Source organism: Monodelphis domestica, chromosome 1, assembly GCF_027887165.1.
Source record: "Monodelphis domestica isolate mMonDom1 chromosome 1, mMonDom1.pri, whole genome shotgun sequence".
NCBI classification, from domain to species: domain Eukaryota; kingdom Metazoa; phylum Chordata; class Mammalia; order Didelphimorphia; family Didelphidae; genus Monodelphis; species Monodelphis domestica.
The window spans coordinates 667,370,280-667,431,227 of record NC_077227.1 but is presented as its reverse complement, the minus strand read 5'-3'; the positions used below and the strand labels follow the sequence as shown (position 1 = coordinate 667,431,227).

At 49.4% G+C, this 60,948-nt stretch overlaps 15 protein-coding genes across 15 annotated transcripts; all 15 read right to left on the bottom strand.

Moving 5' to 3' along the window:
* Positions 1-995: 995 nt before the first annotated feature.
* On the bottom strand, positions 996-2,483 carry LOC130457338 (YTH domain-containing protein 1-like; the record flags this gene model as incomplete). The annotated part of the gene is made up of 2 exons (XM_056818051.1): positions 996-2,170; positions 2,225-2,483. Coding segments are annotated over 2 exons (1,434 nt in total), but the record flags the coding sequence as incomplete, so codon positions are not given.
* A 2,457-nt stretch (positions 2,484-4,940) lies between these two features.
* Positions 4,941-6,428, bottom strand: LOC130457337 (YTH domain-containing protein 1-like; the record flags this gene model as incomplete). Its single annotated transcript, XM_056818046.1, has 2 exons — positions 4,941-6,115; positions 6,170-6,428. Coding segments are annotated over 2 exons (1,434 nt in total), but the record flags the coding sequence as incomplete, so codon positions are not given.
* Positions 6,429-8,882: 2,454 nt separating this feature from the next.
* LOC130457336 (YTH domain-containing protein 1-like) lies at positions 8,883-10,370 on the bottom strand (the record flags this gene model as incomplete). Its single annotated transcript, XM_056818039.1, has 2 exons — positions 8,883-10,057; positions 10,112-10,370. Coding segments are annotated over 2 exons (1,434 nt in total), but the record flags the coding sequence as incomplete, so codon positions are not given.
* A 2,459-nt stretch (positions 10,371-12,829) lies between these two features.
* On the bottom strand, positions 12,830-14,806 carry LOC130457335 (YTH domain-containing protein 1-like). The gene is made up of 2 exons (XM_056818025.1): positions 14,548-14,806; positions 12,830-14,058 (listed from the first exon to the last, which is right to left on the bottom strand). The coding sequence occupies exons 1-2, from the start codon at positions 14,804-14,806 to the stop codon at positions 12,830-12,832; spliced, it is 1,488 nt and encodes a 495-aa protein (XP_056674003.1).
* A 1,974-nt stretch (positions 14,807-16,780) lies between these two features.
* Positions 16,781-18,268, bottom strand: LOC130457334 (YTH domain-containing protein 1-like; the record flags this gene model as incomplete). The annotated part of the gene is made up of 2 exons (XM_056818019.1): positions 16,781-17,955; positions 18,010-18,268. Coding segments are annotated over 2 exons (1,434 nt in total), but the record flags the coding sequence as incomplete, so codon positions are not given.
* Positions 18,269-20,726: 2,458 nt separating this feature from the next.
* Positions 20,727-22,214, bottom strand: LOC130457333 (YTH domain-containing protein 1-like; the record flags this gene model as incomplete). Its single annotated transcript, XM_056818007.1, has 2 exons — positions 20,727-21,901; positions 21,956-22,214. Coding segments are annotated over 2 exons (1,434 nt in total), but the record flags the coding sequence as incomplete, so codon positions are not given.
* A 2,462-nt stretch (positions 22,215-24,676) lies between these two features.
* Positions 24,677-26,164, bottom strand: LOC100009887 (YTH domain-containing protein 1-like; the record flags this gene model as incomplete). The annotated part of the gene is made up of 2 exons (XM_007477403.3): positions 24,677-25,851; positions 25,906-26,164. Coding segments are annotated over 2 exons (1,434 nt in total), but the record flags the coding sequence as incomplete, so codon positions are not given.
* A 2,453-nt stretch (positions 26,165-28,617) lies between these two features.
* Positions 28,618-30,105, bottom strand: LOC130457332 (YTH domain-containing protein 1-like; the record flags this gene model as incomplete). The annotated part of the gene is made up of 2 exons (XM_056817993.1): positions 28,618-29,792; positions 29,847-30,105. Coding segments are annotated over 2 exons (1,434 nt in total), but the record flags the coding sequence as incomplete, so codon positions are not given.
* Positions 30,106-32,558: 2,453 nt separating this feature from the next.
* Positions 32,559-34,046, bottom strand: LOC130457329 (YTH domain-containing protein 1-like; the record flags this gene model as incomplete). The annotated part of the gene is made up of 2 exons (XM_056817991.1): positions 32,559-33,733; positions 33,788-34,046. Coding segments are annotated over 2 exons (1,434 nt in total), but the record flags the coding sequence as incomplete, so codon positions are not given.
* A 2,458-nt stretch (positions 34,047-36,504) lies between these two features.
* Positions 36,505-37,992, bottom strand: LOC130457328 (YTH domain-containing protein 1-like; the record flags this gene model as incomplete). The annotated part of the gene is made up of 2 exons (XM_056817983.1): positions 36,505-37,679; positions 37,734-37,992. Coding segments are annotated over 2 exons (1,434 nt in total), but the record flags the coding sequence as incomplete, so codon positions are not given.
* Positions 37,993-40,453: 2,461 nt separating this feature from the next.
* LOC130457327 (YTH domain-containing protein 1-like) lies at positions 40,454-41,941 on the bottom strand (the record flags this gene model as incomplete). Its single annotated transcript, XM_056817970.1, has 2 exons — positions 40,454-41,628; positions 41,683-41,941. Coding segments are annotated over 2 exons (1,434 nt in total), but the record flags the coding sequence as incomplete, so codon positions are not given.
* A 2,460-nt stretch (positions 41,942-44,401) lies between these two features.
* LOC130457326 (YTH domain-containing protein 1-like) lies at positions 44,402-45,889 on the bottom strand (the record flags this gene model as incomplete). The annotated part of the gene is made up of 2 exons (XM_056817960.1): positions 44,402-45,576; positions 45,631-45,889. Coding segments are annotated over 2 exons (1,434 nt in total), but the record flags the coding sequence as incomplete, so codon positions are not given.
* Positions 45,890-48,346: 2,457 nt separating this feature from the next.
* LOC130457325 (YTH domain-containing protein 1-like) lies at positions 48,347-49,834 on the bottom strand (the record flags this gene model as incomplete). The annotated part of the gene is made up of 2 exons (XM_056817955.1): positions 48,347-49,521; positions 49,576-49,834. Coding segments are annotated over 2 exons (1,434 nt in total), but the record flags the coding sequence as incomplete, so codon positions are not given.
* A 2,457-nt stretch (positions 49,835-52,291) lies between these two features.
* LOC130457323 (YTH domain-containing protein 1-like) lies at positions 52,292-53,779 on the bottom strand (the record flags this gene model as incomplete). Its single annotated transcript, XM_056817950.1, has 2 exons — positions 52,292-53,466; positions 53,521-53,779. Coding segments are annotated over 2 exons (1,434 nt in total), but the record flags the coding sequence as incomplete, so codon positions are not given.
* Positions 53,780-56,232: 2,453 nt separating this feature from the next.
* LOC130457322 (YTH domain-containing protein 1-like) lies at positions 56,233-57,720 on the bottom strand (the record flags this gene model as incomplete). The annotated part of the gene is made up of 2 exons (XM_056817946.1): positions 56,233-57,407; positions 57,462-57,720. Coding segments are annotated over 2 exons (1,434 nt in total), but the record flags the coding sequence as incomplete, so codon positions are not given.
* Between the last annotated feature and the right edge of the window lie 3,228 nt (positions 57,721-60,948).

Here is a 60,948-nt window from a genome sequence, read left to right as displayed (position 1 = left end):
GAACTTGGATGGTTTCCTTAAAGATAGGGGGGTCTGAGGACTGAGGGGTGGTTGGAGAGGTTTTGCTCTGAGAGGTTGTGCTCTGAGAAGCTTGCTCTGAAGGAAGCTGGAGGTGGAGGCCCCTGAGACTGTGTCTCCATTTTGGTCACGTGAGTGATAGGGACTGATCTCTTTTCTTTGCCTCAGCTATCTAAGGGCTTGGGCCTTTTGGCCCAGCCAAAACAGAGGGGGTATTTAAGCCCTATTCCTTTCTCTCCCCTTTCTCTCTCCCTCTCTCTCTCTCTAATACCTTTCTTCCTCCTGTCTGTAATTAAACTCCATAAAAGGTTGACTGCTGACTTGAGTTTTCATTTAGGAATTACATAGCTGAATTCCTTGGCGACCTTAAATTAATATGTATCAGTCTCTTAAAGAGATTTCCTTGTCACACCTTTGGTTAATAGGCCCCATGGATGGACACGCCGAGCATGATGGACGGGATTGTTCCTTCCTAGGGTTGCTTTTGTTTCCGTCGCCCTGAGCTCATAACTGCCTCTTACACACATCCTGGTCGGTTGTTTACTGGGTCCGAGGGCGTGTCCAGGGCTTGTATCGGGAGAAAATCAGAGGATACGGGGGCTTCCTAGTAGATTGATGTCCGTTGTCGAAGGACCTTGGGGAGGAGCCAGCTCAGGATCAGTTGGAAGAATCCCTTGGAGAGAATAGGGGTACAGTAGGATCCGCCAGCCGTTCCTACATAATTCATCTGTGGGTGGTGAGCTGAGAAGGAGAATGGAGGCTAGAGGAATCTGGATGTGAGACAGATGAGGCGGTCAGAGGAAGAGAGGCAGGAATCAAGACTCAGAGACCACAACTTAAAACACCTGCGGTGTGGCAAGCTCCGTATTTATTTACCTCTCTAGAAAGGGAAAGCAAGTGGAGAAATTAGAAGTATGAGAAACAAGAGCACAGGCGTGGAGCTGCGAACTCCGGGACATCCTCCGTGGGCCAGGTGGTCAGGAGATGAATGGAAGATGTTCGGGGCAGCTGCATCGCGTCAGTCTCCTCTCCCGTCTTCTCCTCTCTCTTCTCTCCTCGTCTCTCCTCCTCTCTCGCCATTCACGCGCCTCCCTGTCTCTCCGGCCATATGGGGAACTATCACATTCTCCGGGTCGATCCCATTCACGGGGTCTCCGTCTCTGAGAGCCAAAGATAGCTCGTGTTTCACGCAGGAAGTCCTCTACGCGCCTATCAGAATCACATGCTGGTTGACCTCTGTGTCTTGCTTCCTGTGGCACAGGTCGACGTCCTGACCGAGAGTCCTGGAAAGGGAGAGCACGCTGCTGGTGGCCAGCGCGGTAGGAAGGCTGTCCCCTTCCTCGACCAGGGGACATGTCCCGCATTGGCCTTGGTGGCCTGCTGTTGTGAAATGCTCTCAGGTCATCCTCGTAGGAGCCCTTCATGAAAACACCTCTGGCAACTCCTGAAAATCTTCTGTCCGCTGCTGGATGGCGTGCGTCCTCCCTACGCGCTGGTCTCTCACGAAACCCAGGGGCGTAGTCCATCCTCGGTCTCTTCCTGCTGTTATGAACCTCGTCATCTTCTGACCGACGACGCCTTCTCGCATCCCGGTCCGCTTCTCGGCGGGGTGGAAGTCCTCTGGAACGCAAGGGTGAAAGCACTCTTACCTGGTGGTGCCTGTCACCCATGACCTGATACAGGTCAACGCCTTCATCGGGGGGAAAGAGGAGACATAGCTCCGTTGCACATTCGAGGTCAACTTCCTGACCGTCACGTCCAATTTTAACTGGCTTATGTCCATTCAAAGCGTTGGTAAGGTGAACACATTTGGTGAAGGGCAATTCGTGCCTGCAAATCCAGGCAATTCTGAAGACCCCTCCAAGGGTCTTAAGATTCATGCCTTCAGGCAAAACCCAATGTATAGGAGGTCCTCCGTGGTGGGATTCTGAACAGAGTCTCGCAAAGCCTTGAAAAGCTCCACTCTCTGTCACGGAAAATATCAAAATGACATTTCTTGCAGATCGGAATGCAGCATTCAGTTTCTTTTCATTTGCTGGCAGGGTCGACCATATACCCCTGGCTTTGGCAAGGGAGATGTTTTCACGGTTGCTGCTCTTTATGAGGAAGAATCTCGCATCCCGCAGAATATATCGAAGCCTCCTCGTGGGGTCTTCCGGAACAGCAGCAACGGAAGATGATGATCTCTTGTGCTTGCTTCGCGGACCTGCAGATGATTCCGATGCACAACTTGGACTTCTGCGAAAAACAATTGAAGCTATGCCTCGGGCTCTCTTCCTTCCTTGCTTTTTCTCCTCTGATCCATCAGTGCTAGAACCAGCGGCGGCTGACCCTTCTGGGAAAGATAGAGTCTCAGAAAAAGAGCCACCGGCTTCGCTTCGAAGATCCCGGGCGCTTCTCTCTTCGGGCTCTTCCTGCTCCCCTCCATCTTCTTCATCTTTTCTCGCAGCATCCCTCTCTTCCTCTTCTCCCACTCCTTCCGCCTCGTTCCTTCTGCCCTTTCCACTCTCTTCTTCGGAACAGTTCCTGCTGCCGATCTCACGGTCATATTCCACACAGCCTGATTCTTCTTTGGAAGGCAGCTGGGACCTGCTGTGCCACCTATCAACATCCTGCCCAAGGCTCTGGGAGCCGTCCGCTGTGGAAGACTCAGACCTGCTTTGCACGCGCCTTTTCCCGACTGCAGTCTGTTCACGTGGACTTCCACATGGCTCTGTGCTCATAGGTGAGCCAGGTGGCTCTGGAGTCAATTCTCGGGACCACTCAGGGGATTCTTGACTCTCGCGTTGGGTAGTTTCCATTCGATCACATCTTCTTTTGGAGGCCCGTTCCTCATTTTCATCTTGTTCCATTTCAGGGTGACACAAAGAGTCATCCTGATCGTATGCCTCTCCTAAGATATAGTCCAAAACATTAAAATCTCCATCTTTCTCATCCCGATTGCTGGCGGCCATCACCCCAGCTGAGGAGATCAATGAATGAAAAAATAAATAAATAAATAAATAAATAAATAAATAAATGAATGAATGAATGAATTAATAAATAAATGAATGAATAAATAGATATAAAAATAAATAAAAGAATGATTGGATCAAAAAAAAAAGAAAAAGAAAAAAACCCTGTGGTTTTTTTGTTTCCTCCTTTTTTTTTTCAATTATTTCTTTCTTTCTTGTTTTGCCTCTTGGTTGAGCTTCCAAAGGTAATGCCCGGTTTGTTCTGGGTAGAGGAGAGGTCACCTCCCTGGATCCGCAGATGAGGACTCCAGTGATCCCAAATGAGGGAGATGCCTGACAGCCGACTATATAGAGGAGCTGGCAGGGAGGCCAGGAGTTCTCACCCTTGTGTCCGGAGTTCACACCTTGGGAATATGTGTGAACTTTTTTCTCCATTTGGGGGCAAGAGGAGAAGGTGTGAACTCATGAGCTTGACTGTATCAGAGGCAGAAAATCCACATCCCTCTCTCAGCCCCCTGTTCTCTCTCTCAATTATACACATCCAGGTTCCCTTTGTAAACCTTAAAATTTCTTAGACTTGTGAATGTTGGAAATTTCACCATTGGAAGGTTTCATGCCTGTAAGGAATTTCCTACTGATAGTGGGAACTCTACTGGAATGTGAATCCCATTGGCAAGGGAGGTTCCCCCTCCTCCCTTCTTAAGATTACTTTAGGACAGAAACCTTTTGCTGAACAATGGAAAGGGCTGCAGCAGAGATCAAAATTTAATTATTCCAATCTCCACCCTACTCAGGGTAACAGGATTTAGGAAGGGCTGTAGCAAAGGATCAAGATTTAATTATTTGAGAATATGACCTTCAACAGACATGTGCAAAGCCACAGACCTCTGGGCGGTCCTGGGTTAAGCTAGAGCCACCATTGGCACAGGGAAGACATGGACAGTGATTGGTAGATGTGAGAACTGAGGGGAGGGAACTTGGATGGTTTCCTTAAAGATAGGGGGGTCTGAGGACTGAGGGGTGGTTGGAGAGGTTTTGCTCTGAGAGGTTGTGCTCTGAGAAGCTTGCTCTGAAGGAAGCTGGAGGTGGAGGCCCCTGAGACTGTGTCTCCATTTTGGTCACGTGAGTGATAGGGACTGATCTCTTTTCTTTGCCTCAGCTATCTAAGGGCTTGGGCCTTTTGGCCCAGCCTAAACAGAGGGGGTATTTAAGCCCTATTCCTTTCTCTCCCCTTTCTCTCTCCCTCTCTCTCTCTCTAATACCTTTCTTCCTCCTGTCTGTAATTAAACTCCATAAAAGGTTGACTGCTGACTTGAGTTTTCATTTAGGAATTACATAGCTGAATTCCTTGGCGACCTTAAATTAATATGTATCAGTCTCTTAAAGAGATTTCCTTGTCACACCTTTGGTTAATAGGCCCCATGGATGGACACGCCGAGCATGATGGACGGGATTGTTCCTTCCTAGGGTTGCTTTTGTTTCCGTCGCCCTGAGCTCATAACTGCCTCTTACACACATCCTGGTCGGTTGTTTACTGGGTCCGAGGGCGTGTCCAGGGCTTGTATCGGGAGAAAATCAGAGGATACGGGGGCTTCCTAGTAGATTGATGTCCGTTGTCGAAGGACCTTGGGGAGGAGCCACCTCAGGATCAGTTGGAAGAATCCCTTGGAGAGAATAGGGGTACAGTAGGATCCGCCAGCCGTTCCTACATAATTCATCTGTGGGTGGTGAGCTGAGAAGGAGAATGGAGGCTAGAGGAATCTGGATGTGAGACAGATGAGGCGGTCAGAGGAAGAGAGGCAGGAATCAAGACTCAGAGACCACAACTTAAAACACCTGCGGTGTGGCAAGCTCCGTATTTATTTACCTCTCTAGAAAGGGAAAGCAAGTGGAGAAATTAGAAGTATGAGAAACAAGAGCACAGGCGTGGAGCTGCGAACTCCGGGACATCCTCCGTGGGCCAGGTGGTCAGGAGATGAATGGAAGATGTTCGGGGCAGCTGCATCGCGTCAGTCTCCTCTCCCGTCTTCTCCTCTCTCTTCTCTCCTCGTCTCTCCTCCTCTCTCGCCATTCACGCGCCTCCCTGTCTCTCCGGCCATATGGGGAACTATCACATTCTCCGGGTCGATCCCATTCACGGGGTCTCCGTCTCTGAGAGCCAAAGATAGCTCGTGTTTCACGCAGGAAGTCCTCTACGCGCCTATCAGAATCACATGCTGGTTGACCTCTGTGTCTTGCTTCCTGTGGCACAGGTCGACGTCCTGACCGAGAGTCCTGGAAAGGGAGAGCACGCTGCTGGTGGCCAGCGCGGTAGGAAGGCTGTCCCCTTCCTCGACCAGGGGACATGTCCCGCATTGGCCTTGGTGGCCTGCTGTTGTGAAATGCTCTCAGGTCATCCTCGTAGGAGCCCTTCATGAAAACACCTCTGGCAACTCCTGAAAATCTTCTGTCCGCTGCTGGATGGCGTGCGTCCTCCCTACGCGCTGGTCTCTCACGAAACCCAGGGGCGTAGTCCATCCTCGGTCTCTTCCTGCTGTTATGAACCTCGTCATCTTCTGACCGACGACGCCTTCTCGCATCCCGGTCCGCTTCTCGGCGGGGTGGAAGTCCTCTGGAACGCAAGGGTGAAAGCACTCTTACCTGGTGGTGCCTGTCACCCATGACCTGATACAGGTCAACGCCTTCATCGGGGGGAAAGAGGAGACATAGCTCCGTTGCACATTCGAGGTCAACTTCCTGACCGTCACGTCCAATTTTAACTGGCTTATGTCCATTCAAAGCGTTGGTAAGGTGAACACATTTGGTGAAGGGCAATTCGTGCCTGCAAATCCAGGCAATTCTGAAGACCCCTCCAAGGGTCTTAAGATTCATGCCTTCAGGCAAAACCCAATGTATAGGAGGTCCTCCGTGGTGGGATTCTGAACAGAGTCTCGCAAAGCCTTGAAAAGCTCCACTCTCTGTCACGGAAAATATCAAAATGACATTTCTTGCAGATCGGAATGCAGCATTCAGTTTCTTTTCATTTGCTGGCAGGGTCGACCATATACCCCTGGCTTTGGCAAGGGAGATGTTTTCACGGTTGCTGCTCTTTATGAGGAAGAATCTCGCATCCCGCAGAATATATCGAAGCCTCCTCGTGGGGTCTTCCGGAACAGCAGCAACGGAAGATGATGATCTCTTGTGCTTGCTTCGCGGACCTGCAGATGATTCCGATGCACAACTTGGACTTCTGCGAAAAACAATTGAAGCTATGCCTCGGGCTCTCTTCCTTCCTTGCTTTTTCTCCTCTGATCCATCAGTGCTAGAACCAGCGGCGGCTGACCCTTCTGGGAAAGATAGAGTCTCAGAAAAAGAGCCACCGGCTTCGCTTCGAAGATCCCGGGCGCTTCTCTCTTCGGGCTCTTCCTGCTCCCCTCCATCTTCTTCATCTTTTCTCGCAGCATCCCTCTCTTCCTCTTCTCCCACTCCTTCCGCCTCGTTCCTTCTGCCCTTTCCACTCTCTTCTTCGGAACAGTTCCTGCTGCCGATCTCACGGTCATATTCCACACAGCCTGATTCTTCTTTGGAAGGCAGCTGGGACCTGCTGTGCCACCTATCAACATCCTGCCCAAGGCTCTGGGAGCCGTCCGCTGTGGAAGACTCAGACCTGCTTTGCACGCGCCTTTTCCCGACTGCAGTCTGTTCACGTGGACTTCCACATGGCTCTGTGCTCATAGGTGAGCCAGGTGGCTCTGGAGTCAATTCTCGGGACCACTCAGGGGATTCTTGACTCTCGCGTTGGGTAGTTTCCATTCGATCACATCTTCTTTTGGAGGCCCGTTCCTCATTTTCATCTTGTTCCATTTCAGGGTGACACAAAGAGTCATCCTGATCGTATGCCTCTCCTAAGATATAGTCCAAAACATTAAAATCTCCATCTTTCTCATCCCGATTGCTGGCGGCCATCACCCCAGCTGAGGAGATCAATGAATGAAAAAATAAATAAATAAATAAATAAATAAATGAATGAATGAATGAATGAATTAATAAATAAATGAATGAATAAATAGATATAAAAATAAATAAAAGAATGATTGGATCAAAAAAAAAAAGAAAAAGAAAAAAACCCTGTGGTTTTTTTGTTTCCTCCTTTTTTTTTTCAATTATTTCTTTCTTTCTTGTTTTGCCTCTTGGTTGAGCTTCCAAAGGTAATGCCCGGTTTGTTCTGGGTAGAGGAGAGGTCACCTCCCTGGATCCGCAGATGAGGACTCCAGTGATCCCAAATGAGGGAGATGCCTGACAGCCGACTATATAGAGGAGCTGGCAGGGAGGCCAGGAGTTCTCACCCTTGTGTCCGGAGTTCACACCTTGGGAATATGTGTGAACTTTTTTCTCCATTTGGGGGCAAGAGGAGAAGGTGTGAACTCATGAGCTTGACTGTATCAGAGGCAGAAAATCCACATCCCTCTCTCAGCCCCCTGTTCTCTCTCTCAATTATACACATCCAGGTTCCCTTTGTAAACCTTAAAATTTCTTAGACTTGTGAATGTTGGAAATTTCACCATTGGAAGGTTTCATGCCTGTAAGGAATTTCCTACTGATAGTGGGAACTCTACTGGAATGTGAATCCCATTGGCAAGGGAGGTTCCCCCTCCTCCCTTCTTAAGATTACTTTAGGACAGAAACCTTTTGCTGAACAATGGAAAGGGCTGCAGCAGAGATCAAAATTTAATTATTCCAATCTCCACCCTACTCAGGGTAACAGGATTTAGGAAGGGCTGTAGCAAAGGATCAAGATTTAATTATTTGAGAATATGACCTTCAACAGACATGTGCAAAGCCACAGACCTCTGGGCGGTCCTGGGTTAAGCTAGAGCCACCATTGGCACAGGGAAGACATGGACAGTGATTGGTAGATGTGAGAACTGAGGGGAGGGAACTTGGATGGTTTCCTTAAAGATAGGGGGGTCTGAGGACTGAGGGGTGGTTGGAGAGGTTTTGCTCTGAGAGGTTGTGCTCTGAGAAGCTTGCTCTGAAGGAAGCTGGAGGTGGAGGCCCCTGAGACTGTGTCTCCATTTTGGTCACGTGAGTGATAGGGACTGATCTCTTTTCTTTGCCTCAGCTATCTAAGGGCTTGGGCCTTTTGGCCCAGCCTAAACAGAGGGGGTATTTAAGCCCTATTCCTTTCTCTCCCCTTTCTCTCTCCCTCTCTCTCTCTCTAATACCTTTCTTCCTCCTGTCTGTAATTAAACTCCATAAAAGGTTGACTGCTGACTTGAGTTTTCATTTAGGAATTACATAGCTGAATTCCTTGGCGACCTTAAATTAATATGTATCAGTCTCTTAAAGAGATTTCCTTGTCACACCTTTGGTTAATAGGCCCCATGGATGGACACGCCGAGCATGATGGACGGGATTGTTCCTTCCTAGGGTTGCTTTTGTTTCCGTCGCCCTGAGCTCATAACTGCCTCTTACACACATCCTGGTCGGTTGTTTACTGGGTCCGAGGGCGTGTCCAGGGCTTGTATCGGGAGAAAATCAGAGGATACGGGGGCTTCCTAGTAGATTGATGTCCGTTGTCGAAGGACCTTGGGGAGGAGCCAGCTCAGGATCAGTTGGAAGAATCCCTTGGAGAGAATAGGGGTACAGTAGGATCCGCCAGCCGTTCCTACATAATTCATCTGTGGGTGGTGAGCTGAGAAGGAGAATGGAGGCTAGAGGAATCTGGATGTGAGACAGATGAGGCGGTCAGAGGAAGAGAGGCAGGAATCAAGACTCAGAGACCACAACTTAAAACACCTGCGGTGTGGCAAGCTCCGTATTTATTTACCTCTCTAGAAAGGGAAAGCAAGTGGAGAAATTAGAAGTATGAGAAACAAGAGCACAGGCGTGGAGCTGCGAACTCCGGGACATCCTCCGTGGGCCAGGTGGTCAGGAGATGAATGGAAGATGTTCGGGGCAGCTGCATCGCGTCAGTCTCCTCTCCCGTCTTCTCCTCTCTCTTCTCTCCTCGTCTCTCCTCCTCTCTCGCCATTCACGCGCCTCCCTGTCTCTCCGGCCATATGGGGAACTATCACATTCTCCGGGTCGATCCCATTCACGGGGTCTCCGTCTCTGAGAGCCAAAGATAGCTCGTGTTTCACGCAGGAAGTCCTCTACGCGCCTATCAGAATCACATGCTGGTTGACCTCTGTGTCTTGCTTCCTGTGGCACAGGTCGACGTCCTGACCGAGAGTCCTGGAAAGGGAGAGCACGCTGCTGGTGGCCAGCGCGGTAGGAAGGCTGTCCCCTTCCTCGACCAGGGGACATGTCCCGCATTGGCCTTGGTGGCCTGCTGTTGTGAAATGCTCTCAGGTCATCCTCGTAGGAGCCCTTCATGAAAACACCTCTGGCAACTCCTGAAAATCTTCTGTCCGCTGCTGGATGGCGTGCGTCCTCCCTACGCGCTGGTCTCTCACGAAACCCAGGGGCGTAGTCCATCCTCGGTCTCTTCCTGCTGTTATGAACCTCGTCATCTTCTGACCGACGACGCCTTCTCGCATCCCGGTCCGCTTCTCGGCGGGGTGGAAGTCCTCTGGAACGCAAGGGTGAAAGCACTCTTACCTGGTGGTGCCTGTCACCCATGACCTGATACAGGTCAACGCCTTCATCGGGGGGAAAGAGGAGACATAGCTCCGTTGCACATTCGAGGTCAACTTCCTGACCGTCACGTCCAATTTTAACTGGCTTATGTCCATTCAAAGCGTTGGTAAGGTGAACACATTTGGTGAAGGGCAATTCGTGCCTGCAAATCCAGGCAATTCTGAAGACCCCTCCAAGGGTCTTAAGATTCATGCCTTCAGGCAAAACCCAATGTATAGGAGGTCCTCCGTGGTGGGATTCTGAACAGAGTCTCGCAAAGCCTTGAAAAGCTCCACTCTCTGTCACGGAAAATATCAAAATGACATTTCTTGCAGATCGGAATGCAGCATTCAGTTTCTTTTCATTTGCTGGCAGGGTCGACCATATACCCCTGGCTTTGGCAAGGGAGATGTTTTCACGGTTGCTGCTCTTTATGAGGAAGAATCTCGCATCCCGCAGAATATATCGAAGCCTCCTCGTGGGGTCTTCCGGAACAGCAGCAACGGAAGATGATGATCTCTTGTGCTTGCTTCGCGGACCTGCAGATGATTCCGATGCACAACTTGGACTTCTGCGAAAAACAATTGAAGCTATGCCTCGGGCTCTCTTCCTTCCTTGCTTTTTCTCCTCTGATCCATCAGTGCTAGAACCAGCGGCGGCTGACCCTTCTGGGAAAGATAGAGTCTCAGAAAAAGAGCCACCGGCTTCGCTTCGAAGATCCCGGGCGCTTCTCTCTTCGGGCTCTTCCTGCTCCCCTCCATCTTCTTCATCTTTTCTCGCAGCATCCCTCTCTTCCTCTTCTCCCACTCCTTCCGCCTCGTTCCTTCTGCCCTTTCCACTCTCTTCTTCGGAACAGTTCCTGCTGCCGATCTCACGGTCATATTCCACACAGCCTGATTCTTCTTTGGAAGGCAGCTGGGACCTGCTGTGCCACCTATCAACATCCTGCCCAAGGCTCTGGGAGCCGTCCGCTGTGGAAGACTCAGACCTGCTTTGCACGCGCCTTTTCCCGACTGCAGTCTGTTCACGTGGACTTCCACATGGCTCTGTGCTCATAGGTGAGCCAGGTGGCTCTGGAGTCAATTCTCGGGACCACTCAGGGGATTCTTGACTCTCGCGTTGGGTAGTTTCCATTCGATCACATCTTCTTTTGGAGGCCCGTTCCTCATTTTCATCTTGTTCCATTTCAGGGTGACACAAAGAGTCATCCTGATCGTATGCCTCTCCTAAGATATAGTCCAAAACATTAAAATCTCCATCTTTCTCATCCCGATTGCTGGCGGCCATCACCCCAGCTGAGGAGATCAATGAATGAAAAAATAAATAAATAAATAAATAAATAAATAAATGAATGAATGAATGAATGAATTAATAAATAAATGAATGAATAAATAGATATAAAAATAAATAAAAGAATGATTGGATCAAAAAAAAAAAAGAAAAAGAAAAAAACCCTGTGGTTTTTTTGTTTCCTCCTTTTTTTTTTCAATTATTTCTTTCTTTCTTGTTTTGCCTCTTGGTTGAGCTTCCAAAGGTAATGCCCGGTTTGTTCTGGGTAGAGGAGAGGTCACCTCCCTGGATCCGCAGATGAGGACTCCAGTGATCCCAAATGAGGGAGATGCCTGACAGCCGACTATATAGAGGAGCTGGCAGGGAGGCCAGGAGTTCTCACCCTTGTGTCCGGAGTTCACACCTTGGGAATATGTGTGAACTTTTTTCTCCATTTGGGGGCAAGAGGAGAAGGTGTGAACTCATGAGCTTGACTGTATCAGAGGCAGAAAATCCACATCCCTCTCTCAGCCCCCTGTTCTCTCTCTCAATTATACACATCCAGGTTCCCTTTGTAAACCTTAAAATTTCTTAGACTTGTGAATGTTGGAAATTTCACCATTGGAAGGTTTCATGCCTGTAAGGAATTTCCTACTGATAGTGGGAACTCTACTGGAATGTGAATCCCATTGGCAAGGGAGGTTCCCCCTCCTCCCTTCTTAAGATTACTTTAGGACAGAAACCTTTTGCTGAACAATGGAAAGGGCTGCAGCAGAGATCAAAATTTAATTATTCCAATCTCCACCCTACTCAGGGTAACAGGATTTAGGAAGGGCTGTAGCAAAGGATCAAGATTTAATTATTTGAGAATATGACCTTCAACAGACATGTGCAAAGCCACAGACCTCTGGGCGGTCCTGGGTTAAGCTAGAGCCACCATTGGCACAGGGAAGACATGGACAGTGATTGGTAGATGTGAGAACTGAGGGGAGGGAACTTGGATGGTTTCCTTAAAGATAGGGGGGTCTGAGGACTGAGGGGTGGTTGGAGAGGTTTTGCTCTGAGAGGTTGTGCTCTGAGAAGCTTGCTCTGAAGGAAGCTGGAGGTGGAGGCCCCTGAGACTGTGTCTCCATTTTGGTCACGTGAGTGATAGGGACTGATCTCTTTTCTTTGCCTCAGCTATCTAAGGGCTTGGGCCTTTTGGCCCAGCCTAAACAGAGGGGGTATTTAAGCCCTATTCCTTTCTCTCCCCTTTCTCTCTCCCTCTCTCTCTCTCTAATACCTTTCTTCCTCCTGTCTGTAATTAAACTCCATAAAAGGTTGACTGCTGACTTGAGTTTTCATTTAGGAATTACATAGCTGAATTCCTTGGCGACCTTAAATTAATATGTATCAGTCTCTTAAAGAGATTTCCTTGTCACACCTTTGGTTAATAGGCCCCATGGATGGACACGCCGAGCATGATGGACGGGATTGTTCCTTCCTAGGGTTGCTTTTGTTTCCGTCGCCCTGAGCTCATAACTGCCTCTTACACACATCCTGGTCGGTTGTTTACTGGGTCCGAGGGCGTGTCCAGGGCTTGTATCGGGAGAAAATCAGAGGATACGGGGGCTTCCTAGTAGATTGATGTCCGTTGTCGAAGGACCTTGGGGAGGAGCCAGCTCAGGATCAGTTGGAAGAATCCCTTGGAGAGAATAGGGGTACAGTAGGATCCGCCAGCCGTTCCTACATAATTCATCTGTGGGTGGTGAGCTGAGAAGGAGAATGGAGGCTAGAGGAATCTGGATGTGAGACAGATGAGGCGGTCAGAGGAAGAGAGGCAGGAATCAAGACTCAGAGACCACAACTTAAAACACCTGCGGTGTGGCAAGCTCCGTATTTATTTACCTCTCTAGAAAGGGAAAGCAAGTGGAGAAATTAGAAGTATGAGAAACAAGAGCACAGGCGTGGAGCTGCGAACTCCGGGACATCCTCCGTGGGCCAGGTGGTCAGGAGATGAATGGAAGATGTTCGGGGCAGCTGCATCGCGTCAGTCTCCTCTCCCGTCTTCTCCTCTCTCTTCTCTCCTCGTCTCTCCTCCTCTCTCGCCATTCACGCGCCTCCCTGTCTCTCCGGCCATATGGGGAACTATCACATTCTCCGGGTCGATCCCATTCACGGGGTCTCCGTCTCTGAGAGCCAAAGATAGCTCGTGTTTCACGCAGGAAGTCCTCTACGCGCCTATCAGAATCACATGCTGGTTGACCTCTGTGTCTTGCTTCCTGTGGCACAGGTCGACGTCCTGACCGAGAGTCCTGGAAAGGGAGAGCACGCTGCTGGTGGCCAGCGCGGTAGGAAGGCTGTCCCCTTCCTCGACCAGGGGACATGTCCCGCATTGGCCTTGGTGGCCTGCTGTTGTGAAATGCTCTCAGGTCATCCTCGTAGGAGCCCTTCATGAAAACACCTCTGGCAACTCCTGAAAATCTTCTGTCCGCTGCTGGATGGCGTGCGTCCTCCCTACGCGCTGGTCTCTCACGAAACCCAGGGGCGTAGTCCATCCTCGGTCTCTTCCTGCTGTTATGAACCTCGTCATCTTCTGACCGACGACGCCTTCTCGCATCCCGGTCCGCTTCTCGGCGGGGTGGAAGTCCTCTGGAACGCAAGGGTGAAAGCACTCTTACCTGGTGGTGCCTGTCACCCATGACCTGATACAGGTCAACGCCTTCATCGGGGGGAAAGAGGAGACATAGCTCCGTTGCACATTCGAGGTCAACTTCCTGACCGTCACGTCCAATTTTAACTGGCTTATGTCCATTCAAAGCGTTGGTAAGGTGAACACATTTGGTGAAGGGCAATTCGTGCCTGCAAATCCAGGCAATTCTGAAGACCCCTCCAAGGGTCTTAAGATTCATGCCTTCAGGCAAAACCCAATGTATAGGAGGTCCTCCGTGGTGGGATTCTGAACAGAGTCTCGCAAAGCCTTGAAAAGCTCCACTCTCTGTCACGGAAAATATCAAAATGACATTTCTTGCAGATCGGAATGCAGCATTCAGTTTCTTTTCATTTGCTGGCAGGGTCGACCATATACCCCTGGCTTTGGCAAGGGAGATGTTTTCACGGTTGCTGCTCTTTATGAGGAAGAATCTCGCATCCCGCAGAATATATCGAAGCCTCCTCGTGGGGTCTTCCGGAACAGCAGCAACGGAAGATGATGATCTCTTGTGCTTGCTTCGCGGACCTGCAGATGATTCCGATGCACAACTTGGACTTCTGCGAAAAACAATTGAAGCTATGCCTCGGGCTCTCTTCCTTCCTTGCTTTTTCTCCTCTGATCCATCAGTGCTAGAACCAGCGGCGGCTGACCCTTCTGGGAAAGATAGAGTCTCAGAAAAAGAGCCACCGGCTTCGCTTCGAAGATCCCGGGCGCTTCTCTCTTCGGGCTCTTCCTGCTCCCCTCCATCTTCTTCATCTTTTCTCGCAGCATCCCTCTCTTCCTCTTCTCCCACTCCTTCCGCCTCGTTCCTTCTGCCCTTTCCACTCTCTTCTTCGGAACAGTTCCTGCTGCCGATCTCACGGTCATATTCCACACAGCCTGATTCTTCTTTGGAAGGCAGCTGGGACCTGCTGTGCCACCTATCAACATCCTGCCCAAGGCTCTGGGAGCCGTCCGCTGTGGAAGACTCAGACCTGCTTTGCACGCACCTTTTCCCGACTGCAGTCTGTTCACGTGGACTTCCACATGGCTCTGTGCTCATAGGTGAGCCAGGTGGCTCTGGAGTCAATTCTCGGGACCACTCAGGGGATTCTTGACTCTCGCGTTGGGTAGTTTCCATTCGATCACATCTTCTTTTGGAGGCCCGTTCCTCATTTTCATCTTGTTCCATTTCAGGGTGACACAAAGAGTCATCCTGATCGTATGCCTCTCCTAAGATATAGTCCAAAACATTAAAATCTCCATCTTTCTCATCCCGATTGCTGGCGGCCATCACCCCAGCTGAGGAGATCAATGAATGAAAAAATAAATAAATAAATAAATAAATAAATAAATAAATAAATGAATGAATGAATTAATTAATTAATAAATAAATGAATGAATAAATAGATATAAAAATAAATAAAAGAATGATTGGATCAAAAAAAAGAAAAAGAAAAAAACCCTGTGGTTTTTTTGTTTCCTCCTTTTTTTTTTCAATTATTTCTTTCTTTCTTGTTTTGCCTCTTGGTTGAGCTTCCAAAGGTAATGCCCGGTTTGTTCTGGGTAGAGGAGAGGTCACCTCCCTGGATCCGCAGATGAGGACTCCAGTGATCCCAAATGAGGGAGATGCCTGACAGCCGACTATATAGAGGAGCTGGCAGGGAGGCCAGGAGTTCTCACCCTTGTGTCCGGAGTTCACACCTTGGGAATATGTGTGAACTTTTTTCTCCATTTGGGGGCAAGAGGAGAAGGTGTGAACTCATGAGCTTGACTGTATCAGAGGCAGAAAATCCACATCCCTCTCTCAGCCCCCTGTTCTCTCTCTCAATTATACACATCCAGGTTCCCTTTGTAAACCTTAAAATTTCTTAGACTTGTGAATGTTGGAAATTTCACCATTGGAAGGTTTCATGCCTGTAAGGAATTTCCTACTGATAGTGGGAACTCTACTGGAATGTGAATCCCATTGGCAAGGGAGGTTCCCCCTCCTCCCTTCTTAAGATTACTTTAGGACAGAAACCTTTTGCTGAACAATGGAAAGGGCTGCAGCAGAGATCAAAATTTAATTATTCCAATCTCCACCCTACTCAGGGTAACAGGATTTAGGAAGGGCTGTAGCAAAGGATCAAGATTTAATTATTTGAGAATATGACCTTCAACAGACATGTGCAAAGCCACAGACCTCTGGGCGGTCCTGGGTTAAGCTAGAGCCACCATTGGCACAGGGAAGACATGGACAGTGATTGGTAGATGTGAGAACTGAGGGGAGGGAACTTGGATGGTTTCCTTAAAGATAGGGGGGTCTGAGGACTGAGGGGTGGTTGGAGAGGTTTTGCTCTGAGAGGTTGTGCTCTGAGAAGCTTGCTCTGAAGGAAGCTGGAGGTGGAGGCCCCTGAGACTGTGTCTCCATTTTGGTCACGTGAGTGATAGGGACTGATCTCTTTTCTTTGCCTCAGCTATCTAAGGGCTTGGGCCTTTTGGCCCAGCCTAAACAGAGGGGGTATTTAAGCCCTATTCCTTTCTCTCCCCTTTCTCTCTCCCTCTCTCTCTCTCTAATACCTTTCTTCCTCCTGTCTGTAATTAAACTCCATAAAAGGTTGACTGCTGACTTGAGTTTTCATTTAGGAATTACATAGCTGAATTCCTTGGCGACCTTAAATTAATATGTATCAGTCTCTTAAAGAGATTTCCTTGTCACACCTTTGGTTAATAGGCCCCATGGATGGACACGCCGAGCATGATGGACGGGATTGTTCCTTCCTAGGGTTGCTTTTGTTTCCGTCGCCCTGAGCTCATAACTGCCTCTTACACACATCCTGGTCGGTTGTTTACTGGGTCCGAGGGCGTGTCCAGGGCTTGTATCGGGAGAAAATCAGAGGATACGGGGGCTTCCTAGTAGATTGATGTCCGTTGTCGAAGGACCTTGGGGAGGAGCCACCTCAGGATCAGTTGGAAGAATCCCTTGGAGAGAATAGGGGTACAGTAGGATCCGCCAGCCGTTCCTACATAATTCATCTGTGGGTGGTGAGCTGAGAAGGAGAATGGAGGCTAGAGGAATCTGGATGTGAGACAGATGAGGCGGTCAGAGGAAGAGAGGCAGGAATCAAGACTCAGAGACCACAACTTAAAACACCTGCGGTGTGGCAAGCTCCGTATTTATTTACCTCTCTAGAAAGGGAAAGCAAGTGGAGAAATTAGAAGTATGAGAAACAAGAGCACAGGCGTGGAGCTGCGAACTCCGGGACATCCTCCGTGGGCCAGGTGGTCAGGAGATGAATGGAAGATGTTCGGGGCAGCTGCATCGCGTCAGTCTCCTCTCCCGTCTTCTCCTCTCTCTTCTCTCCTCGTCTCTCCTCCTCTCTCGCCATTCACGCGCCTCCCTGTCTCTCCGGCCATATGGGGAACTATCACATTCTCCGGGTCGATCCCATTCACGGGGTCTCCGTCTCTGAGAGCCAAAGATAGCTCGTGTTTCACGCAGGAAGTCCTCTACGCGCCTATCAGAATCACATGCTGGTTGACCTCTGTGTCTTGCTTCCTGTGGCACAGGTCGACGTCCTGACCGAGAGTCCTGGAAAGGGAGAGCACGCTGCTGGTGGCCAGCGCGGTAGGAAGGCTGTCCCCTTCCTCGACCAGGGGACATGTCCCGCATTGGCCTTGGTGGCCTGCTGTTGTGAAATGCTCTCAGGTCATCCTCGTAGGAGCCCTTCATGAAAACACCTCTGGCAACTCCTGAAAATCTTCTGTCCGCTGCTGGATGGCGTGCGTCCTCCCTACGCGCTGGTCTCTCACGAAACCCAGGGGCGTAGTCCATCCTCGGTCTCTTCCTGCTGTTATGAACCTCGTCATCTTCTGACCGACGACGCCTTCTCGCATCCCGGTCCGCTTCTCGGCGGGGTGGAAGTCCTCTGGAACGCAAGGGTGAAAGCACTCTTACCTGGTGGTGCCTGTCACCCATGACCTGATACAGGTCAACGCCTTCATCGGGGGGAAAGAGGAGACATAGCTCCGTTGCACATTCGAGGTCAACTTCCTGACCGTCACGTCCAATTTTAACTGGCTTATGTCCATTCAAAGCGTTGGTAAGGTGAACACATTTGGTGAAGGGCAATTCGTGCCTGCAAATCCAGGCAATTCTGAAGACCCCTCCAAGGGTCTTAAGATTCATGCCTTCAGGCAAAACCCAATGTATAGGAGGTCCTCCGTGGTGGGATTCTGAACAGAGTCTCGCAAAGCCTTGAAAAGCTCCACTCTCTGTCACGGAAAATATCAAAATGACATTTCTTGCAGATCGGAATGCAGCATTCAGTTTCTTTTCATTTGCTGGCAGGGTCGACCATATACCCCTGGCTTTGGCAAGGGAGATGTTTTCACGGTTGCTGCTCTTTATGAGGAAGAATCTCGCATCCCGCAGAATATATCGAAGCCTCCTCGTGGGGTCTTCCGGAACAGCAGCAACGGAAGATGATGATCTCTTGTGCTTGCTTCGCGGACCTGCAGATGATTCCGATGCACAACTTGGACTTCTGCGAAAAACAATTGAAGCTATGCCTCGGGCTCTCTTCCTTCCTTGCTTTTTCTCCTCTGATCCATCAGTGCTAGAACCAGCGGCGGCTGACCCTTCTGGGAAAGATAGAGTCTCAGAAAAAGAGCCACCGGCTTCGCTTCGAAGATCCCGGGCGCTTCTCTCTTCGGGCTCTTCCTGCTCCCCTCCATCTTCTTCATCTTTTCTCGCAGCATCCCTCTCTTCCTCTTCTCCCACTCCTTCCGCCTCGTTCCTTCTGCCCTTTCCACTCTCTTCTTCGGAACAGTTCCTGCTGCCGATCTCACGGTCATATTCCACACAGCCTGATTCTTCTTTGGAAGGCAGCTGGGACCTGCTGTGCCACCTATCAACATCCTGCCCAAGGCTCTGGGAGCCGTCCGCTGTGGAAGACTCAGACCTGCTTTGCACGCGCCTTTTCCCGACTGCAGTCTGTTCACGTGGACTTCCACATGGCTCTGTGCTCATAGGTGAGCCAGGTGGCTCTGGAGTCAATTCTCGGGACCACTCAGGGGATTCTTGACTCTCGCGTTGGGTAGTTTCCATTCGATCACATCTTCTTTTGGAGGCCCGTTCCTCATTTTCATCTTGTTCCATTTCAGGGTGACACAAAGAGTCATCCTGATCGTATGCCTCTCCTAAGATATAGTCCAAAACATTAAAATCTCCATCTTTCTCATCCCGATTGCTGGCGGCCATCACCCCAGCTGAGGAGATCAATGAATGAAAAAATAAATAAATAAATAAATAAATAAATAAATAAATGAATGAATGAATGAATTAATAAATAAATGAATGAATAAATAGATATAAAAATAAATAAAAGAATGATTGGATCAAAAAAAAAAAGAAAAAGAAAAAAACCCTGTGGTTTTTTTGTTTCCTCCTTTTTTTTTTCAATTATTTCTTTCTTTCTTGTTTTGCCTCTTGGTTGAGCTTCCAAAGGTAATGCCCGGTTTGTTCTGGGTAGAGGAGAGGTCACCTCCCTGGATCCGCAGATGAGGACTCCAGTGATCCCAAATGAGGGAGATGCCTGACAGCCGACTATATAGAGGAGCTGGCAGGGAGGCCAGGAGTTCTCACCCTTGTGTCCGGAGTTCACACCTTGGGAATATGTGTGAACTTTTTTCTCCATTTGGGGGCAAGAGGAGAAGGTGTGAACTCATGAGCTTGACTGTATCAGAGGCAGAAAATCCACATCCCTCTCTCAGCCCCCTGTTCTCTCTCTCAATTATACACATCCAGGTTCCCTTTGTAAACCTTAAAATTTCTTAGACTTGTGAATGTTGGAAATTTCACCATTGGAAGGTTTCATGCCTGTAAGGAATTTCCTACTGATAGTGGGAACTCTACTGGAATGTGAATCCCATTGGCAAGGGAGGTTCCCCCTCCTCCCTTCTTAAGATTACTTTAGGACAGAAACCTTTTGCTGAACAATGGAAAGGGCTGCAGCAGAGATCAAAATTTAATTATTCCAATCTCCACCCTACTCAGGGTAACAGGATTTAGGAAGGGCTGTAGCAAAGGATCAAGATTTAATTATTTGAGAATATGACCTTCAACAGACATGTGCAAAGCCACAGACCTCTGGGCGGTCCTGGGTTAAGCTAGAGCCACCATTGGCACAGGGAAGACATGGACAGTGATTGGTAGATGTGAGAACTGAGGGGAGGGAACTTGGATGGTTTCCTTAAAGATAGGGGGGTCTGAGGACTGAGGGGTGGTTGGAGAGGTTTTGCTCTGAGAGGTTGTGCTCTGAGAAGCTTGCTCTGAAGGAAGCTGGAGGTGGAGGCCCCTGAGACTGTGTCTCCATTTTGGTCACGTGAGTGATAGGGACTGATCTCTTTTCTTTGCCTCAGCTATCTAAGGGCTTGGGCCTTTTGGCCCAGCCAAAACAGAGGGGGTATTTAAGCCCTATTCCTTTCTCTCCCCTTTCTCTCTCCCTCTCTCTCTCTCTAATACCTTTCTTCCTCCTGTCTGTAATTAAACTCCATAAAAGGTTGACTGCTGACTTGAGTTTTCATTTAGGAATTACATAGCTGAATTCCTTGGCGACCTTAAATTAATATGTATCAGTCTCTTAAAGAGATTTCCTTGTCACACCTTTGGTTAATAGGCCCCATGGATGGACACGCCGAGCATGATGGACGGGATTGTTCCTTCCTAGGGTTGCTTTTGTTTCCGTCGCCCTGAGCTCATAACTGCCTCTTACACACATCCTGGTCGGTTGTTTACTGGGTCCGAGGGCGTGTCCAGGGCTTGTATCGGGAGAAAATCAGAGGATACGGGGGCTTCCTAGTAGATTGATGTCCGTTGTCGAAGGACCTTGGGGAGGAGCCACCTCAGGATCAGTTGGAAGAATCCCTTGGAGAGAATAGGGGTACAGTAGGATCCGCCAGCCGTTCCTACATAATTCATCTGTGGGTGGTGAGCTGAGAAGGAGAATGGAGGCTAGAGGAATCTGGATGTGAGACAGATGAGGCGGTCAGAGGAAGAGAGGCAGGAATCAAGACTCAGAGACCACAACTTAAAACACCTGCGGTGTGGCAAGCTCCGTATTTATTTACCTCTCTAGAAAGGGAAAGCAAGTGGAGAAATTAGAAGTATGAGAAACAAGAGCACAGGCGTGGAGCTGCGAACTCCGGGACATCCTCCGTGGGCCAGGTGGTCAGGAGATGAATGGAAGATGTTCGGGGCAGCTGCATCGCGTCAGTCTCCTCTCCCGTCTTCTCCTCTCTCTTCTCTCCTCGTCTCTCCTCCTCTCTCGCCATTCACGCGCCTCCCTGTCTCTCCGGCCATATGGGGAACTATCACATTCTCCGGGTCGATCCCATTCACGGGGTCTCCGTCTCTGAGAGCCAAAGATAGCTCGTGTTTCACGCAGGAAGTCCTCTACGCGCCTATCAGAATCACATGCTGGTTGACCTCTGTGTCTTGCTTCCTGTGGCACAGGTCGACGTCCTGACCGAGAGTCCTGGAAAGGGAGAGCACGCTGCTGGTGGCCAGCGCGGTAGGAAGGCTGTCCCCTTCCTCGACCAGGGGACATGTCCCGCATTGGCCTTGGTGGCCTGCTGTTGTGAAATGCTCTCAGGTCATCCTCGTAGGAGCCCTTCATGAAAACACCTCTGGCAACTCCTGAAAATCTTCTGTCCGCTGCTGGATGGCGTGCGTCCTCCCTACGCGCTGGTCTCTCACGAAACCCAGGGGCGTAGTCCATCCTCGGTCTCTTCCTGCTGTTATGAACCTCGTCATCTTCTGACCGACGACGCCTTCTCGCATCCCGGTCCGCTTCTCGGCGGGGTGGAAGTCCTCTGGAACGCAAGGGTGAAAGCACTCTTACCTGGTGGTGCCTGTCACCCATGACCTGATACAGGTCAACGCCTTCATCGGGGGGAAAGAGGAGACATAGCTCCGTTGCACATTCGAGGTCAACTTCCTGACCGTCACGTCCAATTTTAACTGGCTTATGTCCATTCAAAGCGTTGGTAAGGTGAACACATTTGGTGAAGGGCAATTCGTGCCTGCAAATCCAGGCAATTCTGAAGACCCCTCCAAGGGTCTTAAGATTCATGCCTTCAGGCAAAACCCAATGTATAGGAGGTCCTCCGTGGTGGGATTCTGAACAGAGTCTCGCAAAGCCTTGAAAAGCTCCACTCTCTGTCACGGAAAATATCAAAATGACATTTCTTGCAGATCGGAATGCAGCATTCAGTTTCTTTTCATTTGCTGGCAGGGTCGACCATATACCCCTGGCTTTGGCAAGGGAGATGTTTTCACGGTTGCTGCTCTTTATGAGGAAGAATCTCGCATCCCGCAGAATATATCGAAGCCTCCTCGTGGGGTCTTCCGGAACAGCAGCAACGGAAGATGATGATCTCTTGTGCTTGCTTCGCGGACCTGCAGATGATTCCGATGCACAACTTGGACTTCTGCGAAAAACAATTGAAGCTATGCCTCGGGCTCTCTTCCTTCCTTGCTTTTTCTCCTCTGATCCATCAGTGCTAGAACCAGCGGCGGCTGACCCTTCTGGGAAAGATAGAGTCTCAGAAAAAGAGCCACCGGCTTCGCTTCGAAGATCCCGGGCGCTTCTCTCTTCGGGCTCTTCCTGCTCCCCTCCATCTTCTTCATCTTTTCTCGCAGCATCCCTCTCTTCCTCTTCTCCCACTCCTTCCGCCTCGTTCCTTCTGCCCTTTCCACTCTCTTCTTCGGAACAGTTCCTGCTGCCGATCTCACGGTCATATTCCACACAGCCTGATTCTTCTTTGGAAGGCAGCTGGGACCTGCTGTGCCACCTATCAACATCCTGCCCAAGGCTCTGGGAGCCGTCCGCTGTGGAAGACTCAGACCTGCTTTGCACGCGCCTTTTCCCGACTGCAGTCTGTTCACGTGGACTTCCACATGGCTCTGTGCTCATAGGTGAGCCAGGTGGCTCTGGAGTCAATTCTCGGGACCACTCAGGGGATTCTTGACTCTCGCGTTGGGTAGTTTCCATTCGATCACATCTTCTTTTGGAGGCCCGTTCCTCATTTTCATCTTGTTCCATTTCAGGGTGACACAAAGAGTCATCCTGATCGTATGCCTCTCCTAAGATATAGTCCAAAACATTAAAATCTCCATCTTTCTCATCCCGATTGCTGGCGGCCATCACCCCAGCTGAGGAGATCAATGAATGAAAAAATAAATAAATAAATAAATAAATAAATAAATAAATAAATGAATGAATGAATGAATTAATAAATAAATGAATGAATAAATAGATATAAAAATAAATAAAAGAATGATTGGATCAAAAAAAAAAAGAAAAAGAAAAAAACCCTGTGGTTTTTTTGTTTCCTCCTTTTTTTTTTCAATTATTTCTTTCTTTCTTGTTTTGCCTCTTGGTTGAGCTTCCAAAGGTAATGCCCGGTTTGTTCTGGGTAGAGGAGAGGTCACCTCCCTGGATCCGCAGATGAGGACTCCAGTGATCCCAAATGAGGGAGATGCCTGACAGCCGACTATATAGAGGAGCTGGCAGGGAGGCCAGGAGTTCTCACCCTTGTGTCCGGAGTTCACACCTTGGGAATATGTGTGAACTTTTTTCTCCATTTGGGGGCAAGAGGAGAAGGTGTGAACTCATGAGCTTGACTGTATCAGAGGCAGAAAATCCACATACCTCTCTCAGCCCCCTGTTCTCTCTCTCAATTATACACATCCAGGTTCCCTTTGTAAACCTTAAAATTTCTTAGACTTGTGAATGTTGGAAATTTCACCATTGGAAGGTTTCATGCCTGTAAGGAATTTCCTACTGATAGTGGGAACTCTACTGGAATGTGAATCCCATTGGCAAGGGAGGTTCCCCCTCCTCCCTTCTTAAGATTACTTTAGGACAGAAACCTTTTGCTGAACAATGGAAAGGGCTGCAGCAGAGATCAAAATTTAATTATTCCAATCTCCACCCTACTCAGGGTAACAGGATTTAGGAAGGGCTGTAGCAAAGGATCAAGATTTAATTATTTGAGAATATGACCTTCAACAGACATGTGCAAAGCCACAGACCTCTGGGCGGTCCTGGGTTAAGCTAGAGCCACCATTGGCACAGGGAAGACATGGACAGTGATTGGTAGATGTGAGAACTGAGGGGAGGGAACTTGGATGGTTTCCTTAAAGATAGGGGGGTCTGAGGACTGAGGGGTGGTTGGAGAGGTTTTGCTCTGAGAGGTTGTGCTCTGAGAAGCTTGCTCTGAAGGAAGCTGGAGGTGGAGGCCCCTGAGACTGTGTCTCCATTTTGGTCACGTGAGTGATAGGGACTGATCTCTTTTCTTTGCCTCAGCTATCTAAGGGCTTGGGCCTTTTGGCCCAGCCAAAACAGAGGGGGTATTTAAGCCCTATTCCTTTCTCTCCCCTTTCTCTCTCCCTCTCTCTCTCTCTAATACCTTTCTTCCTCCTGTCTGTAATTAAACTCCATAAAAGGTTGACTGCTGACTTGAGTTTTCATTTAGGAATTACATAGCTGAATTCCTTGGCGACCTTAAATTAATATGTATCAGTCTCTTAAAGAGATTTCCTTGTCACACCTTTGGTTAATAGGCCCCATGGATGGACACGCCGAGCATGATGGACGGGATTGTTCCTTCCTAGGGTTGCTTTTGTTTCCGTCGCCCTGAGCTCATAACTGCCTCTTACACACATCCTGGTCGGTTGTTTACTGGGTCCGAGGGCGTGTCCAGGGCTTGTATCGGGAGAAAATCAGAGGATACGGGGGCTTCCTAGTAGATTGATGTCCGTTGTCGAAGGACCTTGGGGAGGAGCCAGCTCAGGATCAGTTGGAAGAATCCCTTGGAGAGAATAGGGGTACAGTAGGATCCGCCAGCCGTTCCTACATAATTCATCTGTGGGTGGTGAGCTGAGAAGGAGAATGGAGGCTAGAGGAATCTGGATGTGAGACAGATGAGGCGGTCAGAGGAAGAGAGGCAGGAATCAAGACTCAGAGACCACAACTTAAAACACCTGCGGTGTGGCAAGCTCCGTATTTATTTACCTCTCTAGAAAGGGAAAGCAAGTGGAGAAATTAGAAGTATGAGAAACAAGAGCACAGGCGTGGAGCTGCGAACTCCGGGACATCCTCCGTGGGCCAGGTGGTCAGGAGATGAATGGAAGATGTTCGGGGCAGCTGCATCGCGTCAGTCTCCTCTCCCGTCTTCTCCTCTCTCTTCTCTCCTCGTCTCTCCTCCTCTCTCGCCATTCACGCGCCTCCCTGTCTCTCCGGCCATATGGGGAACTATCACATTCTCCGGGTCGATCCCATTCACGGGGTCTCCGTCTCTGAGAGCCAAAGATAGCTCGTGTTTCACGCAGGAAGTCCTCTACGCGCCTATCAGAATCACATGCTGGTTGACCTCTGTGTCTTGCTTCCTGTGGCACAGGTCGACGTCCTGACCGAGAGTCCTGGAAAGGGAGAGCACGCTGCTGGTGGCCAGCGCGGTAGGAAGGCTGTCCCCTTCCTCGACCAGGGGACATGTCCCGCATTGGCCTTGGTGGCCTGCTGTTGTGAAATGCTCTCAGGTCATCCTCGTAGGAGCCCTTCATGAAAACACCTCTGGCAACTCCTGAAAATCTTCTGTCCGCTGCTGGATGGCGTGCGTCCTCCCTACGCGCTGGTCTCTCACGAAACCCAGGGGCGTAGTCCATCCTCGGTCTCTTCCTGCTGTTATGAACCTCGTCATCTTCTGACCGACGACGCCTTCTCGCATCCCGGTCCGCTTCTCGGCGGGGTGGAAGTCCTCTGGAACGCAAGGGTGAAAGCACTCTTACCTGGTGGTGCCTGTCACCCATGACCTGATACAGGTCAACGCCTTCATCGGGGGGAAAGAGGAGACATAGCTCCGTTGCACATTCGAGGTCAACTTCCTGACCGTCACGTCCAATTTTAACTGGCTTATGTCCATTCAAAGCGTTGGTAAGGTGAACACATTTGGTGAAGGGCAATTCGTGCCTGCAAATCCAGGCAATTCTGAAGACCCCTCCAAGGGTCTTAAGATTCATGCCTTCAGGCAAAACCCAATGTATAGGAGGTCCTCCGTGGTGGGATTCTGAACAGAGTCTCGCAAAGCCTTGAAAAGCTCCACTCTCTGTCACGGAAAATATCAAAATGACATTTCTTGCAGATCGGAATGCAGCATTCAGTTTCTTTTCATTTGCTGGCAGGGTCGACCATATACCCCTGGCTTTGGCAAGGGAGATGTTTTCACGGTTGCTGCTCTTTATGAGGAAGAATCTCGCATCCCGCAGAATATATCGAAGCCTCCTCGTGGGGTCTTCCGGAACAGCAGCAACGGAAGATGATGATCTCTTGTGCTTGCTTCGCGGACCTGCAGATGATTCCGATGCACAACTTGGACTTCTGCGAAAAACAATTGAAGCTATGCCTCGGGCTCTCTTCCTTCCTTGCTTTTTCTCCTCTGATCCATCAGTGCTAGAACCAGCGGCGGCTGACCCTTCTGGGAAAGATAGAGTCTCAGAAAAAGAGCCACCGGCTTCGCTTCGAAGATCCCGGGCGCTTCTCTCTTCGGGCTCTTCCTGCTCCCCTCCATCTTCTTCATCTTTTCTCGCAGCATCCCTCTCTTCCTCTTCTCCCACTCCTTCCGCCTCGTTCCTTCTGCCCTTTCCACTCTCTTCTTCGGAACAGTTCCTGCTGCCGATCTCACGGTCATATTCCACACAGCCTGATTCTTCTTTGGAAGGCAGCTGGGACCTGCTGTGCCACCTATCAACATCCTGCCCAAGGCTCTGGGAGCCGTCCGCTGTGGAAGACTCAGACCTGCTTTGCACGCGCCTTTTCCCGACTGCAGTCTGTTCACGTGGACTTCCACATGGCTCTGTGCTCATAGGTGAGCCAGGTGGCTCTGGAGTCAATTCTCGGGACCACTCAGGGGATTCTTGACTCTCGCGTTGGGTAGTTTCCATTCGATCACATCTTCTTTTGGAGGCCCGTTCCTCATTTTCATCTTGTTCCATTTCAGGGTGACACAAAGAGTCATCCTGATCGTATGCCTCTCCTAAGATATAGTCCAAAACATTAAAATCTCCATCTTTCTCATCCCGATTGCTGGCGGCCATCACCCCAGCTGAGGAGATCAATGAATGAAAAAATAAATAAACAAATAAATAAATAAATGAATGAATGAATGAATGAATTAATAAATAAATGAATGAATAAATAGATATAAAAATAAATAAAAGAATGATTGGATCAAAAAAAAAAGAAAAAGAAAAAAACCCTGTGGTTTTTTTGTTTCCTCCTTTTTTTTTTCAATTATTTCTTTCTTTCTTGTTTTGCCTCTTGGTTGAGCTTCCAAAGGTAATGCCCGGTTTGTTCTGGGTAGAGGAGAGGTCACCTCCCTGGATCCGCAGATGAGGACTCCAGTGATCCCAAATGAGGGAGATGCCTGACAGCCGACTATATAGAGGAGCTGGCAGGGAGGCCAGGAGTTCTCACCCTTGTGTCCAGAGTTCACACCTTGGGAATATGTGTGAACTTTTTTCTCCATTTGGGGGCAAGAGGAGAAGGTGTGAACTCATGAGCTTGACTGTATCAGAGGCAGAAAATCCACATCCCTCTCTCAGCCCCCTGTTCTCTCTCTCAATTATACACATCCAGGTTCCCTTTGTAAACCTTAAAATTTCTTAGACTTGTGAATGTTGGAAATTTCACCATTGGAAGGTTTCATGCCTGTAAGGAATTTCCTACTGATAGTGGGAACTCTACTGGAATGTGAATCCCATTGGCAAGGGAGGTTCCCCCTCCTCCCTTCTTAAGATTACTTTAGGACAGAAACCTTTTGCTGAACAATGGAAAGGGCTGCAGCAGAGATCAAAATTTAATTATTCCAATCTCCACCCTACTCAGGGTAACAGGATTTAGGAAGGGCTGTAGCAAAGGATCAAGATTTAATTATTTGAGAATATGACCTTCAACAGACATGTGCAAAGCCACAGACCTCTGGGCGGTCCTGGGTTAAGCTAGAGCCACCATTGGCACAGGGAAGACATGGACAGTGATTGGTAGATGTGAGAACTGAGGGGAGGGAACTTGGATGGTTTCCTTAAAGATAGGGGGGTCTGAGGACTGAGGGGTGGTTGGAGAGGTTTTGCTCTGAGAGGTTGTGCTCTGAGAAGCTTGCTCTGAAGGAAGCTGGAGGTGGAGGCCCCTGAGACTGTGTCTCCATTTTGGTCACGTGAGTGATAGGGACTGATCTCTTTTCTTTGCCTCAGCTATCTAAGGGCTTGGGCCTTTTGGCCCAGCCAAAACAGAGGGGGTATTTAAGCCCTATTCCTTTCTCTCCCCTTTCTCTCTCCCTCTCTCTCTCTCTAATACCTTTCTTCCTCCTGTCTGTAATTAAACTCCATAAAAGGTTGACTGCTGACTTGAGTTTTCATTTAGGAATTACATAGCTGAATTCCTTGGCGACCTTAAATTAATATGTATCAGTCTCTTAAAGAGATTTCCTTGTCACACCTTTGGTTAATAGGCCCCATGGATGGACACGCCGAGCATGATGGACGGGATTGTTCCTTCCTAGGGTTGCTTTTGTTTCCGTCGCCCTGAGCTCATAACTGCCTCTTACACACATCCTGGTCGGTTGTTTACTGGGTCCGAGGGCGTGTCCAGGGCTTGTATCGGGAGAAAATCAGAGGATACGGGGGCTTCCTAGTAGATTGATGTCCGTTGTCGAAGGACCTTGGGGAGGAGCCAGCTCAGGATCAGTTGGAAGAATCCCTTGGAGAGAATAGGGGTACAGTAGGATCCGCCAGCCGTTCCTACATAATTCATCTGTGGGTGGTGAGCTGAGAAGGAGAATGGAGGCTAGAGGAATCTGGATGTGAGACAGATGAGGCGGTCAGAGGAAGAGAGGCAGGAATCAAGACTCAGAGACCACAACTTAAAACACCTGCGGTGTGGCAAGCTCCGTATTTATTTACCTCTCTAGAAAGGGAAAGCAAGTGGAGAAATTAGAAGTATGAGAAACAAGAGCACAGGCGTGGAGCTGCGAACTCCGGGACATCCTCCGTGGGCCAGGTGGTCAGGAGATGAATGGAAGATGTTCGGGGCAGCTGCATCGCGTCAGTCTCCTCTCCCGTCTTCTCCTCTCTCTTCTCTCCTCGTCTCTCCTCCTCTCTCGCCATTCACGCGCCTCCCTGTCTCTCCGGCCATATGGGGAACTATCACATTCTCCGGGTCGATCCCATTCACGGGGTCTCCGTCTCTGAGAGCCAAAGATAGCTCGTGTTTCACGCAGGAAGTCCTCTACGCGCCTATCAGAATCACATGCTGGTTGACCTCTGTGTCTTGCTTCCTGTGGCACAGGTCGACGTCCTGACCGAGAGTCCTGGAAAGGGAGAGCACGCTGCTGGTGGCCAGCGCGGTAGGAAGGCTGTCCCCTTCCTCGACCAGGGGACATGTCCCGCATTGGCCTTGGTGGCCTGCTGTTGTGAAATGCTCTCAGGTCATCCTCGTAGGAGCCCTTCATGAAAACACCTCTGGCAACTCCTGAAAATCTTCTGTCCGCTGCTGGATGGCGTGCGTCCTCCCTACGCGCTGGTCTCTCACGAAACCCAGGGGCGTAGTCCATCCTCGGTCTCTTCCTGCTGTTATGAACCTCGTCATCTTCTGACCGACGACGCCTTCTCGCATCCCGGTCCGCTTCTCGGCGGGGTGGAAGTCCTCTGGAACGCAAGGGTGAAAGCACTCTTACCTGGTGGTGCCTGTCACCCATGACCTGATACAGGTCAACGCCTTCATCGGGGGGAAAGAGGAGACATAGCTCCGTTGCACATTCGAGGTCAACTTCCTGACCGTCACGTCCAATTTTAACTGGCTTATGTCCATTCAAAGCGTTGGTAAGGTGAACACATTTGGTGAAGGGCAATTCGTGCCTGCAAATCCAGGCAATTCTGAAGACCCCTCCAAGGGTCTTAAGATTCATGCCTTCAGGCAAAACCCAATGTATAGGAGGTCCTCCGTGGTGGGATTCTGAACAGAGTCTCGCAAAGCCTTGAAAAGCTCCACTCTCTGTCACGGAAAATATCAAAATGACATTTCTTGCAGATCGGAATGCAGCATTCAGTTTCTTTTCATTTGCTGGCAGGGTCGACCATATACCCCTGGCTTTGGCAAGGGAGATGTTTTCACGGTTGCTGCTCTTTATGAGGAAGAATCTCGCATCCCGCAGAATATATCGAAGCCTCCTCGTGGGGTCTTCCGGAACAGCAGCAACGGAAGATGATGATCTCTTGTGCTTGCTTCGCGGACCTGCAGATGATTCCGATGCACAACTTGGACTTCTGCGAAAAACAATTGAAGCTATGCCTCGGGCTCTCTTCCTTCCTTGCTTTTTCTCCTCTGATCCATCAGTGCTAGAACCAGCGGCGGCTGACCCTTCTGGGAAAGATAGAGTCTCAGAAAAAGAGCCACCGGCTTCGCTTCGAAGATCCCGGGCGCTTCTCTCTTCGGGCTCTTCCTGCTCCCCTCCATCTTCTTCATCTTTTCTCGCAGCATCCCTCTCTTCCTCTTCTCCCACTCCTTCCGCCTCGTTCCTTCTGCCCTTTCCACTCTCTTCTTCGGAACAGTTCCTGCTGCCGATCTCACGGTCATATTCCACACAGCCTGATTCTTCTTTGGAAGGCAGCTGGGACCTGCTGTGCCACCTATCAACATCCTGCCCAAGGCTCTGGGAGCCGTCCGCTGTGGAAGACTCAGACCTGCTTTGCACGCGCCTTTTCCCGACTGCAGTCTGTTCACGTGGACTTCCACATGGCTCTGTGCTCATAGGTGAGCCAGGTGGCTCTGGAGTCAATTCTCGGGACCACTCAGGGGATTCTTGACTCTCGCGTTGGGTAGTTTCCATTCGATCACATCTTCTTTTGGAGGCCCGTTCCTCATTTTCATCTTGTTCCATTTCAGGGTGACACAAAGAGTCATCCTGATCGTATGCCTCTCCTAAGATATAGTCCAAAACATTAAAATCTCCATCTTTCTCATCCCGATTGCTGGCGGCCATCACCCCAGCTGAGGAGATCAATGAATGAAAAAATAAATAAACAAATAAATAAATAAATGAATGAATGAATGAATGAATTAATAAATAAATGAATGAATAAATAGATATAAAAATAAATAAAAGAATGATTGGATCAAAAAAAAAAGAAAAAGAAAAAAACCCTGTGGTTTTTTTGTTTCCTCCTTTTTTTTTTCAATTATTTCTTTCTTTCTTGTTTTGCCTCTTGGTTGAGCTTCCAAAGGTAATGCCCGGTTTGTTCTGGGTAGAGGAGAGGTCACCTCCCTGGATCCGCAGATGAGGACTCCAGTGATCCCAAATGAGGGAGATGCCTGACAGCCGACTATATAGAGGAGCTGGCAGGGAGGCCAGGAGTTCTCACCCTTGTGTCCGGAGTTCACACCTTGGGAATATGTGTGAACTTTTTTCTCCATTTGGGGGCAAGAGGAGAAGGTGTGAACTCATGAGCTTGACTGTATCAGAGGCAGAAACTCCACATACCTCTCTCAGCCCCCTGTTCTCTCTCTCAATTATACACATCCAGGTTCCCTTTGTAAACCTTAAAATTTCTTAGACTTGTGAATGTTGGAAATTTCACCATTGGAAGGTTTCATGCCTGTAAGGAATTTCCTACTGATAGTGGGAACTCTACTGGAATGTGAATCCCATTGGCAAGGGAGGTTCCCCCTCCTCCCTTCTTAAGATTACTTTAGGACAGAAACCTTTTGCTGAACAATGGAAAGGGCTGCAGCAGAGATCAAAATTTAATTATTCCAATCTCCACCCTACTCAGGGTAACAGGATTTAGGAAGGGCTGTAGCAAAGGATCAAGATTTAATTATTTGAGAATATGACCTTCAACAGACATGTGCAAAGCCACAGACCTCTGGGCGGTCCTGGGTTAAGCTAGAGCCACCATTGGCACAGGGAAGACATGGACAGTGATTGGTAGATGTGAGAACTGAGGGGAGGGAACTTGGATGGTTTCCTTAAAGATAGGGGGGTCTGAGGACTGAGGGGTGGTTGGAGAGGTTTTGCTCTGAGAGGTTGTGCTCTGAGAAGCTTGCTCTGAAGGAAGCTGGAGGTGGAGGCCCCTGAGACTGTGTCTCCATTTTGGTCACGTGAGTGATAGGGACTGATCTCTTTTCTTTGCCTCAGCTATCTAAGGGCTTGGGCCTTTTGGCCCAGCCAAAACAGAGGGGGTATTTAAGCCCTATTCCTTTCTCTCCCCTTTCTCTCTCCCTCTCTCTCTCTCTAATACCTTTCTTCCTCCTGTCTGTAATTAAACTCCATAAAAGGTTGACTGCTGACTTGAGTTTTCATTTAGGAATTACATAGCTGAATTCCTTGGCGACCTTAAATTAATATGTATCAGTCTCTTAAAGAGATTTCCTTGTCACACCTTTGGTTAATAGGCCCCATGGATGGACACGCCGAGCATGATGGACGGGATTGTTCCTTCCTAGGGTTGCTTTTGTTTCCGTCGCCCTGAGCTCATAACTGCCTCTTACACACATCCTGGTCGGTTGTTTACTGGGTCCGAGGGCGTGTCCAGGGCTTGTATCGGGAGAAAATCAGAGGATACGGGGGCTTCCTAGTAGATTGATGTCCGTTGTCGAAGGACCTTGGGGAGGAGCCACCTCAGGATCAGTTGGAAGAATCCCTTGGAGAGAATAGGGGTACAGTAGGATCCGCCAGCCGTTCCTACATAATTCATCTGTGGGTGGTGAGCTGAGAAGGAGAATGGAGGCTAGAGGAATCTGGATGTGAGACAGATGAGGCGGTCAGAGGAAGAGAGGCAGGAATCAAGACTCAGAGACCACAACTTAAAACACCTGCGGTGTGGCAAGCTCCGTATTTATTTACCTCTCTAGAAAGGGAAAGCAAGTGGAGAAATTAGAAGTATGAGAAACAAGAGCACAGGCGTGGAGCTGCGAACTCCGGGACATCCTCCGTGGGCCAGGTGGTCAGGAGATGAATGGAAGATGTTCGGGGCAGCTGCATCGCGTCAGTCTCCTCTCCCGTCTTCTCCTCTCTCTTCTCTCCTCGTCTCTCCTCCTCTCTCGCCATTCACGCGCCTCCCTGTCTCTCCGGCCATATGGGGAACTATCACATTCTCCGGGTCGATCCCATTCACGGGGTCTCCGTCTCTGAGAGCCAAAGATAGCTCGTGTTTCACGCAGGAAGTCCTCTACGCGCCTATCAGAATCACATGCTGGTTGACCTCTGTGTCTTGCTTCCTGTGGCACAGGTCGACGTCCTGACCGAGAGTCCTGGAAAGGGAGAGCACGCTGCTGGTGGCCAGCGCGGTAGGAAGGCTGTCCCCTTCCTCGACCAGGGGACATGTCCCGCATTGGCCTTGGTGGCCTGCTGTTGTGAAATGCTCTCAGGTCATCCTCGTAGGAGCCCTTCATGAAAACACCTCTGGCAACTCCTGAAAATCTTCTGTCCGCTGCTGGATGGCGTGCGTCCTCCCTACGCGCTGGTCTCTCACGAAACCCAGGGGCGTAGTCCATCCTCGGTCTCTTCCTGCTGTTATGAACCTCGTCATCTTCTGACCGACGACGCCTTCTCGCATCCCGGTCCGCTTCTCGGCGGGGTGGAAGTCCTCTGGAACGCAAGGGTGAAAGCACTCTTACCTGGTGGTGCCTGTCACCCATGACCTGATACAGGTCAACGCCTTCATCGGGGGGAAAGAGGAGACATAGCTCCGTTGCACATTCGAGGTCAACTTCCTGACCGTCACGTCCAATTTTAACTGGCTTATGTCCATTCAAAGCGTTGGTAAGGTGAACACATTTGGTGAAGGGCAATTCGTGCCTGCAAATCCAGGCAATTCTGAAGACCCCTCCAAGGGTCTTAAGATTCATGCCTTCAGGCAAAACCCAATGTATAGGAGGTCCTCCGTGGTGGGATTCTGAACAGAGTCTCGCAAAGCCTTGAAAAGCTCCACTCTCTGTCACGGAAAATATCAAAATGACATTTCTTGCAGATCGGAATGCAGCATTCAGTTTCTTTTCATTTGCTGGCAGGGTCGACCATATACCCCTGGCTTTGGCAAGGGAGATGTTTTCACGGTTGCTGCTCTTTATGAGGAAGAATCTCGCATCCCGCAGAATATATCGAAGCCTCCTCGTGGGGTCTTCCGGAACAGCAGCAACGGAAGATGATGATCTCTTGTGCTTGCTTCGCGGACCTGCAGATGATTCCGATGCACAACTTGGACTTCTGCGAAAAACAATTGAAGCTATGCCTCGGGCTCTCTTCCTTCCTTGCTTTTTCTCCTCTGATCCATCAGTGCTAGAACCAGCGGCGGCTGACCCTTCTGGGAAAGATAGAGTCTCAGAAAAAGAGCCACCGGCTTCGCTTCGAAGATCCCGGGCGCTTCTCTCTTCGGGCTCTTCCTGCTCCCCTCCATCTTCTTCATCTTTTCTCGCAGCATCCCTCTCTTCCTCTTCTCCCACTCCTTCCGCCTCGTTCCTTCTGCCCTTTCCACTCTCTTCTTCGGAACAGTTCCTGCTGCCGATCTCACGGTCATATTCCACACAGCCTGATTCTTCTTTGGAAGGCAGCTGGGACCTGCTGTGCCACCTATCAACATCCTGCCCAAGGCTCTGGGAGCCGTCCGCTGTGGAAGACTCAGACCTGCTTTGCACGCGCCTTTTCCCGACTGCAGTCTGTTCACGTGGACTTCCACATGGCTCTGTGCTCATAGGTGAGCCAGGTGGCTCTGGAGTCAATTCTCGGGACCACTCAGGGGATTCTTGACTCTCGCGTTGGGTAGTTTCCATTCGATCACATCTTCTTTTGGAGGCCCGTTCCTCATTTTCATCTTGTTCCATTTCAGGGTGACACAAAGAGTCATCCTGATCGTATGCCTCTCCTAAGATATAGTCCAAAACATTAAAATCTCCATCTTTCTCATCCCGATTGCTGGCGGCCATCACCCCAGCTGAGGAGATCAATGAATGAAAAAATAAATAAATAAATAAATAAATAAATAAATGAATGAATGAATGAATGAATTAATAAATAAATGAATGAATAAATAGATATAAAAATAAATAAAAGAATGATTGGATCAAAAAAAAAAAGAAAAAGAAAAAAACCCTGTGGTTTTTTTGTTTCCTCCTTTTTTTTTTCAATTATTTCTTTCTTTCTTGTTTTGCCTCTTGGTTGAGCTTCCAAAGGTAATGCCCGGTTTGTTCTGGGTAGAGGAGAGGTCACCTCCCTGGATCCGCAGATGAGGACTCCAGTGATCCCAAATGAGGGAGATGCCTGACAGCCGACTATATAGAGGAGCTGGCAGGGAGGCCAGGAGTTCTCACCCTTGTGTCCGGAGTTCACACCTTGGGAATATGTGTGAACTTTTTTCTCCATTTGGGGGCAAGAGGAGAAGGTGTGAACTCATGAGCTTGACTGTATCAGAGGCAGAAAATCCACATCCCTCTCTCAGCCCCCTGTTCTCTCTCTCAATTATACACATCCAGGTTCCCTTTGTAAACCTTAAAATTTCTTAGACTTGTGAATGTTGGAAATTTCACCATTGGAAGGTTTCATGCCTGTAAGGAATTTCCTACTGATAGTGGGAACTCTACTGGAATGTGAATCCCATTGGCAAGGGAGGTTCCCCCTCCTCCCTTCTTAAGATTACTTTAGGACAGAAACCTTTTGCTGAACAATGGAAAGGGCTGCAGCAGAGATCAAAATTTAATTATTCCAATCTCCACCCTACTCAGGGTAACAGGATTTAGGAAGGGCTGTAGCAAAGGATCAAGATTTAATTATTTGAGAATATGACCTTCAACAGACATGTGCAAAGCCACAGACCTCTGGGCGGTCCTGGGTTAAGCTAGAGCCACCATTGGCACAGGGAAGACATGGACAGTGATTGGTAGATGTGAGAACTGAGGGGAGGGAACTTGGATGGTTTCCTTAAAGATAGGGGGGTCTGAGGACTGAGGGGTGGTTGGAGAGGTTTTGCTCTGAGAGGTTGTGCTCTGAGAAGCTTGCTCTGAAGGAAGCTGGAGGTGGAGGCCCCTGAGACTGTGTCTCCATTTTGGTCACGTGAGTGATAGGGACTGATCTCTTTTCTTTGCCTCAGCTATCTAAGGGCTTGGGCCTTTTGGCCCAGCCTAAACAGAGGGGGTATTTAAGCCCTATTCCTTTCTCTCCCCTTTCTCTCTCCCTCTCTCTCTCTCTAATACCTTTCTTCCTCCTGTCTGTAATTAAACTCCATAAAAGGTTGACTGCTGACTTGAGTTTTCATTTAGGAATTACATAGCTGAATTCCTTGGCGACCTTAAATTAATATGTATCAGTCTCTTAAAGAGATTTCCTTGTCACACCTTTGGTTAATAGGCCCCATGGATGGACACGCCGAGCATGATGGACGGGATTGTTCCTTCCTAGGGTTGCTTTTGTTTCCGTCGCCCTGAGCTCATAACTGCCTCTTACACACATCCTGGTCGGTTGTTTACTGGGTCCGAGGGCGTGTCCAGGGCTTGTATCGGGAGAAAATCAGAGGATACGGGGGCTTCCTAGTAGATTGATGTCCGTTGTCGAAGGACCTTGGGGAGGAGCCAGCTCAGGATCAGTTGGAAGAATCCCTTGGAGAGAATAGGGGTACAGTAGGATCCGCCAGCCGTTCCTACATAATTCATCTGTGGGTGGTGAGCTGAGAAGGAGAATGGAGGCTAGAGGAATCTGGATGTGAGACAGATGAGGCGGTCAGAGGAAGAGAGGCAGGAATCAAGACTCAGAGACCACAACTTAAAACACCTGCGGTGTGGCAAGCTCCGTATTTATTTACCTCTCTAGAAAGGGAAAGCAAGTGGAGAAATTAGAAGTATGAGAAACAAGAGCACAGGCGTGGAGCTGCGAACTCCGGGACATCCTCCGTGGGCCAGGTGGTCAGGAGATGAATGGAAGATGTTCGGGGCAGCTGCATCGCGTCAGTCTCCTCTCCCGTCTTCTCCTCTCTCTTCTCTCCTCGTCTCTCCTCCTCTCTCGCCATTCACGCGCCTCCCTGTCTCTCCGGCCATATGGGGAACTATCACATTCTCCGGGTCGATCCCATTCACGGGGTCTCCGTCTCTGAGAGCCAAAGATAGCTCGTGTTTCACGCAGGAAGTCCTCTACGCGCCTATCAGAATCACATGCTGGTTGACCTCTGTGTCTTGCTTCCTGTGGCACAGGTCGACGTCCTGACCGAGAGTCCTGGAAAGGGAGAGCACGCTGCTGGTGGCCAGCGCGGTAGGAAGGCTGTCCCCTTCCTCGACCAGGGGACATGTCCCGCATTGGCCTTGGTGGCCTGCTGTTGTGAAATGCTCTCAGGTCATCCTCGTAGGAGCCCTTCATGAAAACACCTCTGGCAACTCCTGAAAATCTTCTGTCCGCTGCTGGATGGCGTGCGTCCTCCCTACGCGCTGGTCTCTCACGAAACCCAGGGGCGTAGTCCATCCTCGGTCTCTTCCTGCTGTTATGAACCTCGTCATCTTCTGACCGACGACGCCTTCTCGCATCCCGGTCCGCTTCTCGGCGGGGTGGAAGTCCTCTGGAACGCAAGGGTGAAAGCACTCTTACCTGGTGGTGCCTGTCACCCATGACCTGATACAGGTCAACGCCTTCATCGGGGGGAAAGAGGAGACATAGCTCCGTTGCACATTCGAGGTCAACTTCCTGACCGTCACGTCCAATTTTAACTGGCTTATGTCCATTCAAAGCGTTGGTAAGGTGAACACATTTGGTGAAGGGCAATTCGTGCCTGCAAATCCAGGCAATTCTGAAGACCCCTCCAAGGGTCTTAAGATTCATGCCTTCAGGCAAAACCCAATGTATAGGAGGTCCTCCGTGGTGGGATTCTGAACAGAGTCTCGCAAAGCCTTGAAAAGCTCCACTCTCTGTCACGGAAAATATCAAAATGACATTTCTTGCAGATCGGAATGCAGCATTCAGTTTCTTTTCATTTGCTGGCAGGGTCGACCATATACCCCTGGCTTTGGCAAGGGAGATGTTTTCACGGTTGCTGCTCTTTATGAGGAAGAATCTCGCATCCCGCAGAATATATCGAAGCCTCCTCGTGGGGTCTTCCGGAACAGCAGCAACGGAAGATGATGATCTCTTGTGCTTGCTTCGCGGACCTGCAGATGATTCCGATGCACAACTTGGACTTCTGCGAAAAACAATTGAAGCTATGCCTCGGGCTCTCTTCCTTCCTTGCTTTTTCTCCTCTGATCCATCAGTGCTAGAACCAGCGGCGGCTGACCCTTCTGGGAAAGATAGAGTCTCAGAAAAAGAGCCACCGGCTTCGCTTCGAAGATCCCGGGCGCTTCTCTCTTCGGGCTCTTCCTGCTCCCCTCCATCTTCTTCATCTTTTCTCGCAGCATCCCTCTCTTCCTCTTCTCCCACTCCTTCCGCCTCGTTCCTTCTGCCCTTTCCACTCTCTTCTTCGGAACAGTTCCTGCTGCCGATCTCACGGTCATATTCCACACAGCCTGATTCTTCTTTGGAAGGCAGCTGGGACCTGCTGTGCCACCTATCAACATCCTGCCCAAGGCTCTGGGAGCCGTCCGCTGTGGAAGACTCAGACCTGCTTTGCACGCGCCTTTTCCCGACTGCAGTCTGTTCACGTGGACTTCCACATGGCTCTGTGCTCATAGGTGAGCCAGGTGGCTCTGGAGTCAATTCTCGGGACCACTCAGGGGATTCTTGACTCTCGCGTTGGGTAGTTTCCATTCGATCACATCTTCTTTTGGAGGCCCGTTCCTCATTTTCATCTTGTTCCATTTCAGGGTGACACAAAGAGTCATCCTGATCGTATGCCTCTCCTAAGATATAGTCCAAAACATTAAAATCTCCATCTTTCTCATCCCGATTGCTGGCGGCCATCACCCCAGCTGAGGAGATCAATGAATGAAAAAATAAATAAATAAATAAATAAATAAATAAATAAATGAATGAATTAATTAATTAATTAATAAATAAATGAATGAATAAATAGATATAAAAATAAATAAAAGAATGATTGGATCAAAAAAAAAAGAAAAAGAAAAAAACCCTGTGGTTTTTTTGTTTCCTCCTTTTTTTTTTCAATTATTTCTTTCTTTCTTGTTTTGCCTCTTGGTTGAGCTTCCAAAGGTAATGCCCGGTTTGTTCTGGGTAGAGGAGAGGTCACCTCCCTGGATCCGCAGATGAGGACTCCAGTGATCCCAAATGAGGGAGATGCCTGACAGCCGACTATATAGAGGAGCTGGCAGGGAGGCCAGGAGTTCTCACCCTTGTGTCCGGAGTTCACACCTTGGGAATATGTGTGAACTTTTTTCTCCATTTGGGGGCAAGAGGAGAAGGTGTGAACTCATGAGCTTGACTGTATCAGAGGCAGAAAATCCACATCCCTCTCTCAGCCCCCTGTTCTCTCTCTCAATTATACACATCCAGGTTCCCTTTGTAAACCTTAAAATTTCTTAGACTTGTGAATGTTGGAAATTTCACCATTGGAAGGTTTCATGCCTGTAAGGAATTTCCTACTGATAGTGGGAACTCTACTGGAATGTGAATCCCATTGGCAAGGGAGGTTCCCCCTCCTCCCTTCTTAAGATTACTTTAGGACAGAAACCTTTTGCTGAACAATGGAAAGGGCTGCAGCAGAGATCAAAATTTAATTATTCCAATCTCCACCCTACTCAGGGTAACAGGATTTAGGAAGGGCTGTAGCAAAGGATCAAGATTTAATTATTTGAGAATATGACCTTCAACAGACATGTGCAAAGCCACAGACCTCTGGGCGGTCCTGGGTTAAGCTAGAGCCACCATTGGCACAGGGAAGACATGGACAGTGATTGGTAGATGTGAGAACTGAGGGGAGGGAACTTGGATGGTTTCCTTAAAGATAGGGGGGTCTGAGGACTGAGGGGTGGTTGGAGAGGTTTTGCTCTGAGAGGTTGTGCTCTGAGAAGCTTGCTCTGAAGGAAGCTGGAGGTGGAGGCCCCTGAGACTGTGTCTCCATTTTGGTCACGTGAGTGATAGGGACTGATCTCTTTTCTTTGCCTCAGCTATCTAAGGGCTTGGGCCTTTTGGCCCAGCCTAAACAGAGGGGGTATTTAAGCCCTATTCCTTTCTCTCCCCTTTCTCTCTCCCTCTCTCTCTCTCTAATACCTTTCTTCCTCCTGTCTGTAATTAAACTCCATAAAAGGTTGACTGCTGACTTGAGTTTTCATTTAGGAATTACATAGCTGAATTCCTTGGCGACCTTAAATTAATATGTATCAGTCTCTTAAAGAGATTTCCTTGTCACACCTTTGGTTAATAGGCCCCATGGATGGACACGCCGAGCATGATGGACGGGATTGTTCCTTCCTAGGGTTGCTTTTGTTTCCGTCGCCCTGAGCTCATAACTGCCTCTTACACACATCCTGGTCGGTTGTTTACTGGGTCCGAGGGCGTGTCCAGGGCTTGTATCGGGAGAAAATCAGAGGATACGGGGGCTTCCTAGTAGATTGATGTCCGTTGTCGAAGGACCTTGGGGAGGAGCCAGCTCAGGATCAGTTGGAAGAATCCCTTGGAGAGAATAGGGGTACAGTAGGATCCGCCAGCCGTTCCTACATAATTCATCTGTGGGTGGTGAGCTGAGAAGGAGAATGGAGGCTAGAGGAATCTGGATGTGAGACAGATGAGGCGGTCAGAGGAAGAGAGGCAGGAATCAAGACTCAGAGACCACAACTTAAAACACCTGCGGTGTGGCAAGCTCCGTATTTATTTACCTCTCTAGAAAGGGAAAGCAAGTGGAGAAATTAGAAGTATGAGAAACAAGAGCACAGGCGTGGAGCTGCGAACTCCGGGACATCCTCCGTGGGCCAGGTGGTCAGGAGATGAATGGAAGATGTTCGGGGCAGCTGCATCGCGTCAGTCTCCTCTCCCGTCTTCTCCTCTCTCTTCTCTCCTCGTCTCTCCTCCTCTCTCGCCATTCACGCGCCTCCCTGTCTCTCCGGCCATATGGGGAACTATCACATTCTCCGGGTCGATCCCATTCACGGGGTCTCCGTCTCTGAGAGCCAAAGATAGCTCGTGTTTCACGCAGGAAGTCCTCTACGCGCCTATCAGAATCACATGCTGGTTGACCTCTGTGTCTTGCTTCCTGTGGCACAGGTCGACGTCCTGACCGAGAGTCCTGGAAAGGGAGAGCACGCTGCTGGTGGCCAGCGCGGTAGGAAGGCTGTCCCCTTCCTCGACCAGGGGACATGTCCCGCATTGGCCTTGGTGGCCTGCTGTTGTGAAATGCTCTCAGGTCATCCTCGTAGGAGCCCTTCATGAAAACACCTCTGGCAACTCCTGAAAATCTTCTGTCCGCTGCTGGATGGCGTGCGTCCTCCCTACGCGCTGGTCTCTCACGAAACCCAGGGGCGTAGTCCATCCTCGGTCTCTTCCTGCTGTTATGAACCTCGTCATCTTCTGACCGACGACGCCTTCTCGCATCCCGGTCCGCTTCTCGGCGGGGTGGAAGTCCTCTGGAACGCAAGGGTGAAAGCACTCTTACCTGGTGGTGCCTGTCACCCATGACCTGATACAGGTCAACGCCTTCATCGGGGGGAAAGAGGAGACATAGCTCCGTTGCACATTCGAGGTCAACTTCCTGACCGTCACGTCCAATTTTAACTGGCTTATGTCCATTCAAAGCGTTGGTAAGGTGAACACATTTGGTGAAGGGCAATTCGTGCCTGCAAATCCAGGCAATTCTGAAGACCCCTCCAAGGGTCTTAAGATTCATGCCTTCAGGCAAAACCCAATGTATAGGAGGTCCTCCGTGGTGGGATTCTGAACAGAGTCTCGCAAAGCCTTGAAAAGCTCCACTCTCTGTCACGGAAAATATCAAAATGACATTTCTTGCAGATCGGAATGCAGCATTCAGTTTCTTTTCATTTGCTGGCAGGGTCGACCATATACCCCTGGCTTTGGCAAGGGAGATGTTTTCACGGTTGCTGCTCTTTATGAGGAAGAATCTCGCATCCCGCAGAATATATCGAAGCCTCCTCGTGGGGTCTTCCGGAACAGCAGCAACGGAAGATGATGATCTCTTGTGCTTGCTTCGCGGACCTGCAGATGATTCCGATGCACAACTTGGACTTCTGCGAAAAACAATTGAAGCTATGCCTCGGGCTCTCTTCCTTCCTTGCTTTTTCTCCTCTGATCCATCAGTGCTAGAACCAGCGGCGGCTGACCCTTCTGGGAAAGATAGAGTCTCAGAAAAAGAGCCACCGGCTTCGCTTCGAAGATCCCGGGCGCTTCTCTCTTCGGGCTCTTCCTGCTCCCCTCCATCTTCTTCATCTTTTCTCGCAGCATCCCTCTCTTCCTCTTCTCCCACTCCTTCCGCCTCGTTCCTTCTGCCCTTTCCACTCTCTTCTTCGGAACAGTTCCTGCTGCCGATCTCACGGTCATATTCCACACAGCCTGATTCTTCTTTGGAAGGCAGCTGGGACCTGCTGTGCCACCTATCAACATCCTGCCCAAGGCTCTGGGAGCCGTCCGCTGTGGAAGACTCAGACCTGCTTTGCACGCGCCTTTTCCCGACTGCAGTCTGTTCACGTGGACTTCCACATGGCTCTGTGCTCATAGGTGAGCCAGGTGGCTCTGGAGTCAATTCTCGGGACCACTCAGGGGATTCTTGACTCTCGCGTTGGGTAGTTTCCATTCGATCACATCTTCTTTTGGAGGCCCGTTCCTCATTTTCATCTTGTTCCATTTCAGGGTGACACAAAGAGTCATCCTGATCGTATGCCTCTCCTAAGATATAGTCCAAAACATTAAAATCTCCATCTTTCTCATCCCGATTGCTGGCGGCCATCACCCCAGCTGAGGAGATCAATGAATGAAAAAATAAATAAATAAATAAATAAATAAATAAATAAATGAATGAATGAATTAATTAATTAATAAATAAATGAATGAATAAATAGATATAAAAATAAATAAAAGAATGATTGGATAAAAAAAAAAGAAAAAGAAAAAAACCCTGTGGTTTTTTTGTTTCCTCCTTTTTTTTTTCAATTATTTCTTTCTTTCTTGTTTTGCCTCTTGGTTGAGCTTCCAAAGGTAATGCCCGGTTTGTTCTGGGTAGAGGAGAGGTCACCTCCCTGGATCCGCAGATGAGGACTCCAGTGATCCCAAATGAGGGAGATGCCTGACAGCCGACTATATAGAGGAGCTGGCAGGGAGGCCAGGAGTTCTCACCCTTGTGTCCGGAGTTCACACCTTGGGAATATGTGTGAACTTTTTTCTCCATTTGGGGGCAAGAGGAGAAGGTGTGAACTCATGAGCTTGACTGTATCAGAGGCAGAAAATCCACATCCCTCTCTCAGCCCCCTGTTCTCTCTCTCAATTATACACATCCAGGTTCCCTTTGTAAACCTTAAAATTTCTTAGACTTGTGAATGTTGGAAATTTCACCATTGGAAGGTTTCATGCCTGTAAGGAATTTCCTACTGATAGTGGGAACTCTACTGGAATGTGAATCCCATTGGCAAGGGAGGTTCCCCCTCCTCCCTTCTTAAGATTACTTTAGGACAGAAACCTTTTGCTGAACAATGGAAAGGGCTGCAGCAGAGATCAAAATTTAATTATTCCAATCTCCACCCTACTCAGGGTAACAGGATTTAGGAAGGGCTGTAGCAAAGGATCAAGATTTAATTATTTGAGAATATGACCTTCAACAGACATGTGCAAAGCCACAGACCTCTGGGCGGTCCTGGGTTAAGCTAGAGCCACCATTGGCACAGGGAAGACATGGACAGTGATTGGTAGATGTGAGAACTGAGGGGAGGGAACTTGGATGGTTTCCTTAAAGATAGGGGGGTCTGAGGACTGAGGGGTGGTTGGAGAGGTTTTGCTCTGAGAGGTTGTGCTCTGAGAAGCTTGCTCTGAAGGAAGCTGGAGGTGGAGGCCCCTGAGACTGTGTCTCCATTTTGGTCACGTGAGTGATAGGGACTGATCTCTTTTCTTTGCCTCAGCTATCTAAGGGCTTGGGCCTTTTGGCCCAGCCAAAACAGAGGGGGTATTTAAGCCCTATTCCTTTCTCTCCCCTTTCTCTCTCCCTCTCTCTCTCTCTAATACCTTTCTTCCTCCTGTCTGTAATTAAACTCCATAAAAGGTTGACTGCTGACTTGAGTTTTCATTTAGGAATTACATAGCTGAATTCCTTGGCGACCTTAAATTAATATGTATCAGTCTCTTAAAGAGATTTCCTTGTCACACCTTTGGTTAATAGGCCCCATGGATGGACACGCCGAGCATGATGGACGGGATTGTTCCTTCCTAGGGTTGCTTTTGTTTCCGTCGCCCTGAGCTCATAACTGCCTCTTACACACATCCTGGTCGGTTGTTTACTGGGTCCGAGGGCGTGTCCAGGGCTTGTATCGGGAGAAAATCAGAGGATACGGGGGCTTCCTAGTAGATTGATGTCCGTTGTCGAAGGACCTTGGGGAGGAGCCAGCTCAGGATCAGTTGGAAGAATCCCTTGGAGAGAATAGGGGTACAGTAGGATCCGCCAGCCGTTCCTACATAATTCATCTGTGGGTGGTGAGCTGAGAAGGAGAATGGAGGCTAGAGGAATCTGGATGTGAGACAGATGAGGCGGTCAGAGGAAGAGAGGCAGGAATCAAGACTCAGAGACCACAACTTAAAACACCTGCGGTGTGGCAAGCTCCGTATTTATTTACCTCTCTAGAAAGGGAAAGCAAGTGGAGAAATTAGAAGTATGAGAAACAAGAGCACAGGCGTGGAGCTGCGAACTCCGGGACATCCTCCGTGGGCCAGGTGGTCAGGAGATGAATGGAAGATGTTCGGGGCAGCTGCATCGCGTCAGTCTCCTCTCCCGTCTTCTCCTCTCTCTTCTCTCCTCGTCTCTCCTCCTCTCTCGCCATTCACGCGCCTCCCTGTCTCTCCGGCCATATGGGGAACTATCACATTCTCCGGGTCGATCCCATTCACGGGGTCTCCGTCTCTGAGAGCCAAAGATAGCTCGTGTTTCACGCAGGAAGTCCTCTACGCGCCTATCAGAATCACATGCTGGTTGACCTCTGTGTCTTGCTTCCTGTGGCACAGGTCGACGTCCTGACCGAGAGTCCTGGAAAGGGAGAGCACGCTGCTGGTGGCCAGCGCGGTAGGAAGGCTGTCCCCTTCCTCGACCAGGGGACATGTCCCGCATTGGCCTTGGTGGCCTGCTGTTGTGAAATGCTCTCAGGTCATCCTCGTAGGAGCCCTTCATGAAAACACCTCTGGCAACTCCTGAAAATCTTCTGTCCGCTGCTGGATGGCGTGCGTCCTCCCTACGCGCTGGTCTCTCACGAAACCCAGGGGCGTAGTCCATCCTCGGTCTCTTCCTGCTGTTATGAACCTCGTCATCTTCTGACCGACGACGCCTTCTCGCATCCCGGTCCGCTTCTCGGCGGGGTGGAAGTCCTCTGGAACGCAAGGGTGAAAGCACTCTTACCTGGTGGTGCCTGTCACCCATGACCTGATACAGGTCAACGCCTTCATCGGGGGGAAAGAGGAGACATAGCTCCGTTGCACATTCGAGGTCAACTTCCTGACCGTCACGTCCAATTTTAACTGGCTTATGTCCATTCAAAGCGTTGGTAAGGTGAACACATTTGGTGAAGGGCAATTCGTGCCTGCAAATCCAGGCAATTCTGAAGACCCCTCCAAGGGTCTTAAGATTCATGCCTTCAGGCAAAACCCAATGTATAGGAGGTCCTCCGTGGTGGGATTCTGAACAGAGTCTCGCAAAGCCTTGAAAAGCTCCACTCTCTGTCACGGAAAATATCAAAATGACATTTCTTGCAGATCGGAATGCAGCATTCAGTTTCTTTTCATTTGCTGGCAGGGTCGACCATATACCCCTGGCTTTGGCAAGGGAGATGTTTTCACGGTTGCTGCTCTTTATGAGGAAGAATCTCGCATCCCGCAGAATATATCGAAGCCTCCTCGTGGGGTCTTCCGGAACAGCAGCAACGGAAGATGATGATCTCTTGTGCTTGCTTCGCGGACCTGCAGATGATTCCGATGCACAACTTGGACTTCTGCGAAAAACAATTGAAGCTATGCCTCGGGCTCTCTTCCTTCCTTGCTTTTTCTCCTCTGATCCATCAGTGCTAGAACCAGCGGCGGCTGACCCTTCTGGGAAAGATAGAGTCTCAGAAAAAGAGCCACCGGCTTCGCTTCGAAGATCCCGGGCGCTTCTCTCTTCGGGCTCTTCCTGCTCCCCTCCATCTTCTTCATCTTTTCTCGCAGCATCCCTCTCTTCCTCTTCTCCCACTCCTTCCGCCTCGTTCCTTCTGCCCTTTCCACTCTCTTCTTCGGAACAGTTCCTGCTGCCGATCTCACGGTCATATTCCACACAGCCTGATTCTTCTTTGGAAGGCAGCTGGGACCTGCTGTGCCACCTATCAACATCCTGCCCAAGGCTCTGGGAGCCGTCCGCTGTGGAAGACTCAGACCTGCTTTGCACGCGCCTTTTCCCGACTGCAGTCTGTTCACGTGGACTTCCACATGGCTCTGTGCTCATAGGTGAGCCAGGTGGCTCTGGAGTCAATTCTCGGGACCACTCAGGGGATTCTTGACTCTCGCGTTGGGTAGTTTCCATTCGATCACATCTTCTTTTGGAGGCCCGTTCCTCATTTTCATCTTGTTCCATTTCAGGGTGACACAAAGAGTCATCCTGATCGTATGCCTCTCCTAAGATATAGTCCAAAACATTAAAATCTCCATCTTTCTCATCCCGATTGCTGGCGGCCATCACCCCAGCTGAGGAGATCAATGAATGAAAAAATAAATAAATAAATAAATAAATAAATAAATGAATGAATGAATGAATGAATTAATAAATAAATGAATGAATAAATAGATATAAAAATAAATAAAAGAATGATTGGATCAAAAAAAAAAGAAAAAGAAAAAAACCCTGTGGTTTTTTTGTTTCCTCCTTTTTTTTTTCAATTATTTCTTTCTTTCTTGTTTTGCCTCTTGGTTGAGCTTCCAAAGGTAATGCCCGGTTTGTTCTGGGTAGAGGAGAGGTCACCTCCCTGGATCCGCAGATGAGGACTCCAGTGATCCCAAATGAGGGAGATGCCTGACAGCCGACTATATAGAGGAGCTGGCAGGGAGGCCAGGAGTTCTCACCCTTGTGTCCGGAGTTCACACCTTGGGAATATGTGTGAACTTTTTTCTCCATTTGGGGGCAAGAGGAGAAGGTGTGAACTCATGAGCTTGACTGTATCAGAGGCAGAAAATCCACATCCCTCTCTCAGCCCCCTGTTCTCTCTCTCAATTATACACATCCAGGTTCCCTTTGTAAACCTTAAAATTTCTTAGACTTGTGAATGTTGGAAATTTCACCATTGGAAGGTTTCATGCCTGTAAGGAATTTCCTACTGATAGTGGCAACTCTACTGGAATGTGAATCCCATTGGCAAGGGAGGTTCCCCCTCCTCCCTTCTTAAGATTACTTTAGGACAGAAACCTTTTGCTGAACAATGGAAAGGGCTGCAGCAGAGATCAAAATTTAATTATTCCAATCTCCACCCTACTCAGGGTAACAGGATTTAGGAAGGGCTGTAGCAAAGGATCAAGATTTAATTATTTGAGAATATGACCTTCAACAGACATGTGCAAAGCCACAGACCTCTGGGCGGTCCTGGGTTAAGCTAGAGCCACCATTGGCACAGGGAAGACATGGACAGTGATTGGTAGATGTGAGAACTGAGGGGAGGGAACTTGGATGGTTTCCTTAAAGATAGGGGGGTCTGAGGACTGAGGGGTGGTTGGAGAGGTTTTGCTCTGAGAGGTTGTGCTCTGAGAAGCTTGCTCTGAAGGAAGCTGGAGGTGGAGGCCCCTGAGACTGTGTCTCCATTTTGGTCACGTGAGTGATAGGGACTGATCTCTTTTCTTTGCCTCAGCTATCTAAGGGCTTGGGCCTTTTGGCCCAGCCTAAACAGAGGGGGTATTTAAGCCCTATTCCTTTCTCTCCCCTTTCTCTCTCCCTCTCTCTCTCTCTAATACCTTTCTTCCTCCTGTCTGTAATTAAACTCCATAAAAGGTTGACTGCTGACTTGAGTTTTCATTTAGGAATTACATAGCTGAATTCCTTGGCGACCTTAAATTAATATGTATCAGTCTCTTAAAGAGATTTCCTTGTCACACCTTTGGTTAATAGGCCCCATGGATGGACACGCCGAGCATGATGGACGGGATTGTTCCTTCCTAGGGTTGCTTTTGTTTCCGTCGCCCTGAGCTCATAACTGCCTCTTACACACATCCTGGTCGGTTGTTTACTGGGTCCGAGGGCGTGTCCAGGGCTTGTATCGGGAGAAAATCAGAGGATACGGGGGCTTCCTAGTAGATTGATGTCCGTTGTCGAAGGACCTTGGGGAGGAGCCAGCTCAGGATCAGTTGGAAGAATCCCTTGGAGAGAATAGGGGTACAGTAGGATCCGCCAGCCGTTCCTACATAATTCATCTGTGGGTGGTGAGCTGAGAAGGAGAATGGAGGCTAGAGGAATCTGGATGTGAGACAGATGAGGCGGTCAGAGGAAGAGAGGCAGGAATCAAGACTCAGAGACCACAACTTAAAACACCTGCGGTGTGGCAAGCTCCGTATTTATTTACCTCTCTAGAAAGGGAAAGCAAGTGGAGAAATTAGAAGTATGAGAAACAAGAGCACAGGCGTGGAGCTGCGAACTCCGGGACATCCTCCGTGGGCCAGGTGGTCAGGAGATGAATGGAAGATGTTCGGGGCAGCTGCATCGCGTCAGTCTCCTCTCCCGTCTTCTCCTCTCTCTTCTCTCCTCGTCTCTCCTCCTCTCTCGCCATTCACGCGCCTCCCTGTCTCTCCGGCCATATGGGGAACTATCACATTCTCCGGGTCGATCCCATTCACGGGGTCTCCGTCTCTGAGAGCCAAAGATAGCTCGTGTTTCACGCAGGAAGTCCTCTACGCGCCTATCAGAATCACATGCTGGTTGACCTCTGTGTCTTGCTTCCTGTGGCACAGGTCGACGTCCTGACCGAGAGTCCTGGAAAGGGAGAGCACGCTGCTGGTGGCCAGCGCGGTAGGAAGGCTGTCCCCTTCCTCGACCAGGGGACATGTCCCGCATTGGCCTTGGTGGCCTGCTGTTGTGAAATGCTCTCAGGTCATCCTCGTAGGAGCCCTTCATGAAAACACCTCTGGCAACTCCTGAAAATCTTCTGTCCGCTGCTGGATGGCGTGCGTCCTCCCTACGCGCTGGTCTCTCACGAAACCCAGGGGCGTAGTCCATCCTCGGTCTCTTCCTGCTGTTATGAACCTCGTCATCTTCTGACCGACGACGCCTTCTCGCATCCCGGTCCGCTTCTCGGCGGGGTGGAAGTCCTCTGGAACGCAAGGGTGAAAGCACTCTTACCTGGTGGTGCCTGTCACCCATGACCTGATACAGGTCAACGCCTTCATCGGGGGGAAAGAGGAGACATAGCTCCGTTGCACATTCGAGGTCAACTTCCTGACCGTCACGTCCAATTTTAACTGGCTTATGTCCATTCAAAGCGTTGGTAAGGTGAACACATTTGGTGAAGGGCAATTCGTGCCTGCAAATCCAGGCAATTCTGAAGACCCCTCCAAGGGTCTTAAGATTCATGCCTTCAGGCAAAACCCAATGTATAGGAGGTCCTCCGTGGTGGGATTCTGAACAGAGTCTCGCAAAGCCTTGAAAAGCTCCACTCTCTGTCACGGAAAATATCAAAATGACATTTCTTGCAGATCGGAATGCAGCATTCAGTTTCTTTTCATTTGCTGGCAGGGTCGACCATATACCCCTGGCTTTGGCAAGGGAGATGTTTTCACGGTTGCTGCTCTTTATGAGGAAGAATCTCGCATCCCGCAGAATATATCGAAGCCTCCTCGTGGGGTCTTCCGGAACAGCAGCAACGGAAGATGATGATCTCTTGTGCTTGCTTCGCGGACCTGCAGATGATTCCGATGCACAACTTGGACTTCTGCGAAAAACAATTGAAGCTATGCCTCGGGCTCTCTTCCTTCCTTGCTTTTTCTCCTCTGATCCATCAGTGCTAGAACCAGCGGCGGCTGACCCTTCTGGGAAAGATAGAGTCTCAGAAAAAGAGCCACCGGCTTCGCTTCGAAGATCCCGGGCGCTTCTCTCTTCGGGCTCTTCCTGCTCCCCTCCATCTTCTTCATCTTTTCTCGCAGCATCCCTCTCTTCCTCTTCTCCCACTCCTTCCGCCTCGTTCCTTCTGCCCTTTCCACTCTCTTCTTCGGAACAGTTCCTGCTGCCGATCTCACGGTCATATTCCACACAGCCTGATTCTTCTTTGGAAGGCAGCTGGGACCTGCTGTGCCACCTATCAACATCCTGCCCAAGGCTCTGGGAGCCGTCCGCTGTGGAAGACTCAGACCTGCTTTGCACGCGCCTTTTCCCGACTGCAGTCTGTTCACGTGGACTTCCACATGGCTCTGTGCTCATAGGTGAGCCAGGTGGCTCTGGAGTCAATTCTCGGGACCACTCAGGGGATTCTTGACTCTCGCGTTGGGTAGTTTCCATTCGATCACATCTTCTTTTGGAGGCCCGTTCCTCATTTTCATCTTGTTCCATTTCAGGGTGACACAAAGAGTCATCCTGATCGTATGCCTCTCCTAAGATATAGTCCAAAACATTAAAATCTCCATCTTTCTCATCCCGATTGCTGGCGGCCATCACCCCAGCTGAGGAGATCAATGAATGAAAAAATAAATAAATAAATAAATAAATAAATAAATGAATGAATGAATGAATGAATTAATAAATAAATGAATGAATAAATAGATATAAAAATAAATAAAAGAATGATTGGATCAAAAAAAAAAGAAAAAGAAAAAAACCCTGTGGTTTTTTTGTTTCCTCCTTTTTTTTTTCAATTATTTCTTTCTTTCTTGTTTTGCCTCTTGGTTGAGCTTCCAAAGGTAATGCCCGGTTTGTTCTGGGTAGAGGAGAGGTCACCTCCCTGGATCCGCAGATGAGGACTCCAGTGATCCCAAATGAGGGAGATGCCTGACAGCCGACTATATAGAGGAGCTGGCAGGGAGGCCAGGAGTTCTCACCCTTGTGTCCGGAGTTCACACCTTGGGAATATGTGTGAACTTTTTTCTCCATTTGGGGGCAAGAGGAGAAGGTGTGAACTCATGAGCTTGACTGTATCAGAGGCAGAAAATCCACATCCCTCTCTCAGCCCCCTGTTCTCTCTCTCAATTATACACATCCAGGTTCCCTTTGTAAACCTTAAAATTTCTTAGACTTGTGAATGTTGGAAATTTCACCATTGGAAGGTTTCATGCCTGTAAGGAATTTCCTACTGATAGTGGCAACTCTACTGGAATGTGAATCCCATTGGCAAGGGAGGTTCCCCCTCCTCCCTTCTTAAGATTACTTTAGGACAGAAACCTTTTGCTGAACAATGGAAAGGGCTGCAGCAGAGATCAAAATTTAATTATTCCAATCTCCACCCTACTCAGGGTAACAGGATTTAGGAAGGGCTGTAGCAAAGGATCAAGATTTAATTATTTGAGAATATGACCTTCAACAGACATGTGCAAAGCCACAGACCTCTGGGCGGTCCTGGGTTAAGCTAGAGCCACCATTGGCACAGGGAAGACATGGACAGTGATTGGTAGATGTGAGAACTGAGGGGAGGGAACTTGGATGGTTTCCTTAAAGATAGGGGGGTCTGAGGACTGAGGGGTGGTTGGAGAGGTTTTGCTCTGAGAGGTTGTGCTCTGAGAAGCTTGCTCTGAAGGAAGCTGGAGGTGGAGGCCCCTGAGACTGTGTCTCCATTTTGGTCACGTGAGTGATAGGGACTGATCTCTTTTCTTTGCCTCAGCTATCTAAGGGCTTGGGCCTTTTGGCCCAGCCTAAACAGAGGGGGTATTTAAGCCCTATTCCTTTCTCTCCCCTTTCTCTCTCCCTCTCTCTCTCTCTAATACCTTTCTTCCTCCTGTCTGTAATTAAACTCCATAAAAGGTTGACTGCTGACTTGAGTTTTCATTTAGGAATTACATAGCTGAATTCCTTGGCGACCTTAAATTAATATGTATCAGTCTCTTAAAGAGATTTCCTTGTCACACCTTTGGTTAATAGGCCCCATGGATGGACACGCCGAGCATGATGGACGGGATTGTTCCTTCCTAGGGTTGCTTTTGTTTCCGTCGCCCTGAGCTCATAACTGCCTCTTACACACATCCTGGTCGGTTGTTTACTGGGTCCGAGGGCGTGTCCAGGGCTTGTATCGGGAGAAAATCAGAGGATACGGGGGCTTCCTAGTAGATTGATGTCCGTTGTCGAAGGACCTTGGGGAGGAGCCAGCTCAGGATCAGTTGGAAGAATCCCTTGGAGAGAATAGGGGTACAGTAGGATCCGCCAGCCGTTCCTACATAATTCATCTGTGGGTGGTGAGCTGAGAAGGAGAATGGAGGCTAGAGGAATCTGGATGTGAGACAGATGAGGCGGTCAGAGGAAGAGAGGCAGGAATCAAGACTCAGAGACCACAACTTAAAACACCTGCGGTGTGGCAAGCTCCGTATTTATTTACCTCTCTAGAAAGGGAAAGCAAGTGGAGAAATTAGAAGTATGAGAAACAAGAGCACAGGCGTGGAGCTGCGAACTCCGGGACATCCTCCGTGGGCCAGGTGGTCAGGAGATGAATGGAAGATGTTCGGGGCAGCTGCATCGCGTCAGTCTCCTCTCCCGTCTTCTCCTCTCTCTTCTCTCCTCGTCTCTCCTCCTCTCTCGCCATTCACGCGCCTCCCTGTCTCTCCGGCCATATGGGGAACTATCACATTCTCCGGGTCGATCCCATTCACGGGGTCTCCGTCTCTGAGAGCCAAAGATAGCTCGTGTTTCACGCAGGAAGTCCTCTACGCGCCTATCAGAATCACATGCTGGTTGACCTCTGTGTCTTGCTTCCTGTGGCACAGGTCGACGTCCTGACCGAGAGTCCTGGAAAGGGAGAGCACGCTGCTGGTGGCCAGCGCGGTAGGAAGGCTGTCCCCTTCCTCGACCAGGGGACATGTCCCGCATTGGCCTTGGTGGCCTGCTGTTGTGAAATGCTCTCAGGTCATCCTCGTAGGAGCCCTTCATGAAAACACCTCTGGCAACTCCTGAAAATCTTCTGTCCGCTGCTGGATGGCGTGCGTCCTCCCTACGCGCTGGTCTCTCACGAAACCCAGGGGCGTAGTCCATCCTCGGTCTCTTCCTGCTGTTATGAACCTCGTCATCTTCTGACCGACGACGCCTTCTCGCATCCCGGTCCGCTTCTCGGCGGGGTGGAAGTCCTCTGGAACGCAAGGGTGAAAGCACTCTTACCTGGTGGTGCCTGTCACCCATGACCTGATACAGGTCAACGCCTTCATCGGGGGGAAAGAGGAGACATAGCTCCGTTGCACATTCGAGGTCAACTTCCTGACCGTCACGTCCAATTTTAACTGGCTTATGTCCATTCAAAGCGTTGGTAAGGTGAACACATTTGGTGAAGGGCAATTCGTGCCTGCAAATCCAGGCAATTCTGAAGACCCCTCCAAGGGTCTTAAGATTCATGCCTTCAGGCAAAACCCAATGTATAGGAGGTCCTCCGTGGTGGGATTCTGAACAGAGTCTCGCAAAGCCTTGAAAAGCTCCACTCTCTGTCACGGAAAATATCAAAATGACATTTCTTGCAGATCGGAATGCAGCATTCAGTTTCTTTTCATTTGCTGGCAGGGTCGACCATATACCCCTGGCTTTGGCAAGGGAGATGTTTTCACGGTTGCTGCTCTTTATGAGGAAGAATCTCGCATCCCGCAGAATATATCGAAGCCTCCTCGTGGGGTCTTCCGGAACAGCAGCAACGGAAGATGATGATCTCTTGTGCTTGCTTCGCGGACCTGCAGATGATTCCGATGCACAACTTGGACTTCTGCGAAAAACAATTGAAGCTATGCCTCGGGCTCTCTTCCTTCCTTGCTTTTTCTCCTCTGATCCATCAGTGCTAGAACCAGCGGCGGCTGACCCTTCTGGGAAAGATAGAGTCTCAGAAAAAGAGCCACCGGCTTCGCTTCGAAGATCCCGGGCGCTTCTCTCTTCGGGCTCTTCCTGCTCCCCTCCATCTTCTTCATCTTTTCTCGCAGCATCCCTCTCTTCCTCTTCTCCCACTCCTTCCGCCTCGTTCCTTCTGCCCTTTCCACTCTCTTCTTCGGAACAGTTCCTGCTGCCGATCTCACGGTCATATTCCACACAGCCTGATTCTTCTTTGGAAGGCAGCTGGGACCTGCTGTGCCACCTATCAACATCCTGCCCAAGGCTCTGGGAGCCGTCCGCTGTGGAAGACTCAGACCTGCTTTGCACGCGCCTTTTCCCGACTGCAGTCTGTTCACGTGGACTTCCACATGGCTCTGTGCTCATAGGTGAGCCAGGTGGCTCTGGAGTCAATTCTCGGGACCACTCAGGGGATTCTTGACTCTCGCGTTGGGTAGTTTCCATTCGATCACATCTTCTTTTGGAGGCCCGTTCCTCATTTTCATCTTGTTCCATTTCAGGGTGACACAAAGAGTCATCCTGATCGTATGCCTCTCCTAAGATATAGTCCAAAACATTAAAATCTCCATCTTTCTCATCCCGATTGCTGGCGGCCATCACCCCAGCTGAGGAGATCAATGAATGAAAAAATAAATAAACAAATAAATAAATAAATGAATGAATGAATGAATTAATTAATAAATAAATGAATGAATAAATAGATATAAAAATAAATAAAAGAATGATTGGATCAAAAAAAAAAGAAAAAGAAAAAAACCCTGTGGTTTTTTTGTTTCCTCCTTTTTTTTTTCAATTATTTCTTTCTTTCTTGTTTTGCCTCTTGGTTGAGCTTCCAAAGGTAATGCCCGGTTTGTTCTGGGTAGAGGAGAGGTCACCTCCCTGGATCCGCAGATGAGGACTCCAGTGATCCCAAATGAGGGAGATGCCTGACAGCCGACTATATAGAGGAGCTGGCAGGGAGGCCAGGAGTTCTCACCCTTGTGTCCGGAGTTCACACCTTGGGAATATGTGTGAACTTTTTTCTCCATTTGGGGGCAAGAGGAGAAGGTGTGAACTCATGAGCTTGACTGTATCAGAGGCAGAAAATCCACATCCCTCTCTCAGCCCCCTGTTCTCTCTCTCAATTATACACATCCAGGTTCCCTTTGTAAACCTTAAAATTTCTTAGACTTGTGAATGTTGGAAATTTCACCATTGGAAGGTTTCATGCCTGTAAGGAATTTCCTACTGATAGTGGCAACTCTACTGGAATGTGAATCCCATTGGCAAGGGAGGTTCCCCCTCCTCCCTTCTTAAGATTACTTTAGGACAGAAACCTTTTGCTGAACAATGGAAAGGGCTGCAGCAGAGATCAAAATTTAATTATTCCAATCTCCACCCTACTCAGGGTAACAGGATTTAGGAAGGGCTGTAGCAAAGGATCAAGATTTAATTATTTGAGAATATGACCTTCAACAGACATGTGCAAAGCCACAGACCTCTGGGCGGTCCTGGGTTAAGCTAGAGCCACCATTGGCACAGGGAAGACATGGACAGTGATTGGTAGATGTGAGAACTGAGGGGAGGGAACTTGGATGGTTTCCTTAAAGATAGGGGGGTCTGAGGACTGAGGGGTGGTTGGAGAGGTTTTGCTCTGAGAGGTTGTGCTCTGAGAAGCTTGCTCTGAAGGAAGCTGGAGGTGGAGGCCCCTGAGACTGTGTCTCCATTTTGGTCACGTGAGTGATAGGGACTGATCTCTTTTCTTTGCCTCAGCTATCTAAGGGCTTGGGCCTTTTGGCCCAGCCTAAACAGAGGGGGTATTTAAGCCCTATTCCTTTCTCTCCCCTTTCTCTCTCCCTCTCTCTCTCTCTAATACCTTTCTTCCTCCTGTCTGTAATTAAACTCCATAAAAGGTTGACTGCTGACTTGAGTTTTCATTTAGGAATTACATAGCTGAATTCCTTGGCGACCTTAAATTAATATGTATCAGTCTCTTAAAGAGATTTCCTTGTCACACCTTTGGTTAATAGGCCCCATGGATGGACACGCCGAGCATGATGGACGGGATTGTTCCTTCCTAGGGTTGCTTTTGTTTCCGTCGCCCTGAGCTCATAACTGCCTCTTACACACATCCTGGTCGGTTGTTTACTGGGTCCGAGGGCGTGTCCAGGGCTTGTATCGGGAGAAAATCAGAGGATACGGGGGCTTCCTAGTAGATTGATGTCCGTTGTCGAAGGACCTTGGGGAGGAGCCAGCTCAGGATCAGTTGGAAGAATCCCTTGGAGAGAATAGGGGTACAGTAGGATCCGCCAGCCGTTCCTACATAATTCATCTGTGGGTGGTGAGCTGAGAAGGAGAATGGAGGCTAGAGGAATCTGGATGTGAGACAGATGAGGCGGTCAGAGGAAGAGAGGCAGGAATCAAGACTCAGAGACCACAACTTAAAACACCTGCGGTGTGGCAAGCTCCGTATTTATTTACCTCTCTAGAAAGGGAAAGCAAGTGGAGAAATTAGAAGTATGAGAAACAAGAGCACAGGCGTGGAGCTGCGAACTCCGGGACATCCTCCGTGGGCCAGGTGGTCAGGAGATGAATGGAAGATGTTCGGGGCAGCTGCATCGCGTCAGTCTCCTCTCCCGTCTTCTCCTCTCTCTTCTCTCCTCGTCTCTCCTCCTCTCTCGCCATTCACGCGCCTCCCTGTCTCTCCGGCCATATGGGGAACTATCACATTCTCCGGGTCGATCCCATTCACGGGGTCTCCGTCTCTGAGAGCCAAAGATAGCTCGTGTTTCACGCAGGAAGTCCTCTACGCGCCTATCAGAATCACATGCTGGTTGACCTCTGTGTCTTGCTTCCTGTGGCACAGGTCGACGTCCTGACCGAGAGTCCTGGAAAGGGAGAGCACGCTGCTGGTGGCCAGCGCGGTAGGAAGGCTGTCCCCTTCCTCGACCAGGGGACATGTCCCGCATTGGCCTTGGTGGCCTGCTGTTGTGAAATGCTCTCAGGTCATCCTCGTAGGAGCCCTTCATGAAAACACCTCTGGCAACTCCTGAAAATCTTCTGTCCGCTGCTGGATGGCGTGCGTCCTCCCTACGCGCTGGTCTCTCACGAAACCCAGGGGCGTAGTCCATCCTCGGTCTCTTCCTGCTGTTATGAACCTCGTCATCTTCTGACCGACGACGCCTTCTCGCATCCCGGTCCGCTTCTCGGCGGGGTGGAAGTCCTCTGGAACGCAAGGGTGAAAGCACTCTTACCTGGTGGTGCCTGTCACCCATGACCTGATACAGGTCAACGCCTTCATCGGGGGGAAAGAGGAGACATAGCTCCGTTGCACATTCGAGGTCAACTTCCTGACCGTCACGTCCAATTTTAACTGGCTTATGTCCATTCAAAGCGTTGGTAAGGTGAACACATTTGGTGAAGGGCAATTCGTGCCTGCAAATCCAGGCAATTCTGAAGACCCCTCCAAGGGTCTTAAGATTCATGCCTTCAGGCAAAACCCAATGTATAGGAGGTCCTCCGTGGTGGGATTCTGAACAGAGTCTCGCAAAGCCTTGAAAAGCTCCACTCTCTGTCACGGAAAATATCAAAATGACATTTCTTGCAGATCGGAATGCAGCATTCAGTTTCTTTTCATTTGCTGGCAGGGTCGACCATATACCCCTGGCTTTGGCAAGGGAGATGTTTTCACGGTTGCTGCTCTTTATGAGGAAGAATCTCGCATCCCGCAGAATATATCGAAGCCTCCTCGTGGGGTCTTCCGGAACAGCAGCAACGGAAGATGATGATCTCTTGTGCTTGCTTCGCGGACCTGCAGATGATTCCGATGCACAACTTGGACTTCTGCGAAAAACAATTGAAGCTATGCCTCGGGCTCTCTTCCTTCCTTGCTTTTTCTCCTCTGATCCATCAGTGCTAGAACCAGCGGCGGCTGACCCTTCTGGGAAAGATAGAGTCTCAGAAAAAGAGCCACCGGCTTCGCTTCGAAGATCCCGGGCGCTTCTCTCTTCGGGCTCTTCCTGCTCCCCTCCATCTTCTTCATCTTTTCTCGCAGCATCCCTCTCTTCCTCTTCTCCCACTCCTTCCGCCTCGTTCCTTCTGCCCTTTCCACTCTCTTCTTCGGAACAGTTCCTGCTGCCGATCTCACGGTCATATTCCACACAGCCTGATTCTTCTTTGGAAGGCAGCTGGGACCTGCTGTGCCACCTATCAACATCCTGCCCAAGGCTCTGGGAGCCGTCCGCTGTGGAAGACTCAGACCTGCTTTGCACGCGCCTTTTCCCGACTGCAGTCTGTTCACGTGGACTTCCACATGGCTCTGTGCTCATAGGTGAGCCAGGTGGCTCTGGAGTCAATTCTCGGGACCACTCAGGGGATTCTTGACTCTCGCGTTGGGTAGTTTCCATTCGATCACATCTTCTTTTGGAGGCCCGTTCCTCATTTTCATCTTGTTCCATTTCAGGGTGACACAAAGAGTCATCCTGATCGTATGCCTCTCCTAAGATATAGTCCAAAACATTAAAATCTCCATCTTTCTCATCCCGATTGCTGGCGGCCATCACCCCAGCTGAGGAGATCAATGAATGAAAAAATAAATAAATAAATAAATAAATAAATAAATGAATGAATTAATAAATAAATGAATGAATAAATAGATATAAAAATAAATAAAAGAATGATTGGATCAAAAAAAAAAAGAAAAAGAAAAAAACCCTGTGGTTTTTTTGTTTCCTCCTTTTTTTTTTCAATTATTTCTTTCTTTCTTGTTTTGCCTCTTGGTTGAGCTTCCAAAGGTAATGCCCGGTTTGTTCTGGGTAGAGGAGAGGTCACCTCCCTGGATCCGCAGATGAGGACTCCAGTGATCCCAAATGAGGGAGATGCCTGACAGCCGACTATATAGAGGAGCTGGCAGGGAGGCCAGGAGTTCTCACCCTTGTGTCCGGAGTTCACACCTTGGGAATATGTGTGAACTTTTTTCTCCATTTGGGGGCAAGAGGAGAAGGTGTGAACTCATGAGCTTGACTGTATCAGAGGCAGAAAATCCACATCCCTCTCTCAGCCCCCTGTTCTCTCTCTCAATTATACACATCCAGGTTCCCTTTGTAAACCTTAAAATTTCTTAGACTTGTGAATGTTGGAAATTTCACCATTGGAAGGTTTCATGCCTGTAAGGAATTTCCTACTGATAGTGGCAACTCTACTGGAATGTGAATCCCATTGGCAAGGGAGGTTCCCCCTCCTCCCTTCTTAAGATTACTTTAGGACAGAAACCTTTTGCTGAACAATGGAAAGGGCTGCAGCAGAGATCAAAATTTAATTATTCCAATCTCCACCCTACTCAGGGTAACAGGATTTAGGAAGGGCTGTAGCAAAGGATCAAGATTTAATTATTTGAGAATATGACCTTCAACAGACATGTGCAAAGCCACAGACCTCTGGGCGGTCCTGGGTTAAGCTAGAGCCACCATTGGCACAGGGAAGACATGGACAGTGATTGGTAGATGTGAGAACTGAGGGGAGGGAACTTGGATGGTTTCCTTAAAGATAGGGGGGTCTGAGGACTGAGGGGTGGTTGGAGAGGTTTTGCTCTGAGAGGTTGTGCTCTGAGAAGCTTGCTCTGAAGGAAGCTGGAGGTGGAGGCCCCTGAGACTGTGTCTCCATTTTGGTCACGTGAGTGATAGGGACTGATCTCTTTTCTTTGCCTCAGCTATCTAAGGGCTTGGGCCTTTTGGCCCAGCCTAAACAGAGGGGGTATTTAAGCCCTATTCCTTTCTCTCCCCTTTCTCTCTCCCTCTCTCTCTCTCTAATACCTTTCTTCCTCCTGTCTGTAATTAAACTCCATAAAAGGTTGACTGCTGACTTGAGTTTTCATTTAGGAATTACATAGCTGAATTCCTTGGCGACCTTAAATTAATATGTATCAGTCTCTTAAAGAGATTTCCTTGTCACACCTTTGGTTAATAGGCCCCATGGATGGACACGCCGAGCATGATGGACGGGATTGTTCCTTCCTAGGGTTGCTTTTGTTTCCGTCGCCCTGAGCTCATAACTGCCTCTTACACACATCCTGGTCGGTTGTTTACTGGGTCCGAGGGCGTGTCCAGGGCTTGTATCGGGAGAAAATCAGAGGATACGGGGGCTTCCTAGTAGATTGATGTCCGTTGTCGAAGGACCTTGGGGAGGAGCCAGCTCAGGATCAGTTGGAAGAATCCCTTGGAGAGAATAGGGGTACAGTAGGATCCGCCAGCCGTTCCTACATAATTCATCTGTGGGTGGTGAGCTGAGAAGGAGAATGGAGGCTAGAGGAATCTGGATGTGAGACAGATGAGGCGGTCAGAGGAAGAGAGGCAGGAATCAAGACTCAGAGACCACAACTTAAAACACCTGCGGTGTGGCAAGCTCCGTATTTATTTACCTCTCTAGAAAGGGAAAGCAAGTGGAGAAATTAGAAGTATGAGAAACAAGAGCACAGGCGTGGAGCTGCGAACTCCGGGACATCCTCCGTGGGCCAGGTGGTCAGGAGATGAATGGAAGATGTTCGGGGCAGCTGCATCGCGTCAGTCTCCTCTCCCGTCTTCTCCTCTCTCTTCTCTCCTCGTCTCTCCTCCTCTCTCGCCATTCACGCGCCTCCCTGTCTCTCCGGCCATATGGGGAACTATCACATTCTCCGGGTCGATCCCATTCACGGGGTCTCCGTCTCTGAGAGCCAAAGATAGCTCGTGTTTCACGCAGGAAGTCCTCTACGCGCCTATCAGAATCACATGCTGGTTGACCTCTGTGTCTTGCTTCCTGTGGCACAGGTCGACGTCCTGACCGAGAGTCCTGGAAAGGGAGAGCACGCTGCTGGTGGCCAGCGCGGTAGGAAGGCTGTCCCCTTCCTCGACCAGGGGACATGTCCCGCATTGGCCTTGGTGGCCTGCTGTTGTGAAATGCTCTCAGGTCATCCTCGTAGGAGCCCTTCATGAAAACACCTCTGGCAACTCCTGAAAATCTTCTGTCCGCTGCTGGATGGCGTGCGTCCTCCCTACGCGCTGGTCTCTCACGAAACCCAGGGGCGTAGTCCATCCTCGGTCTCTTCCTGCTGTTATGAACCTCGTCATCTTCTGACCGACGACGCCTTCTCGCATCCCGGTCCGCTTCTCGGCGGGGTGGAAGTCCTCTGGAACGCAAGGGTGAAAGCACTCTTACCTGGTGGTGCCTGTCACCCATGACCTGATACAGGTCAACGCCTTCATCGGGGGGAAAGAGGAGACATAGCTCCGTTGCACATTCGAGGTCAACTTCCTGACCGTCACGTC

Coding starts and splice junctions, on each gene's coding strand:
- LOC130457335 (XM_056818025.1), bottom strand. CDS start 14,806: ATGGCCGCCAGCAATCGGGATGAGAAAGATGGAGATTTTAATGTTTTG. Junction 14,059..14,547: donor AGAGCCATGTGGAAGTCCAC/GTGAACAGACTG, acceptor AATCATCTGCAG/GTCCGCGAAGCAAGCACAAG.